The following is a 72,089-nucleotide window of genomic DNA, read 5'->3' as shown; positions in this document are numbered from 1 at the left end:
ATCTAGTCACCCAGATTCATGCCACAGTAACATCATGACTAGACTATTGCAATGCACTCTACATAGGTCTCCGCTCAAAGTCAGCTTGGAGATTCCAGTTGATGCAGAAAGCTGCAGCTCAGTTATTATAAAGAGCTAAGGGGAGTGTGAATATTTTTCTCATTATTCAATTACTTCACCAGCTACCCATGAGTTTCTGAGTGCAAGTCAAGGTTTTTACTATTGCATACAAAGCCCTTCATGGCCTTGGCCCTTCATATCTGCACCACTCTCCCCTTCAGCTCTGCCACAGCAGCTTCACTCATCTGAGTAGGGCCTTCTGCAGATACCACCCTGGTTGGGGGAAATCAACAGCTGCCCACACAGATACTTTCTCAGTCATGGCTAGAGATGGGTACGAACCAAAAAAAACCTAGACCATGTGGTTTGTGGTTCATCAAATTTCATGAACCATGAACCACGAACTTTCATGAACCTGCCCCTGGTTCACGAACCGGTTAATTTGGTTCGTGAAAACATCACACCCAGGTCAGAAAACCATCACTTCCGGGTCATCAGAAGGTCTGCAGGAAGTCCATCCCCTGTTGCCTAGGAAACTGATTGATTGGCACCAGGCTGTCTGCAGTGATGAACCAAAAAACGAACCAAATGAACCAGCCTAAAAGTTCATGGTGGTTCTTCAGAAATGGGATCTGACGAACCGTGGTTCACGAACCTCGAACAGGCCTGGTCTGTGCTTAATTTTGGATTGTATTTCAGTTCGTGCCCATCTCTAGTCATAGCCCCTGCCTTATTGAATGGTCTGCCAAAGCAGATCAGGAAAACTCCCATTCTCCATTATCCAGGAGGGCTTTTTTTGCTCCAGAAATAGGCCAGTGCTGCACAAATTGGCTCAGAAAGATTCCTTGGATAGGGACAGGGTCTGTAGACTGTTCTACAGGGTCCTGTCTGTTGACATAGATATACTCCTGATGGATAGTTTGTGCATCATTAAGATGCAATGTTTAATTACTTACACTTTATTTCAGCAGTGTTTCATCTCTGTGCTTCTGATTTATGCCCATTTCAAATTTCTGCAACTCCTACCATATTGAATTTGTTCATTGAATGTTCTAGCTATGAATTTGTTCATTGAATGTTCTAGCTATGAATTTGTTCATTGAATGTTCTAGCTATGAATTTGTTCATTGAATGTCCTAGCAATTGTTCTTAATGACTTGCACTGTATAATCTGCCTTGGGCATCAGTGAGAAAGGTGGACTATAAATAAATAAATAAACACACCATTGTAAATTTGCAATATGATCTCTAGTGCCTCTTTTCCAAATCTAGCTGGCACATCTAGTATTTTTTGTTCCATATATGGTAAGCATTTTTGTTGTAGAAATTTGAGCATCACTTTGCTTCTGAGGGAAATTAATGAGATGGTCCAGTAGTTACTGCAGTATTTGATGTCTTCTTTTTTCAGATGATTGAAGACTAAATCCCTCTGTTACTGTTGTCTGCCAACAACTATTATTCAGAGGTATCTTGTCTCTCAGTATAAAGGCGTCATTTGGCACATTGATAATCATTGGTGGACCTATCTTCTGTGCATTTATCTAGTCTCTTTTTAAAATCATCTAAGCTAGTGACCATATCTACTTCCTTTGGCAGTGAGTTCCACAAATTAATTATGCACTGGATGGAAATGTACTTGCTTTTGCCTTTCATCAATTTGCTATCCATCAGTTTCACAAACACCCCTTAGTATTTCAGGAGAGAGTGAAATAGTTCTCATATTCTCCCCATATGCATAATCTTACAAACCTCTGTCACATTCCCCTTAGTTGTCTGATTCTAAAATGATGAGCACAAAACTGTTTAACCTTTCTTTAATAGGAAAAAGATTACTGCTTCATCACATCAGGCTGTTGATAAGACAAAGGAGCAGTCAGGAGAAAAGTGGCAATTGATATTGTTATCTATTGTTAGTTACTTGTATCTATTGTCTTTATAATGCACTTTGCCACCCCAGTCGGAATGAAGAGGCAGACACAGGAGTTGGAACTAAAGGGCCACTTTATTAATATAACATCAACCATTAAATACGGCAAGGGCAAACTAGCGGTACAGGTCAAGCCACGGGGTCACCCCTGGACCACCGCCTTGACCTGTCTGGGCGAGCCCCACAGCCCCGGGTAGGAGCCATCCATGCAATGGCTTTTCCCCGGCCAGCCAGGCAAAATGGTTCCCCCCTTCAAGCTCCTAAAGCCTCAGCCGTACAGCATGAGGGAAGGACTTACACATGGGGTTCACTGCAGGCAGTCTCCAGGTGGTGGTAGCCGTCACAAGCATACCATCCGCTCCTGGTAGACCCCATTTCCCCACCAATGGGGAATTGCCAAGGGGTGCTCACCGGCCCGCTCCCTATCCCCAAACTCTCTCCTGCCAGTGACTTACAACGATGCACCACCGCTGCCAATTACCTCAAACCTCTGCCTGCAGTGCAAGGTAGGCGAAAAACCACCTCTCCCACCTTGCCAATATGGGGAGAGGAGAAAAAATTCCTACCTGGCTCTGGGAACAGCAGCCGGCTAATCCTGCACTACTACAGGGTGAGGTGGGTGGGCCGAGCACGCAGAGCAACTGCCAGCAGGGAGGGCGGAGCCGTCTTCTGAAGGCTTTGTCTCCGCCCCCCCAGCTATATCCCCATATGCCTGGGAGATGTCTCTGCCTGCTTCTCCTTCCGAAGTGGCAAAGTACGGTCCCCAGCTCAAGCCACTGTGTGGCAGCCGGGAGTACCGCATTGCCACCCCAGTCGGAATGAAGAGGCAGACACAGGAGTTGGAACTAAAGGGCCACTTTATTAATATAACATCAACCATTAAATACGGCAAGGGCAAACTAGCGGTACAGGTCAAGCCATGGGGTCACCCCTGGACCACCGCCTTGACCTGTCTGGGCGAGCCCCACAGCCCCGGGTAGGAGCCATCCATGCAATGGCTTTTCCCCGGCCAGCCAGGCAAAATGGTTCCCCCCCTTCAAGCTCCTAAAGCCTCAGCCGTACAGCATGAGGGAAGGACTTACACATGGGGTTCACTGCAGGCAGTCTCCAGGTGGTGGTAGCCGTCACAAGCATACCATCCGCTCCTGGTAGACCCCATTTCCCCACCAATGGGGAATTGCCAAGGGGTGCTCACCGGCCCGCTCCCTATCCCCAAACTCTCTCCTGCCACCGCTGGGGCCAAGCCTCTGCTTAGGCCCAAGCGCCCCACAGGTGGCCTAGTGCCCACCGGAGCCCTTGCCGCTGGTTTATGATGATGTCATTGCCAGTGAACCCTGTCACCTCTGTAGAGGTTGGGAAATCCAGCCTTATGTGGAGGCGTGGCAAATAAATGCACAGACCCTTCCCCGCTGTGGGAGCACTGCAGACCAAACATCAATCCGCCAGGCCCCCACTTGCCCACACAAGCCTGTAACAAAAGGGGAGCATACTGCCCAGTCAGATCACCACCATGCAGTAAATGACTAAAATGAGGCGGAGGCCGACCTCCCCTCAAACCATCAGACCACTACTTGCCTGTGCGTTGCAAGTCCATGTGAGCCTGAAAGGAAAGGGCCATGCCCTGTGAGCCAAGGTCATTACCCAGGGTGAATGACCGGTACGTGAGGCGGAGGCCGACCTCCCCTCGAACCATCAGGCCACTCCTTGCCTGGGCGCTGCAAGTCTGTGAGCCTGTAAGGAAAACGGTATGCCCTGTGAGCCACGGTCATCACTCACCAGGTGACTGACCTGGACGTGAGGCAGAGGACCACACCTCTCCTCGAGCCATTAGGCCACTCCTTGCCTGGGCGCTGCAAGTCTGTGAGCCTGTAAGGAAAACAGTATGCCCTGTGAGCCACGGTCATCACTCACCAGGTGACTGACCTGGACGTGAGGCAGAGGACCACACCTCTCCTCGAGCCATTAGGCCACTCCTTGCCTGGGCGCTGCAAGTCTGTGAGCCTGTAAGGAAAACGGTATGCCCTGTGAGCCACGGTCATCACTCACCAGGTGACTGACCTGGACGTGAGGCAGAGGACCACACCTCTCCTCGAGCCATTAGGCCACTCCTTGCCTGGGCGCTGCAAGTCTGTGAGCCTGTAAGGAAAACGGTATGCCCTGTGAGCCACGGTCATCACTCACCAGGTGACTGACCTGGACGTGAGGCAGAGGACCACACCTCTCCTCGAGCCATTAGGCCACTCCTTGCCTGGGCGCTGCAAGTCTGTGAGCCTGTAAGGAAAACGGTATGCCCTGTGAGCCACGGTCATCACTCACCAGGTGACTGACCTGGATGTGAGGCAGAGGACCACACCTCTCCTCGAGCCATTAGGCCACTCCTTGCCTGGGCGCTGCAAGTCTGTGAGCCTGTAAGGAAAACGGTATGCCCTGTGAGCCACGGTCATCACTCACCAGGTGACTGACCTGGACGTGAGGCAGAGGACCACACCTCCCCTCGAGCCATTAGGCCACTCCTTGCCTGGGCGCTGCAAGTCTGTGAGCCTGTAAGGAAAACGGTATGCCCTGTGAGCCATGGTCATCACTCACCAGGTGACTGACCTGGACGTGAGGCAGAGGACCACACCTCTCCTCGAGCCATTAGGCCACTCCTTGCCTGGGCGCTGCAAGTCTGTGAGCCTGTAAGGAAAACGGTATGCCCTGTGAGCCATGGTCATCACTCACCAGGTGACTGACCTGGACGTGAGGCAGAGGACCACACCTCCCCTCGTGCCACTCCTTGCTTGGGTGCTGCAACCCTGTGAGCCTGTAAGGAAAATGGTAAGCCCTGTGAGACACGTCATCACTCACTAAGTGACTGACATTGACGTGAGGTGGAGGACCACACCTCCCCTCGAGCCATCAGGCCACTCCTTGTCTGGGCGCTGCAAATCTGTATACCTGTAAGGAAAACAGCACACCCCGTGAGTGAAAGTTATCATCCACCAAGTGAATGACCAGGAGTAAGGTGGAGGACCACACCTCCCCTCGAGCCAACAGACCACTACTTGTCCGGGCACTGCAAGTCTGTGGGATCCAGTAAAGAAAGAGGGGCCAGGCCATCATCTGCTGTAGCCTACACCTCCTCAGGTGCATGACTAGATATGCAGAGGGGAGCAATTATCTCACCACAGTGGCAGCAGCCTGGCCAACACAGTTCTAGTTGGTCCCGTGACTTGATAACTGCCATTAACAAAACCAAGCTAATTCCCAACTGGCATCTTCTAGGCTCGAATGACTGCCCGAACAACCCCATGCTGGGCCAGCAGATGAGGGACTTCACCCTCCTGTGGCAATACACCACACCCACCAAAAAAGACATGATAAGACATTCTACAACACCAGCCTCAGCCTAACTCTGAACAATCACTGTTGGCTGGCACCAGACAACCTGCTGAATAACAGCCTGAGGTCCATGGCTGTGGCCCTAGAGGCTGCCCCATACAAACTGGGTACTGAGAGAGAGCTGCCAGGCCATGTGGGGTATCACTATCTCTGAAACACCAGCCAGGGGTGGTGAGGGAGTGTCCTACATGTCAGGGAAGTGGCCACACCCTGTTGCAGGGTCTCCCTTTGCTACCCAAGGGGGACATGGCCCCAGCCCCCCTGGGCCCCATGGCCTTCATGACCACCCTTTGGGTTTGACCCAGTTGTCACTGAGACCTGCCAACTTCACGCCATGCGCCAGAAAGGCAACCCCTGACCACTCCATAAGGGATTAGCCATAGGAAAACTGAGCAGACAATGGAAATAGAGATGTATGAAAGCCGGGTGTTACTTGCTCATTGAGGAAAAGATCTGATTCAGATCAAGGCAAAACCAGAGGCAGGGTGCCCAGTTGGAAGAGCCCAGCCTGTATTAGATTGGCCCCTGAATGAAAACCCCACAGCAAAGAGCCCCAGGCGGGGCTAGGAGGAGGCAAAATGCCAACCCAGAGCTGCTGGAGGCCTTACCAACCGCTGTACCCACCCAGACCTCATGGCCAGTCAAGACTGTGTGCGTGTAGGGCAAGACTGCCCTGAGAGGTTCCTATGCCAAACAGGCCTTTTGGGGATCGTGCTTCTGTCCCATGAGAGGACAGCACTTGAGCTTCTGACCACATAGGCTCAGATGCCTCACCAATGGGTAGGAAACCCTGGCATGTATAGCCTAAACATGTTAATAATGTCACGAAATTAACAGTTGATTCATATACTGCCCTCCAGGACACACACTGCCCACTGAGAGAGTTTAAAAAGTGTAACTGGGCATAACGTGCCAGGGGTGAGGGGACCAGGCCTGATCAGCAAGGCTGCATGGCAAGACATACCCCAGCCAGGGCCCATGGGCCCACCCTCGTTGCCCACAGGCTCCCTGCTACAGATACCAGCCCAGTTTACTCCACAAACTCGGTACCTAACAGCACATTCGCACGGCAGTCCCACACCCTATGGTCTGGGATACACTTCCCATGCAAAACATAACAAATGCCCCCATTATCTCATTAACTGGCGGTTGCACTCTACTGTTACCAGCACAAGTTCCAACTATAAATCTCCTTCAGCCATATCAATGTCATCTTCCCCCATCATCTCACAAGAGGCTGTGTGCCAGACTGGTTGCCACCGAGGGCGCTGGACAATCCCCTTCTGCCAGATAGACTTGACTTCATCAATCCACTGCAACAGTCCCAGGACCGGCTTATGGCAGACTAGCGCATCTCAGCTGCTGCCCATCACTTACAGTAATCTTGTCAATCAGATCCACTGTCTCCTCTGCATGACTGGATTACAGCAGCCTAGGCCAGATCCACTACTGGCTGTCAATTGTGCGAATCTGGTAGAAAGATCAGACCACATCTTAGACTACTGTGCTCTGCATGACAGCTCTGCAGATGCAACAACACAGCATACCTTTAGGTGGCATGAGTGACATGAATGACAAAACCTAAAAACAACCCTTTATGCCTACAAAGGCTGCAAAATTGAGCAGGGGAAGGTGGGGCAGCAGGTGGTTTAACTAGCCACGACCCTGGGATTGTAGAACCTTGCTAAGATGGCAGAAATAATATGTGAGGCAATTCACCATTCAGATGACTGCAAGCCTCCTCCCCCGCCCCCACTAGCCTCAGACAAGCCTTCTCTGCTGTTGCTGTAAGTACTGTCTCCAGACAAAGTAGAACAATGGGGTGGGGGAAGTCTAGGCAGGCTGGAGGCCTGCGGGGGCTGGGCCTAAGCCTGCTTCAGCCCTCCTGACTGATAAGACAGTGATAACCCAATATTTTCTTCATCCCTTTGGCCTCATCATCATCCTCAAAAAATGAGTCTGCAGGTAGCTGCACAAGCCCCACCAAAATGACTGCTAATGCCAGTAAGTAGGAGGCAAATCAGGCCACACAAATGGCACACTCAAAATGGCCGCTCTTGGAGCTGTGCATGTTGTAGATGCCTTCACAACATGGCTGCACTGCCAGGAAACTCAGGTCACTGGGTGCCACTCACAAAATGGCTGAACCCAACTGAATAAACTGCAAAATGGCCACTGCTGCCTGAAGGCCTTAGGCCAAGCTATTGCTGCTAGAATTACTCCCTCCCAAGTAAGTGTAAATGGCAAGGGAGGGAAAAGCCTAGATGGGAGGAAGGGGGGGGGGACTACCAGCATCCACCCTGCTAGGCCAGTAGTAATAAAGTATGAATTAATCTATCCCTCAGGGGGCTGCAACTCACCCTTCTGGCCTACAGCAAAGCCTATCTATTGCTGCTGCTGAAGTACTCTCTCCCAACCAAGTAAAATAGTAGTGGGGGGAAAGGAGCCTAGGTAGGCCAGAGGCCTGCAAGGGCTGGGCCTCACCCTGCTTTAGCCCTCCTGACTGATAGACAACAGGCCCCAAATGTAAATAAGAAAAAAGACTCTGCCAAACCAGTGAGCCTGGCGCTGGGCCCTGGCTCTCCTCTTGAAGTCTGAAGGTAGCAAGCATGAGAAATTCACAGCTCTCCAAGGCAGCTACTGCTGCCTAGCCCTGAGGGCCTTTAGTAAAACCAGCCTCAGAGGAGCTCGGCTGAGAGAGCTTGAGATGTGCTCTGCTCAGGCCGAGCACGCAGAGCAACTGCCAGCAGGGAGGGCGGAGCCGTCTTCTGAAGGCTTTGTCTCCGCCCCCCCAGCTATATCCCCATATGCCTGGAAGATGTCTCTGCCTGCTTCTCCTTCCGAAGTGGCAAAGTACGGTCCCCAGCTCAAGCCACTGTGTGGCAGCCGGAAGTACCGCATTCTGCATTATGGCATATCATTCTTCATAGAGCTTTTTGTTTGTATTGCTTTTCCAATTCTGTAATCCAAGTTCTACTACATTGTTTATTTGGAGGTTTGTTTGAATTAATTTTTACATTTTGTAATCTGACTTGAGTCTCAATCTGACTCTAAAGGAAGTAAATAAAAATAATATCATGGGAACAGTCACACCTTGGGTAAGCCATTCCTCTCAGCCCCTGCTCCACAGCTGTATTGTAGGAATAATAATAATGCTAACTTGTTCATCACCTTGGGTGAGGCACTAATCTGTCTAGAAGAGCGGTATATAAGCACTGTTGTTGATGATGTTTCCAATTACGTTTATCTGTAAGGAGTGGAAGTGTCCTCTGAGATAACCTGATCAGCACTGAAACTCCTATAGCTTCCCTCAACATTGGTCAGATTCCCTGATGAGAGAAAAAAAATTAATCTCACTTCTGACTTCACTTTTGGAAAAACATAGTTTGACAAATTTTACTAGCCTTATTGAAATGACTTGAACTTTCCTCAAAAGTACTTAAATGTTATTCCAGAAGAAAAGTTCCCAAATTATCTTGGAACATCACTTCTGGTGAACCTTTGGTGGAAGTGCTTATGGAGAGCAGAGAATTGATATATGAATCAGTTTCTTGATTTATGTATCAAGAGGAAAACGTGTTAATTTACAAGGGCATAGGCCTCACACCTCTTTTCAAGGCAAAAGCTTAGCCTTTGTGCCTGACAAGGCCAGAATAAATCAAAGATCTGGCAGATGATGACTCCACAAACATAGCAAGACCTTCACGTTTAATCTTACCAGGCTTGCACTCAGAGACCCAGAGAACTTTCTCTTTTTATAAGAGTACAACTATGGTTGTACCAAATGACATATTGCCTTGCCAGCCTTGCCGTTAAAAGTACTAATACCACTGGCATCCCTGAGTAGCATATAGGAGCGTGTTCTTTCCAAATGAAGTTTGTGCACTCGTATTTTAAACACATTTGTTTGCTAATACTAAGAGCAACTGTATGTATTATATTGTTTCCATGCCCTGGCTTGTTTTTAATGGCCTGTTTTGATCTCTTTTGGCAATGGCTCTTTAATGGTTACGGTTTAATGGTTTTCTTTTATTGTTTTAATTGTAAGCCTCCTCGAGCAAGTCTCCCCTTCTTGAGCAGGGGAGGGGATGTGGCACAGTGGCAGGTCTCAGGTTCAGTCCGTGGTGTTTCCATTTTAAAAAGGATCAGGTATTAGGTGACGTGAAAGACTTCTGCTTGAGACCCTGAACAGCTGCTGCCAGTCTGAACAGAAACTACTGACCAAGAAACACCAAGGGTCTGATTTAGTATAAGTTGCATTCATTTGTTCATGTGTTTCTGAAGAAGCTGCATATAAACTCCCCCACCCAAATAAATATATAAGCCAATGAACATGTTTATTTCTCTTTTAAATCTATCTGAGCTAGTGGCTTCTCCCATTAGCTGTTTTCTCCTGCTGAAAGCATCCCATGGAGCTCCTGTTGGTTCCATTTGTGAAATGAAGTTGCATCCTATGAGCTATGTGCCCATCGAATGAAACACAGACACATCTCATTTGGTTGAAATGGCCACAAGTTTGATGTATTGTCGAAGGCTTTCACGGCCGGAGAACGATGGTTGTTGTGTGTTTTCCGGGCTGTATTGCCGTGGTCTTGGCATTGTAGTTCCTGATCTCTCACTGTGAAACTGAGAGATCTCTGTCTTTTGGTGCTACACCTCTGAAGATGCCAGCCACAGCTGCTGGTGAAATGTCAGGAACTACAATGCCAAGACCACGCCAATACAGCCCGGAAAACCCACAACAACCAGCCACAAGTTTATTGGTTACAGCCCTTGGAGCATGGGCAAGGCATAAGGCAGTGGATCCCTAGCATCGAAAGGCCCTTCGCTGTTCGATGTGTTGCTCCCCAGGAAGCCTGCTGGCCACCACAGGATGGCAAGTGGTGTTCTTCTGCCAACAGCTGCTGAATGGCCCTTGTCATCCCTTAGACTGCAGGGGTGACCTTCCCATTATGCCCTGCTCACCTCCTTGGATCCAGCTCTATGCCTCAAAACCGCCAAACCACCTAAAGTTGTAACTGGCCACCCCCCAGCTGCCCTGCAACCAAGGGAGGGCAGGCGGGAAAGCATCCTGCTCCTGCCGTTGCTGCTTGGAAATGGCACCAACCATATTTCTTTCCCATAGAAGAGGGTCTCCTGGTTGGCTCCTCCTCTTCAGTAGCTGTCCTTGGTCTTGCCCCCAGCCTAGCCCTCGGAAGCAACACAGCCCGCGGTGAGTCTGCGAGCCTCTTTTGCATGACTACATGTAAGTTTAGCAGCTTCACAAGGATGTTTAAGGATGAGAAACCTGCAGAGAGGAAGGCTAAAACCACTTCTACATACATGGCCTAGCCTCAAGGAGAAAACGGCCCACATGAGTCTGAAAGGCACAAAACTCCCATGAAACATTTGCTTCAAAGTGTCATCATCCAGCAAACACAAGAACTTTGTAAAATGTAAATGAAACCTAAATCCACCAGGGACATTTCTTTGGGCCTTTTAGACCCAAACAGAATAAATTCGGCAGGGGAGGTAATAATGCCTAGGCTGTCTTCTAATTATCAGAAGTCAGAACTTTGTTATCTCAGCCAGTGTGTGTAAAACATTCTTCTCTGACTCTGCCCTTTATTGCTTACAGAGAATTCTTTGTATGCAAGCCAAAATTCACCTTCTATGAATATATCAGTCTTTCATCCACATGTTCATCCATCCTCTTCAATACAGATGTCAGTATATTTCTATGTTGGAAACATTTGGTGCAGCACTATCAGATGCACACCAAAAGTGAACATCTGTACTTAAACTGCTGTTCACAGACACTGTACTACCACACCTATGACTCCAAAGAACATCATACTGAATAAATAACATGAACATGTTTTCTGGAGGCTTGTCTCTTCCTTTGCCCTACATTATTTAGCCAGTGTAGTGAAATGTTGAACTAGAATCTGGAAAACCTGAGTTCAAATTCTCACTCTACCCCAAAGAAAGATGGAGGCCAGTTATTCTCACTCAGCTGATCCTGTTGTTGTTTTAAGAATACCATAGCAAAGAAAGAATCACATCTGCTGCTGTAACCTCATTGGAAGAGAAGCACATTTTTAAAAAGTAGTACTAGGCTTGCTACAAGACAGAAAAAATAGTATAGGAAGACTTAGCTTTATAGCCAAATATTTTGCTTAGAGCTAAGCCAAACTGGGGAGAGATATTATAAATATTCAGGAATAAAAGCATTCATGGTACAGCAGCTTTATCCTCTATCCATGACACATTCTGAGTGAGGGAAACTTTTTCCTGCCCTTGTTTTTAATTGGCTTTGTGATGTTATGGCTTATTGATTTAGGGGGTCATTACATAAACACACTGTAATTCCTGATTGGCTGGAAACATGCACAACACCCAAAAATATAGTTAGAGCAAAGAGAAAGAAAGAAAGAAAGAAAGAAAGAAAGAAAGAAAGAAAGAAAGAAAGAAAGAAAGAAAGAAAGAAAGAAAGAAAGAAAGAAAGAAAGAAAGAAAGAAAGAAAGAAAGGTACCCTAGGGCTGCTATCCTAAGAATACTTCATGGAATAAAAGAAAGCTTCATGGAATAAAATGTGACTTACATCTGCTTAGTTTAGGATTGTTCTGTAGAGCCCTCTGCCCCCAAACCCCCCCCCCCACACACCTGTTTTAAGTCAATGCAGCCTAATTTTGGATTTGGGGTGATCATTTTATAGTATCAGTATGCTTTGAAACAAACTCATTACCTCAAAATTTAGTGGACTGAGATGTTACAAGAAAACTGCTGCTTTTCTATTTGTTATCCAAGAGCATAGGGATGTAGCATTCTTCAGTGACAGTACTGCGTGAGAGTAAGAAAATGCACAGAAATATTATTTAGGTCTTTTCCCGTTTCTTTTATTTAATTATTTGTACTCATTTTCTTTATTGTGGCTATTTCACCTGTTTTAGATTCTTTATTTTAATATTTGTTTTTCCCAACGGGGAAATATATTTTTGCCTCTAACTTTTAAAATTTCCACCTTCCCCCAGTTGGGACAAAACATTCAGGCTGCAGTCCTAAGAACCCTTTCCTGGGAGACACCCCACTGAAGGAAGGGGAACTTGCTTCTGAGTTGAACTGCGTAGGCTAGCTCCCTCAGGGATCCATCCAACCTGCCAAACAGAGAGAATAAAGCATCTTGATCATTTAGGGCAATTACAAATCTTACTTGCTGAGCAGATACAGGAGCATTTAGCATGGCATTAGCATTTGAGTGAGTTTTTCATCTTTTCCTAGGAGTACCTATTTTAAAACGAAACTAGACTGCAAGGGTAAGGGAAACGAAATCCTCTCTGTACTCACCGAGTTCCGTTAAGATTATGATGCAAGAGGGGATATGGATTAGGTTCAGTCATTCACATACTCCATTTTTGTTTGCCCCCTGTTCGGCCCCCTGCTTTGCTTACATGTGGAGATAATTTTTTTTCTCTAATAATGGTTGGCCAATAGTAGCTGCTAGGGAGGATTTGCAGAGGAAATGGCACAACGCTTTTACAGTTTCAAAGATTCTGAGATTTCTCAGAAATGTGGTTCTCTATGATCTCTCATTCAGAATGAGAGAGCCCTCTTAGATGCTTCCTCATCACACGTACCTCACCATCTCATCTAATTGGATCATGTCTTTCATTTTCCTCTGTTGACCTTCCTCTGTTTCTTTGCAACAGCTATCCTGCATGTCCTCTTTCCAGCATGTACAAACCAAATGTTTGGTCCTGCGGATATGCTGTCTATTGCAAAAATTGGGAAATGTCTCTGTCCTTCTTTCCCCATTTGTAGCTGTCTGCTTTCAACAGAGTACAAGTGAGTTTACCTTTACCCCCTTTGGGAGAAGATGATCAAGCCTACCCTTCCCATCCATGCCAGTGTTGATTGGCCCTAAGAAAGAGAAAATAAGACGTGGGAGCATTTCATATTCTTAATTATGATAAATGGAAATGGCACTGAGGCCAGGATTCAGGCTAGATCCCTTTGCCACATATCAGCATTTACACAAATAATATAGCAGTAATATCAGTTCTTACCCCTTTAATGTAGTACTTAGCCTAATGGCTAATCCAGACTTATTTATAGTTATTTCCTATGTTAACTTTTGAAGAGTTCCTTTATACTCTGAATTTCAAATTGCGAATCTGTCTTTCAAAGTTTCAAATGTATCAGAAGATTGACTTCTAGCACTTCTGTGTTTTCACAGAAGCTTTTGAATTTTGCTGTCCTCCTATGGCACTGTCTTCAAACTGTGCCGAATTTGAACTCAAAGATTCACATTCTGATTCTGACCCAACTTTTTGAAGTAAACGTTTTCGGAATTGTTTGATTTCTTTTAATGTGACTATAGCAGCTTTTACCAGATTGTCTTGGTCTTTTGCATCTTGTTAGCTGATTTCACCATATAAATTTATTCCCAAAATATTTTTAAAATTGTAATAAATGCTTGTGTAATCCATTTGCTGGTTGATTTGACACTGAGAGATTCCAGTGTCTATTCATAGACTCCTTGGCTTTTGCTTGATTGCCTGGTATTTAATTGGGGTGTTGCTTCCAAGCTTCAGCGATGAGATCTTGGCTTCAATAGCCTGCTTTTGGACTCGATTTGGCTTCCTGACTGTGCCTTTGAATTTTTGGTTTCCTAAATGTGACTTTGTACCAATCTCCTGACACATGACTTAGATCCAACCAACCACCTTGATCTAAACCCTGCCTCTGAATACTGACAGTATCATGAATTTGCCTGTTCTAGTTCAAGATTACTTTTTCATCTCTGCTCTGTATTCAGTCCTGCTCTTTGATGTTTCCAAGCCACTATTTCCTTTGCCGTCACTTTTATCTCTGTCCTGGCACTCTTCCTTGCAGCATCCTCTTCCCCAGATGGTCTCCATCTCCCCTTCAAAAGTGCCCAAAATATTCCAGTTTCCTCCTCTTGATCTTTGCACAGCAACACACATCTTCATCATGTTGAGTCGGAGTCCCAGTATACATATTTTTTTCCTCTTTACAGTCTTCAGTCTCTATATGGTGCCCTGGGAAATCTTTTGGAAAGAGACAAAAATATTGGTTCTTTTTGATACATGATGTACTTGTTATAAAGATAGAAGAAAATATAAATGGGAGTAAAAACTTTATATTTCTTACCAAGTCTTGTCAGGAAGCCCAATATTTGAAGGTCTAGAAGGGTTTCTTTGCAGGTCTGCATGGAGTTTGGGTCTCAGATTCAGAGTTCCATCAGCTCCAATATAGCTCTGCTCATCATTGCACTAATCAACTGATAATCTGCAGGTTGTGCCAGAATAATGGAAGAGTCCGTGTGTTTGCCAAAGTCTACACAGCAGGAAGATTCCAAACATGACAATCCTAAACTGAGTTATATCCTTTAAAGTCCATTTGACTTCAATGGATTTAGAAGGGTGCAATTCTACATACGATTGTACAGAAAAAAACTGTATGCTTTAATCATATAGACTATATGGTCAGAGAACAAGCAGAACAACTACTGTGGAAAGCATCATTTATTTGAGATGGCTACAGTATTGTTATCTTTTGAGTCATGAATGCATAACTATTATTAGCATTATTAGAAAAACTAGTCAACCTTGGCACTTGACAATCTGACAAACGGAGCTTGACTCTTGAACACTTATACTCTGGAAATAACAACAACAACAACAACAGCAACAACATTCAATTTATATACCGCCCTTCAGGACAACTGAAGCCCACTCAGAGCGGTTTACAAAGTATGCCATTATCATCCCCACAACAAAAATCACCCTGTGAGGTAGGTGAGGCTGAGAGAGCTCCAGAGAACTGTGACTAGCTCAAGGTTACCCAGGTGGCTTCAATTGGAGGAGTGGGGAATCAAACCCAGCTCTCCAGATTAGAATCCCGCACTCTTAACCACTACACCAAACTGGCTCTCTGGTTGATCTTTAAGTTTCTACTGGACTCGGACTTTAGCACTGAATTTGATGTTTGAGGTTGTAAGAACCACCTTAAGAAATGGAGAAGAAGAAATGCAAAGCCTACACATCTTCTAGGCATAGTCCCAGAGAAAGTGAAGGACTTTCAAGTCCCATTGATTCAGTCGAGGAGAGATAAGTGTGTGTGTATCTAACTCCCACTGAAATAATAGAATTTATAAAGTGCTTAACTTTGGAAGGCTCATGCTCTTTATTTGCAGTTGACAACACTTGTTACGGTGTGATCATAAGCCTACTTACTAAGAAGTAAGTCATACAGGATCAGATCAAGGACACACATAGTCCAATGATGGACCCATCTATTCTAGTCTTTAATGATGAATGGCCACATTCTATGGACAATTTGCATGCTGCCCATGATAGGCAAAACATTTTGTTCCAACATTCAGAGGCAAACTACTTCTAATCACAGATTTTCATAGATAACGCTAAGTGGTGTACCTGGGTCCAAAAAAACCTTAAATACCAACTAGATTCCCAAGGTATGAACTTTCAAGAGTCAAAGCTACTTTTGTCAGATGTACAGTGATGTGCAGGTACATCATCAGTGTCATATCTGTTTTTCATGACATTGACTAGCTATGTAAGCTGGTAGGACACAGTGGCCTGTATCCAACCACTCATGAAAGTCTGAAGCTTTCCTTTAATCTACAGAGCCTTCCTTTAACTTACACAGCTGTTCCTAAGCAGGTTTTAGGCCAGTTGAAGATAATGGGATGCTTATGCTTAGGAAGGCAGTGTTAAGTTGGAGGCAGGTTTCAAACTTTGCTGGGCGGAGTGGTAAGATGCAGACCAGGGACATTTACTTCAGAGTGTATGTGCACAGGAATGAACTGCTATTTTAGCTATTTTGTACTAGCGGTTAATAGATTCAGATCAATTTGCTGTATGTTATACCAATACAACAGTGGGGTTTCTTTAAAAATCGAAATTAATACTGAAAACAGAAGTTCCGTAGAAGAAATTATGAGACTGAAATCACTTTGCTTAAAATGAAAACACAGCATTGACACAAGTTTGGGGGTGTTTCTCCCCCCTCCCTTGATGTAAATCTTAAATGTAAGGCATGACTTCAGAACTAACAAAGCAATAACAAAGCTTTAGTTTTCAGCCTCAGTTGCCTTCAAGTCTTTTACGGCAGTCCCCTTGGTGCTGTCACTTCAAAATCACAGCATAATGCAGCATAGTGTTTTGCAGTGTTGGTAAAACAAAAGCTTTATTTGAATAAATATGTGTGAAAATGTTGCAAACAAAAACATCTCCACAGGCAGTACCTGATTGGCTCTCAGTCACCCACTTGAGTGTCATATCGGAGCGCAGCAAGCCGTTTCCTGCAATATCACAGTATTGCTCACAACAAGGTGGGGGCAGGGGGGAGTGCTTTTTTGTTCTTCGGAAATGTTTTTGGGGAAAAAAAGAACTCTCTTTATAAAACCCAATTACTTGGTTAGGAAGGCATCGTGGAGCGTTGGACATTGGTAATCGTATTTCATTTTCGTTTTTTCCTCTCTTTTCTTTTAAAAGACTATTGCTCAAGTTGGCAGTTCTGAATAAGAAACCTTGATTTAATTTTGTCTTTTAGAAAAAGCTCTAGCCAGATCCATTTTTGTTTACTTTGACATAGCCAAACCTGTCCAAAGGGTGCTCTAACAAGAGGCCAATTTGAGGCTCTTTGTGTTGTGTGTATTAACTAACCACAGGGCAAATGTGTGCAGAAGTTGGGGCTCTGGTCCCTTTCATGAGACTGGTAGAATGTTATCAGGAGCAATGTCTCCGACCCTAGCTAGATTGTCAGGGGAAAAAAATTATATCTGCTGAAGTTCTTCATGTCATGGATATAAGGACACGTTTCCTCTCTTCAGTACTATACAGCACTTCTTGTGCTCTTTTTCCTGTTGATATAGTGGTCTAACAAAACAACTGCATATTTCTTCATAACTCAGCTGTGGCACAGTGACATATGCCAACACTTAATCATTTTTTTCCTGCAAAGAGATGTGAAATCTCCCTTACAATACTGCTGCTCAACACACTACACTAATTTTCTCTCAAACTTCTTCCACTGTTCTACCTGAAAAGGAACCACCATATCAGGGCCAGTGTCAGCCCATGAAGAGGTGTGGCAGCTGCCAGGGCTTGTCACTTCTGGTGGGGCTCATTGCTGCTGACTACTCATGCATCTCCTCTGACACCCGCGCTCACACCCTTACACTGCCTTCGTGTGAGTGTTTCCTCACCTCTGCTCTCAGCTGCATATGCAGTCTAGCACTGCTGGAGAAGGGCATATAGGTGATGCACAAAGCATCAGCATTCCTGATGGTCATGGCATTGGCACTCCCAGCTGCATCCTACTACCAAGACCATCATGGAAAAGGCATGAGGCAATGTGGGCAGCTGTGACTGCAAGAGATGAGAGAACTTACCAAGCAGGCAAAGGAAGGATGCAAGGGGAGGAAGGTCAGTGGAAGGGCAGGAAGGGGACCGTAACAGTGGGCATGGGGGTGCCCTGAGCACTCTCTGCCCAGGCCCTCCAAAGCCTGCATCAAATTCATTTCACTTTAGGTGAAATGTCACTGGCAACTCCAGTCTCTTGAAATCACTTCTTTCTGTGGCCAAATCTTCCAGTATATAAGACCTCAGTCATTATGTAATGGCGCCAACTCCTCATTGGGTTTTCAAGGCAAGAGATGTTCAGAGGTGGTTCACCTTTGCCTGCCTCTGCGTAGTGACCCTGGACTTCCTTGGTGGTCTCCCATCCAAGTATTAACCAGGGGTGGCCCAACTTAGCTTCCAAAATCTGAGAAGTTTGGGCTAATGTGGGTCATCCAGGTCAGGGCCATTATACAATTAGTCTTCCTTTATTTCTCAGAAAATCATCATTGTCCAAAGCTGAGGATGATTAATAACATAATAATAACATTCGATTTATATACCGCCCTTCAGGACAACTTAATGCCCACTCAGAGCGGTTTACAAAGTGTTATTATTAAGCAGTCCATCCTTAATTATTTGGGTTTTGTTTAATTAGTACTTGTCATTGTTACTGTTATACAAACTTCAGTTTCATAACACCATGGAAAACTCATGCAAAACACTGGCAAACTAATAAGTATGAATGTATCTTTTGTTGCAAATCAACAAACATGGATCTGAAATTACAAATATTACTTTGAGTACACTTCTACAGAAAAATTATGATTTTTATTGTTAATTCAGTTTCCAATTCATTAAATCCATTTGGAAAATGTACTGAAAAAAATATTAAAAGTCTACTACAGGAGGTATGCAGTAAAAAAACAAAACAAATGGGTTGTCTGAAATCATATGAGGAAAAAGTGGGGAAAGAGTCCTTAATTAAGGCTCTGTCCTGATATATTCTGGACTAATGCCAAGAATATCCAGGAAAATATCAGAGAAAATGATAAGTTTCTCTATGGCCAACAGCAGGTTGAGTGGGATGGAGGTGGAAAGAAACCACCAAAACTCAAAGAAGGGGGAGGCCTGTGTCCTCCTCAGCAGTAATCACTGTGAGACAACTGAGGCAGGGCTGCACGTACATCTTCTGATGTCTTCAAACTGTACCTATGCAGAGCATTGATTTGGCCAATAAAAGCCACGAATGCTCCCATGTCCTCTACAATGTGCTAGGCTTGTGCGGCAGGCACAGAGCGATTTTGTAGCATATGTGCGTTCCCTGAAAGTAGAACATTTGAAAACCCTGGAACATACCATTGTCTATCAGCTATCCATAATATTAAATAAAAAATACCATTGTACACCATCTATCAAGTACTTCAGACTATTTAGCAAATTTCATTCATCATCCAATACAGATGTTCACAGAATATTTATGTATACAGATCTCATCTGGAAAATACCAAAGTGCCCAAAGGAGGAATTTTATGACAATTTTTAGAAGCAAATTCCTTTCAGCTGTTGATTGGATGGTATTCTGTTTATCAGCTGAGTACAGTGCCATGCGGGAGATGTAGTGGTAGAGGTGGTCCCACAAGTATGTTGTTCCCAGTCTGTGAAAGGCTTTAAAGGTCAAAAACAGAACCTTGAACTAGATCCAGAATTCAGCCAGAAGCCAGTGCGGCTGGCATAGTACTGGATGGATGTGAGCATTAAACAGTGTCCCAGTAAGGACGTATGCCAATGAATTCTGAACTAGTTGCAGTTTCTGGATCAGGCCCAGCTTTTACTTGCTCTCATAGTAATGTTAAACACTTATCCCAACCCTCCACCTACCCGTGTGCTCAATGATCCCCAGAATCACAATAAAAAGAAGAGGGCAAGAGAGAGGGATTAGGCAAAAGGAAGGAGAAAAATTAGGCTATTTGATATATTCAGCTGTGGCAATGCTGAAATAGAATAGTAGAGTTACCCTGGTTCAAAAGACTGAGCACATGAATCCAAGAAAGCACAAGAGTTCAACTCTTTCCTCATAGTTGTGTTGTTATTCTCAATGTTAACCATCAGGATTTGAGCACCAGTGGCATTGTGATCTCCCCCCACCCCTCTAAATTATGTGAAAGTCAAACTTATTACCTGCATTGCCACATTCTTTCAAGGTAAGCCCCTTTTATGTTTGCACTATCTGCTTGCAATTTAAAATGGACACTATTTCAAGGATTTTTCATCTTCATAGCTGGCCATACTGAGCATGGCAGTTGGCCAGATAACTGCCAATGGATCCTGTTACTGAAGTGCTTGGTTTACTAATTTTCTAGGTTCGTCATAAACAAATCACCCATATTTTGAAATGTGTGTGCTGCTTTTGCATCTGTGCAGCTTGCAACATTCAGCAGCAGCATGTTTGGTACAAATTCAGCCCCTTGATTGATCTTCTATAGTTCTAATTTGTGACCACTTTGGAACACATGCTTAACACAAACATACTCAACTTTTTCAAGTGGATACTATGTTGGTCTGCAGTGGAACAGCAAGATTCAAGTCCATTGACACCTTAAAGGCCAATAGGATTTTCAGGGTATAAACTTTCAAGAGTGAAAATTTCAGATACTTACAGATATACTCAACTTCAGGAATCAGGTGGACAAAAATGGGCTTGAATACTTGAGATATACGCCATAATGCTGCCTGATCCTCAACCTCAGCAGTATGTAGATAACCAAAGCAAAGTACATCTTTTTTTTTTCCATTGGGTGGGTTGGGTGTAGGTATGCCAGCTCCAGGCTGTGAAATCCCTGTAGATTTTCAGAGTGGAGCCTAGGGAGGTGGGGTTTATGAGGGGAGGGGCCTCAGCAGGTTACAATGCCATAAAGTCTACCCTCCAAAGGAGGTATTTTCTCCTGGGAAAATGATCTCTGTCGGCTGGAGATCAGTTGCAAATTCCAGGACATCTCCAGTCACCACCTGGAGGTTGGCAACCTAGTTAGTTGGCCAACAGTAGCTGACAAATGGGAAGTGGACAGAACCAAGAAGGCAATAGGAGAACATACCTGTACAAAATATTTGCAATAAAATAACTTTGATGTTCAATATAAAAGTTGATTGAGAGTACCATTTGCAAGCTGCAAAACCAAATTGTGATTTGAGCAGAGGAGTGATCGCACTTCATTGGTGAGTACCACTCTTTGATGTATCATGCAGACCTCTGCAGATGGCATCTAAGGATGACAGGGAAGGGCTGGTTTGTCATTCAGCATCTTATCACCAATTCATAGTCATGGGAAACAACCACGGTGGACCAATTGCATTTCTATTTCCCAGGGGACAAAGAGGGAGGATGATGTTACAGTTCTCATTGTGTACATTAATGTCTATGCTGCAGCAGTTGAAGTTGATCCATAGGAGGGGGTGTTAATCCACTGAAGGAGTGATTGGAATGACAACTGAAATTATAGTGCATGCTTGAAGTTATACCAATGCACAGTAAAGGGGTAATTTGTATAGTTCAACATATTATTCAATTCTAAACTCGCATGTACGTCTCATGAAATCCAAAGAAAATAACCTGCATGTAAGCATCTTTTCAGGCTGTAAGAGAAATGTCAGAAAATGTATGAAGGAATTTATCCTTCTGTTTATTAATCAAAGTTTACCTGCTTCATATTAAAGGGAGACAAATTAAGTAGGCTAGGAAGGTACTCACAAAACATCTGCTAACAAAATCAGGAGTAATGATAAACAAACTTGAGTTCCCTTTGTGGTTGATTTTTCATCCAGCTGCATTTAATTATAAAAGAGCTATCAAAGAAGGCTCCCCATTAGCAGTTAATTCAGAATGACTTCAGAGGAAAATCCCAGCGCTTCCAATGATATCTCTCCAACAGCTTTCAGATCTCTGCAAGCAGATGAGAACTGCATCAGGCCAGTTATAGCGATTGGCCCGCAGTGGCATGAGGCTTAGGATATTATTTTATCTGGTAGGCCAGTGATGCCCCCCCCCCCATGTACAGTGGAATCAAGTTTGTCAATCAACTTGGACTGAATTTTGATGGGATTTGAGCCTTGTCCGTATCAACTTTGGCTGTTATAAAGCATGATCCATATTATTTTCTGCACCAGGAGCATGAAGCAAGAGTGCTACCATGAAGACACTCACACTCTAAACTTAATTAAAGCCTACAACTGCCAGGTCGTCCTGTTTCCAGAAGAAGCTGTATGCACAAGAATGCTAACTAGCTTACATTCATAGAATCATAGAGTTAGAAGTGGGCTTACAAACCATCTAGCCCAACCCCCTTCCCAGTGCAGGGACAGCCTAAAGCATCCCCAAGAAGTATTCATCCAACTGCTCACTGAAGACTGCCAGTGAGGGGGAGCCCACATCACATCCCTAGGCAGCTCTTTCTTTTAACGTGAAGTTTTTCCTAATGTCCAGCTGGTACCTTCCCTCCTGTAGTTTAAGCCCATTGCTTTTGAGTCCTGTCCTCCGCTGCCAACAGGAACAGCTCCCTTCCCTCCACTAAATGACAGCCTTTTAAATAATTGAAGAGAGTAATCCTGTCTCCCCGCAACTTCCTCTTCTCCAAACTGAACATTCCTAAGTTCCCAGGATTAGGCCCCTGACCTGGTTGCTCCCCTCTTCACCATTCCAATTTGTCCACATCCTTTTTGAAGTGATGCCATGAGAACTGCACACAATACTCCAAGTGGGGCCTGATCAATGCAGTATATTGTGGGACAATGACATCATGTGATTTGGAAGCTATGCCTCTCTTGCTACACGCCAAGATTGCATTCGCCTTTTTTGGTGCTGCATCCCATTGCATCACATTCCACCATTCTGTTCTTGCTCAGATCAGTGCTTCAAGCTTTTTTTAAAACATAGTGGCTTTTTAAAAGAAAAAGACTGAATAAATCTTTTAACTAGATAAATGCTCTAGTGAAGCAGGCAGAGTGGTGAAAATCTGCCCTGGGAGTTGGTGCCAGGTACTTATCAGTAGAGCTGTTAGGGGAAGAATCCACCTGCAGTAAAAGTCCCCATACCTGCTCTTGCCAGGGGATGAAAATCCATGCTGAAGTCAGAACCATGAGTATGGATCAGTAGAAAAATAAGTGAGAGATAGAGCTTATTCCACAGCAGCAAGCTCTGACCCCTGGTGCTGCTAGTAAAGCTGTGCCTGTGGGCTGCAACAAAGCACAGGAACCATGCTAACAAATGGGTCCTAAAGCTCCTGCCCTCTCTCTGAGTTCAGTGATACCACAACCGACTTGTCTGTGTAGAACTGGTAGACATCTATTTTAATAAATATCTGTTGTACATAACTGACAATGCAATCCTAAGCAGCTGTTAGTTCCTGGCTCAAAGCTCCCCCAGTTAACTATAAAAATGGCTTTGGATTTCAATGTAGTTTATAAAGTGATGGTGTTCAGCATTAATTAATAAGAAGAATATGCACCATGTGAGTCAAAACAGAGTTCAGCTTTAATTAAATGTTTGTAAAAATTATTTGAAATTCTGAGACGGAAGGCACTAGAGAGCAGTAAGGTGAGGTTTTAGATTATTAGAATCTCTTGAGAGCTCTTTTTGACTCATCTTAACAGAGTGCTCCTTCCCACGAACTGCTGGAGCACGTTCTTCTTCCTTCTAAAATAAAGTAGTACTCTCTTAACGTGCTCGACCTATTAAAGAGGCAGTGTTTACATGCACCTGACAGCATTTTCACAAGTCGGCACTGACTTTTAATCAACAGATCAGCCACTGAGTGAGCCAGTTGGATGTTGTGCTTAAAAGAGATAATATAAGTGCACAAAAGTGCTTTGATTGTGTGTCTACAAAGATGTATAATTAAAAAGTATAAATCAAAGGGTCGGTTATTTTGCACTTGACTCTAGTTTTTCCCCCAACATACTTGTGTCTCTGTTGTGTGTATTGCTAAACATGCAGTGCTGTGTGTTTAGAATTAAATTTGCTGTAAGCAATTTTGGATTTTAATGAAAATAATTATAGTTTGAGTAATATGAAGTACAACTCGAGTATAACCCCTGATGCTTCTCTTCCAAAATTAGCAGTGATATAAATTAACATGATTTATTGGAGTTGTACTTTTGTGCTTGTAGTGGATCCTGGCTAATAGTAGAGATATTTAAGTTATAAAAAAGCAAAACAAAACAAAACCAGCATTTCAATGATATTTTCTCTCTTGACCCCCTTATATAATTTTTCCATAACAGTTCTGTGATTTAACTGCAGTGCACAAAATGATTTTGTAAAGATGCATTGTTGTGCTTGCCTTTTGACAGCTTGCTTTAATTTATATCATATAATGGATGAATACATTTCTGTTTCTTAAACTCTAGCATTATTCCTTTCTAATAATGCCATTGATCCCACTTACTGTTCCTTAACTGTGTACAGAAAAAAATTATACTTGAGTTTAAAATTGTATACATTAATTACATTTTACATTATGAGAAACTCTATGGGACTTTCAAATCCTGGAAAGACAGGCCGATAGAGGCAGTAGACAGGGCTGTCCATCAGCACCTTCTCCCTGCATCTCATAGGCTTCCATCACCATGGTTTAGCATAGAGCTAGAGGACCTGAAGAGACTGGAGAGCTGGCTAGAACACTGTTGGTGGAAAACTTGGGGCTGAGTCCAACATAGAGTGGCCATGTACTTTATAATGCCATATGATTCCCTTCATTGGGTTTGAATAAACATTTAACAGGGGTCAGGATGGAATGGAATCATGTGACACTTCATAGGGAATGTTTAAGAGAGATGGAACAGTACCTGTCATCATGCTGTGGAATGTTTGCTCATGAATGGCTAGAATCACCCAGGAGCAGTTTTCCAAATGTTTTTGATCATATTATTAAGATTAACAGTGCAATCCTAAACAGAGTTATACCATTCTAAGAAGAGTGAGTTCAGTGGAAGTGCATAAATCTTCTTAGGACTGCACTGTAATTTACTCAGAGTAGGTAGGTGGTTTGAGGATAACCATAAAAGGAGGCCATAAAAAGGGGGCAATGACAACAAAATATATGGACGTTGTGTACATGAAACACATAAAGTAGCGTCAGATTCACCAAACACAGGAAGGAGTCGAGCAAATCCATTTCATTCCACCATAGCTCCAAGGTGAATTGAAGACTCCATTCATGGATACTTGCTGAAGACTAATGTTGTTAGGTCATTCTTTTCATATTCCCAGCCCCATGACATGCTAAAGATCTCAGAGCAGATGAAAAGTTTCTAGTATGCCACAACAGGACATGCTGTAGGCTTCGGAACATGTACAGAGCCGCCTAACACAACCAGGCTTCTCTTGACATAGCTACAGAAGATTGCTGTGCCAGTGCTGCAACACATTCTAGAATTCTAGTCCAATGGAATGGATTTATTCCGATACCACCCCAAAGTTTCTGAATGGAAACTCTGCCATTGCTAATATTTGTGCTTAAGTATTTGGTGGATAGAAGCCTGACATTTCAGCAGCAGATCACCAGTTCAGGCTTCTTAAAATATTTTAGAATATCTGCCTCAGTCCTGGAAATATTTATAATATTTTCTAAAAGAATTGCCCAATACTTGAACATAGGCCAGGATCTTGGACTCTCTTTACATAGTGTCTGAAACCATATGTAATAAAGACTAGTCACAAGGGAGCAGAGTGAGGTATAAACATTTTCCTACCCTTAACTCAGTTTTTCCTTTCACTTTTACAGCTTTAGTGTTTCACTATTAGTGTTATTTTACCATTTCCCTCTGTTATTTCTTTTCTGTATATTTTATCACTGCTTGTTTTGTCTTTATTTTCTCGCAAAACTAGGTCAACAGGTGATATTAAAAAATCCTTTTATACCAGTAGTGCTATGTCTGGTTTCTGTCCACTGATGCAAAAGTATCCTAATTTATTCTGCTACAAAAATATACCCCAGTTTTATTAGTAGTCCCTAATTATTGAATACAAAAGGCCTTTACATTAAAAATAATGAGCATTGCATGGAAATCCATTGTGATCTGATAAAAGAAATGTACAGTGAAGTCAGGGGGCTTAGAAGTATGTAACTTTCCTTAGGACAGCACTGTAACTGAAGAAAAGGTATGAAGTTTGTTAAAGCTTACAGTGTGACCACCTGCTGAATTGAAAATTAAGTCATAATTAAAAGAAAGCCTGAAAAGCAAATTAAGTCATAATTAAAAGAAATTCTGAAAAGCAAAGGATAGGTGTGGCCAAGCATTTTAAACCAAATCCTCATGCTCTGAATGCTGCTTAAGTGAACTTGTGTGGAGTTTGGCTATAAAGTCATGTGATTGCTTCAGTTTTGTTCCCACTGAAAACTCAGGCCTCTTTGGGTTGCTTGCCAGGAGCTGAGTTGCCACACGTTGAAGTAAGCCCAGGACATTTCAATATGCCAATTGGATATGGATGTAATAAGGAGGCTGTGGAAACCAGGAACAGGCACTGGAGGTAGTCTTGGTTGTTGATTGGAGTGTGTCATCGGGACCATATCATGACAATCTTGTTCCCATCTACACTGGCTCCCAATTTGTTTCTGGGTCCAACTCAAAGTGCTGCGGTTGATTTTAAAGCCATATACACTAGGGGCCAGCATACTTTAAGAACCACCGACTACTATATGAACTTACCCTACCACTCTAGTCATCTTTGGGGGCCCTGCTTTTGGAGCCCATGGCATCTGAGACTAGATGGTTGGTAACTCAGGAAAGGGCCGTCTTGGTCATGGCACGTAAACTTTGGAACTGCCTTCCCAGGGAGATTCTTTTCCCTCTATAAATGACTTCTACCAGTGGGTGAAGACTTTGGCGGGGGCAGGGTCGTGTTTCCTCATTAACTATCATTAGCCCTTTTCCCTGGTTTTGATATATGTTCGTGTGATTTGTTTAATTGATTTAATATATAGATATTTATTTTAAATGCTGTTTTTAAAGTTTGAAATGTTTTAAAGTTCATCACCTTGGGGACACTGAGTCAGGTCAAAAGGCAGCTTTAAAGAAATAAACAAATGTGTTGAGGATTTGAGGTAACTGAGGGCCAAGCCACACATGACGAATGACACTTGAACGGCAAGTGGATTGAGTGGAGGGCAAGTGAACAGGGAGAAATACACTTGCTGTTCAAGTGTCATTCGTCATGTGTAGCTTGGCCCTGACTCCCACCGGAGGTGGGACTGATCTGTTTAAGGGCCAGCTGGTTTACCAGGTATATGGTCATGTTCTGGCTGTGTTTGGAACCCGCTGACCACTCAGATGGGGGCTGACGACACAGACATCACCCAGCTGATTTGATAAAGCTAAAGATTTCTCACCTGCAATAGGGGAGGGCAATTATTGGGTTAAAACAGGGAAGGAAGGGTTGTAATAGGGAATGGTGATGCTAGCCTTTATTAGCCAATTGGTTCTTCACCTCTGGTGGGAAACCTTGCCCTTCTGAGAGAGCCAGGAAGCAATGGAGGAATTCTCCCCCTCTTTAGGCTAGCCTTTAAAAACCAGAGAGGGGACAAAGAGGAGGAAAAAACCTGAGGAAAGGAGGAGGAGATGAACTTTAAACCCTCCCCCCTTTCCAGAACTGAGGCCTTAAAGAAGCTGGCAAGCAGCCCACGTGCCAAGGAGTTAGACTGGTGGTCTGCATGCAGTATTAATATACCATTTTTGTTTCTTTTAGTCTTTGTGTATATTTAGTACGTCTCCCCATACCCCCACCCCATTTTCTCTGCTAGATGTTTGTTTTGTTTTGCTTTGCTTTGTTTGTTTATTTGAAGAACCCATTGCCTAATAGGTTCAGCCCCATCCTTCCCTATTGTAACCTCACTTTTCTGTGTGCTATTTTTACATTAAATACAACTTATATGCAAAAACATATAAGTTTTAACAAAATGAGTTTTAACCCAAAAAATCACAAATTTTGTTAGTTTGGTTGGAAGGAAAGATTACTCAGTTTCTTAACGAGCAGGGAAAACTCATGTCAGACTCTCGAATTTTCAAACAAAAACCATGTTCATGGAATTTGGGGGAATCCCTGTGCCTTATTTACATAATGCACATTCAGAAGTTGGATGTAGGAATAAGTCCAATTTGGGGACTAACTGATATGATCATCTGCTTGAGCATCATGTACTTGCTGAATTCAGGACATTCTTTTTTTATTCCATGGCATTGGCAGCTAGTCACAAAGCTGTATCTATTGCCAACAGCTGGTCCAGTGGTAATTCATCCCAGTGTTCTACGCATCAGACAGCTGTGGTGCAACTAGCTCAGTCCATGACAGTTGAGGTTCCCAGGGGCTCAGGCAATCCCGTGAATGAGCTGTTTGTCAAATATTAAGGGTGTGTGTATGTGAAAAATGTGAATGCATTAAAATCACCTCTGGGCCCAGGAAGAGGCCGACTGAAGTTGTCATTTCAGACAACAGAGTATGCCCAAATGTAAAACACTGTACAGTCAAAGCTCAAAAAATCAATTCTATTCTTTTCAACAGAATCACATTTTTCGTCAATATAGACTCTCTCTGTGGGCCTGAAGGCTTGGCTCCATTCAAAGGACATGTTACATGGTAGCCAATAAAAAGCTTTCAACACACACACATATAAAACTATTATCTTTAAGAAAATAGCTAGAGATTAAGTACTATGGGTTGGATTCAGACTTTCTGCTAAAGGAAGGCCATCAACAGAACAGAACTTTCCTGCTTCTCCCCCTCCAGCTGCAACCCATTGATCTCCCTGAAATAATGCTTCTGGAGGGAACATGGTACCCACAAGAATGGCATAAGTGAAAATCTAGAGTTTGCAGCAGGAAAAGGGAATTGGCAGAAATTACACTCCACCCCCCCCCCATCCATTAGCAGAAAATTTAGACTGGACTCAGCATTATGGGCTGGATTTGCTAACAGTGGCACTTTCCTCCAGCGCAAGAAGCTTTTTCCTAACAAAAGACACTGTTAACAGAACATATCTATGGGCTCCAATCCTATCTTTTCAGATGCAACAAATAAGCTATTTACAGTGCCCAGGATTCCAACACTTGTAAATGAATTTGAAGCTATTAGAAAGCACGTTCACAACTAGATGTTGTGTTGGTAGTTAGTTCATAATAGTTTAATTGATGTTTTAGATATTTATAATCTGGTAGGTAATTTTTAGCTTTATTAAACATATGGATTAATGACTGTGTTACATTTGTTTATCTGAATTTATTATATCTATATTTTACAGGTTATGTAAAAAAAATTAAAAGATATTGTGTTCTGTGCCCTTACATAAAAGAGGCATACTAAGATTTAGAGAAATAGTCACATTTTGTTTTCACTGAAACGGCTGAAGTCATTTAGCTAAATTTTAATCCAGGAGTATCAGGGTGCATTAACAGCAATTGTTCACCTTCTCATTTATCAAACCACATGTTCCACTGTACTCCCATGTGCCAGCTACATTCTTCAGACAGCCTTCTTTCCTTCCTTAGAACTGTCCGTACAATTACAGTTAGGTCACAGGCTTTTTCTATGATGGGCCTAGGGTTGCCAGGCCCCACTGGGGGTGGGGGATCCCCCAGTTTGAGCCCCTCCCCCCACTTCCGATGCATTCAGTGGGGGGGGGGAAATGGCCACCACCAGGGGGACGTTCTAGCATTCTTCCCTCCTAGTCTCTATGGAAGGAAGACAAATTTCAGCTAGAGCATACCCTCCGGGTAAAAGCTGGTGCACACAGCTTCTGTGTGCACTCTATAATAGGAAAAGAGGTAGGTTAGGCTGAGTTCTTCTTAGAGGTGGGCATGATCCAAAACAAATTACCGATCAAGCTGATCGTGGATCGGTGCCGGCGATGATCCCGAACTAGCAATCCACACCGATCATCTCCCGTTTCCGATCCATAGATCGGGGATTGGGGATCGGGGAGGCCAAAGTGGAGGGGTGCCCCGCTGTTCCCAGCTGTGTGGGAAGGTGGGTGGTGGCAGCGACCGCCGGGCCTGGCGGGCACCGGGAGGTGGTGACGAGCTGCCTCCCCTCAGGGGGCGGGGGGTCTGGCCGCTTGATGGTGGCACCCCCCATGTGCCCGCCCACCAGGCCAAAAAGGAGCATGCTGGCAAAAAATGAATGGTGGGTGAAGATGGCGGCCGCCGGGCCCGGCAGGCGCGGGGAGATGGCGACGAGCTGCCTCCCCTCAGGGGGAAGGGGGTCTGGCTGCTCGTCTGTGTTTGGCCGTCAGAGCTGCCTCTGGGGGTTTGCAGGGATGAGATTGGAGTGCCCATGGATACAGAACACCCCCTTCCCTCTCCCTTCCCTGGGTGTCTTCTCCCAACTGGTGAGTGCTTTGCTGCTCCATGGTTGGAAGGAAGACCTGCTGATCAAGGCAAGCTGGGCTTCCATTCGGGTTTCCAGGGTGACAGAAGGAGGGCAAACACAGCTCAGGCATTCCCCTGGCTCCATTGCCCGGGGAATAGATTGCTGGCGCCTGTGTGTCTGGCTTCCCGATCTGAGCCCGATCGCCCTGATCAAGCCCCGATCAACCCCCCCCCCCCCCCGAACTCTGGATCAGTCGCCGTGGACGGCACCGATCTGCTGGGTCCCAATCACGCAATTGACATTATCGTGGGTATTTTTCGATCGTAATGCCGATCATGCCCATCTCTAGCTCTTCTCCTAATGGAAATGGAGGCTTTCCGAAGGGGACATGTCTCTTAAAATTAAAATTGTTTATTTGTGTGGTGGAGTGGGTGTGGTGAGGAGGTGAGCAGATCTAAGCAACCTCACACACAACCTTCTGTGTCTTAAGTTCCACTCTTTTACTCCACCCCCACCCCCCTGCTGACGCAGGGGTCCTTGACTTCCTCCATTTAGTTCTGTCAGCTGCCTTTCTTAAATCTTACTTGTGTGATGGTCCCAGTGGAGAATGTGGTGGAGGAGGCTGCCGGTGAGTAAGTCTCTGCTGCCTAGTTCCAAACTTCACCGATTTGCAAAACAATACAGAAGCTCAGCTTCCTCCACTCTTCCCCCCTTCCCTCCTTCAGACTTTTGTCCTGGGCAGCCCATTGTGTGTGTGTGAGAGAGAGAGTGCATGTGAACTCTGCTCTTGCCTTTGCTTCCCTTTGCAATTCTTTACAGCTTTTCTGCAACACACTCTGTCTGCAGAAGGTTGAGAATAAGCTTGATAGAGCTACTTGCAAGGTAAGGTGGAGAGCAGCTCAAATAGGGCAGGATTGGAGGAAGGGAATGCAGCCTGAGCTTTGGTGTTTGCTTGCTTGCATTTGCTGTCTTCCTGCCTAGAGGGGAGGAGAGGGTAGAGGATCTTTTCTGCTGGCAGCAAAACCAGATGGAAGAGGAAGATATTAGTCCAGTGACTCTGCAATAGGTTGCCAGCTCCAGGTTAGGAAATTCCTGGAGATTTGAGGGATGGAGTCAGAAGAGGGCAGGGTTTGGGAAGGGGAGGGACCTCATTAGGGAATAATACCATAGAGTCCACCCTCCAAAGCAGCCATTTTGGATTGAATTGGTCTCTGTGACCTGGAGATCAGTTGTAATTCCAGGCGATCTCCAGCCACCACCTGGAGGCTGGCAGTCCTACTCTTCAGAAACCAAGATTTTCAAGGTGTAAGTTTTTGAGAGACAGAGCTCCCTTTTTCAGACACAAACTGGCTGGTACTGCTGCCTTCCCTCTGCCTGTCATCCAAAGACATCCCAAGGGATAGACTTGGCACATATTGGGAGAGCCTGAACTTGGTGTTGCATAGATTTGAAAATAACTGACCATTGTAAAGGCTACTGAGCATTCTCTGCAGATTGGTTTCCTTTCCATTCCCCCATAGGAAAAATTGAGGCGATCTCTTTGCTCGCAAGACTGTTGAAAGAAGTTATTTTTCTGCAGCTACTTTTGAGGATCAGATACTGTTCCTAGTATACCCCCAAACAAAAAAACCTATTTAGAGTATTTTATTAACATCTATCAAACTAACAAAACAGCATGGAAATTTTTAATTTCTACAAAACTCCTCATCAGGCCACATATTAGAAAAATTGGATGGGGGAGAAACTATCTCTGACTTATGGTGGCTCCAGCAAAGGAACTTCTAAAGCAGATGAGGGGTACAGGTGATTTGCCATTTCCTTCCTTGGTGGTCTTCCTTGGTGGTCTCCCATCCAAATACTGACCCTGCTTAACTTCTGAGATCTGTGGAGGTCTGGCTATACCATGCCACCTTCCCTCCCAATAGAGCCCTTACTAGATCTCATAACTGCAATTGGCATTTTCCTAATTTGCAAATAGAAAGGGACAGAACTGCATCTGAAACTGAGCTGGAAGATCTCACCTGTATGGCACCTTGGAGATGTTAAACACTGTATGAGTGCAGAAACTCATTCCTGAATATGTAAATTTTTATTGTATAATGAACTTACCAGAGCACAGCTGCTGTACACATTCTTTGTAACACATGCACACATCCATACTTTTGCTAATGATTAGGGCTGGAAGCTTATTTGTTACTTTATAACATGTATAGTGCAGGGATTATTCAGAAAAAAGGACACACACACCTTTAGGTAATATATGCATGTGTTAACAACATCATATCAGAAAAAGTATTCCCACCTGGGAGCAGGAGAGAAAAGGGAATCCCATAGCAGAGGTGGCCCTTGCTATGTGTCATCTGATTGATGATGATAGTAATAATAATAATAACTGTGCTTATATACTGCTGTTCTAGACAGATTAGTGTCTTGCCCAGAGCGGCGATAAATTAAGAAATGTTTAAGGGGGTGACAGTTCTAGTCATATTGTATAACCAGAATAAGCACCTTTGAGCCCATTGCTTGAGTACCTTTCCCTAAACATGCCATCCAGCTCCACAGCTGGCACTAAGAGGCAGGGTTTCAGTGGTGCTGGAAGGCTTCCACACTATCCCAGAACTTCTCATTTTACAAATAAGTACTCCGCTTGGTTCCTTTGGCATGCTTATGTGAATATAATTTAAAGTACTTTTTACTACAGTAGCCTATGCTGTATAGAAAGGTTATAAATAATGTAAGATGGGGAAAAGGTGTGGGTGGGAAGTGATATAAGTGGAGGAATTTTAATTTTAAAAGCAGGAAGTGATAACAGGAAGGGGTGGGTTTTAGGGCGGATGCCCCAGAAGCGACATCACAGGAAGGGGTGGGGTTAGGAATGACCTGCAAGTGACATCACAGAACATGATGTCACAAAGTAATGTCACATCCTTGCTAAGCACTGCCCCCCAAATCTCCAGGTATTGACTGAGTTGGACCTGGCAACCCTGGACGGTCCGTGTCCTTTGGAAAGGCCTGCCAGAGTGAGTATGAAGGGAATCTTATTGACTACATTTAGAAAGGTATGTAAGACAGTTTTATTCCAAATAGCACTTGGTAGAGGGTATAAATGGTTTCAGCCCATTTGCCTTTGCTTTAATTCTCTCTGTGTTTAATTGTAATTTGTGTACTTTAATTGATTCTTTAATCTTGTTAATTGGACTGGTATATTTTGTGTCCTCCCAACCTGGTTGTGGCATTGTTAGCCACAGTGAGTCTGAGATTAGCAGAGAGAGAAACGTTGTAAATCAATAAATAAATTTATCAGTGGTATAACTAGAGTTGTTTGTGGAGACCAAAATGGGTATACTTTGACTGAAATTGATATGTCCTCCCCCGCCCCCAGGAAGTTGAAAGTAGTAAGTCAAAGACCTGAATAACCTGTGGCACTCACATTCATATCTCTGTCTCCTCTATTCAGAGGTTTTGCACATTTTGTGGCACTTGAGAAAGCTGCAAGAGCTGTTTCATTAGTGGCAACAGTAAGAAATGAGAGAAGCAATACCTCTCACGGCCACTGGAGCCACTGGAGGATGAGTCAATATGGCTGAAGGGGTCAAGCTACAACCAATGAGAATTTGTTTCAATTGGCCTACTGACCCTAACCTCAGTTAATATCCAACCTAAAATGCACACCTGTTCAGGAGAGCAATCAGGCTTACTTTACGATTTTTACAATATACAATTATGCCCAATCCACCACTCTCTTCTTTTTAAACAATTGATTCCAATTTTTTTTGCAAGCTGCAAACATTTATTATTGCGCTATTTTATCCCACCTTGTGTCATTAAAATATAGGACGCAAGTAATAAAAACAAAGTAAATATGCACATATCTTTACACCATGTAGTGTAGCTATAAATCTTATTCTTTGATAACAGCTGTACTGTAGCAATCATTTGGGTAGTGCAGCTGCCACAACAATATCAAATTTTATAGTTAAAAAGCAGTCAAAACTTTAATGGTACAGTGGAGGTAGACATATATTGTGCTATAAATAAACATTATCTAATGAAGAAATGAAGCATGTTTATATTTCCTTGACATAACATTCAATATCATATATCTTTCCTTCTGCGAGCTGCTATAACAGCAATCATTACACTTGAGCAACCATAACAAAAAAATTCCCTACTTACACTAATTACACTAGGGTTAAGTCAGAGATATGAAAACCGGAGGAAAAAAAGGATTGGCAGCACATCATATTTTAGAAAAATTTCAATTCATTGCAAATCAAGTGTTCTGGAAGGGTTTTGTTTTTAGCCATCTGGGAAATACAAGAAAGAGGGATATGCTGCATTTTATTTTTCTGATAGTTTTTCCTGTTCGACTAATTGGGCTATAAAATCAAAACTGTCACATGTGGGAAAACAGAATTTTCAGACTGAAACAAAGCATTCCATGGCTAATAATAGATGTTTTAAAAAAGTAATAGTTGAAAATTATGAAACTGGGCAAAAATCATCTTCTTTTTCTATTGCTTCGGATTCCCACTCCTTTCCTGTAAAACTTACAGCTGGAATCAATAAGACTTTTTCCGTACAACATTAATCCTCGGATGTAAGAAAAGCTGGTTGACGCTTGTATTGTTTGGGAAGAGATAGTAAGTTTGGATAACTGGGGTCTCCTTTTGATGAGCAATCGTGGGAATTTGTTTGGTGGCACAAGAGATGTATCTTACAAATGCATTTTGGCATGTGTATATTTTATACAGGTGTATTCTGCTTGTTACTTCAGCTAAAATGATAAACTTTGAAGGAGTTACATAATCTTAAAGGTTTGGTGGCACAATCCAACCAAAGTTAAGGACATTGGTATCAATGCAAGATATTTTTAATGGACAGTACGATTTTAAAGTACTGGGAATATTCTGTAATTTCATCAGAATTTAGAGATGTTTCCATTATCTGATCTTGTTTTGGATTTTATGGTCTTAAATTTACCTTCCCTAACTTTTCTTAGTTCTGTCACTATTGAAACTTTGGGAGGAGGAAAAGCCAGCATTTCCACGTATTTTCTACAATTGCACCCCTAGTCTCTCTTGCTGTTTTCAAAATATGTCCTGTTCCTCCCATCCATTCAACAGCCAGGTCATAGGGTTTCAGCTATGAGTAACAGGGAAGATTTCCTTTGTTTTGTCACCACGGAGATTTGTCATCATCTTGAAAAGGCTTTCATCTTTGCTTGGATATTGCTTTGTGCCATTTTAACATACTAATATATCAACAGAAAACACAAGATGACCAAGAAGTAGATTTGGATAGGAAGTCCCACTTGGAGAGCAGCTCACAGAGTTTGCAGTCTTTGCTGAAGATTTGCTGCAGTTAATACTTGTGTGCACCCACTATTCCAGCTGTTTTTAATCCCAGCTGCGAAAATACGACCCTCCCAGCCAGCAGCTTCCACTGATAAGGCTGGAGGCCGCTCTTTGGCTCCCTGGAAGGAGAAGGAGACAGAGCATTTCCATGGTATCTGGGTCTCAGGCCGGAGGTGCAGAGAAAGGAGTCTTATGAGGCAACTCCGCCCAGCCACCTGGCAGTTGCTCTGCATGCTCGGCCCACCCACCTCACCCTGTAGTAGTGCAGGACTAGCCGGCTGCTGTTGCCAGAGCCAGGTAGGAATTTTTTCCTCCTTTTCCCTACTTGGCATGGGGAAGAGGTGGTTTTTTGCCTACTTTGAACTGCTTGTGGAGGTTTGAGGTAATTGGCAAGGTGGAGCCACCTTAGGATGGTCACTGGCAGGATACAGTTTGGGAAAAGGGAGCGGGCCGGTGAGTACCCTAGGCGCTTCTCCACTGATGGGGAAGAGGGGTCTGCCAGGAGCGGATGGTACTGCTTGTGACGGCTGCCATGCTGCATGGGCATACTGCCTTGGGGAACCCCATGTGCAAGTCCTTCCCTCACTGCTGTATGGCTGAGGCTTAGGAGCTTGAGCTGGGGGGGTCCATTTTGCCGAGCGGTCGGGTCTTAGCCATCCATAGGATGGCTCGCACCTGGGACTTCAGGGCTCGCCCAGACAGGTCAAGGCGGAGGTCCAGGGGTGACCCCGTGGCTTGACTGTACCGCTAGTTGGCCCTTGCCATATTAATGGTCAATGTGATGTTTAATAAAGTGGGCCTTTAGTTTCAAGCCTTGTGTCTGTCTCATTATTCTGACTAGGGTGGCAAAGATGGGTGCTCATATTGTGCCTGTCTTTTTTCCATATTAGTGTTTAAAGCAACCTGAAAATGGACATTTCTGAATGTGAAAATGGTGCAGGGAACAATTCCATTCCACTCCTTCTCCAGTGCCATATCCCTCCATTGTTGATATTATGCCAAATTATGCACATGAATTCCCAGTCATTCTAGCAACAGCATTCCAGCTTACCAAACATGTGATGCTTACTTTGTTTTCATCAGAATTTGAGTCCTGTGGCACCTTAGAGACCAACAAGAATTTCAGGGTATGAGCATTCGAGAGTCAGAGCTCCAGATACCAGAGAAAGGAACACACAATTTAGCATATACCTGAAGAAGGGAGCTTTAACTTTTGAAAGCTCATATCCTAAAAATCTTGCTGGTCATTAAGGTGCCACTAGACTCAAATCTTATTCTTCTACTGCAGGCTACATGGCTACCCACCTAAAACTTACTTTTTTCATGTGACAGTGTACTTGGATACACTGCTGTATCTATACCACTTGAGCATGTAGAGGAGAAGCAGGATCTTGACTTCATGCATGTGGTGTCAGCACAGAGCCAGTGCATGGTTCTTGATGAAACAGTGAGAATAGTTGTGTGCAGTCTTTATGCCATTAGGCTGGGAGGAGGGCCCATATACAGGATCCCCTCTGCACACATTTATGGACATGTGTGAACTAGGCATTGATGAAACCATTCCTATAATCATGCAGCTGCTTGAAAAAGAGCGATACAGTCATAGAAATGGTTAATGGGTGTTCCCATATAATCAACTTAGGATAGAATCCATAGGATTCTTTCCTAGGAGTAAGCCCCACTGAGTAAAATAGGACTTCGAAGAAGTTCTGCTTAGAATTCCTCTCCCTTATTCATATTTCTCCACCTTTGTATACTTGAGCATGCAACCATATTGAGAAAATGAGTGTTGCTTCTTTGTGTGAACTGGCCTTAACAAATAACCAATTGTGAACCAACTAAACTACTCATGCAGGGCTGGTCCTGTCATCTTGTGTCACCTCTTTTCCTGGGCAGTCTTAATCTTCTCTCTCTTTCCCTTTTTCCCATAGTGTTGCAGTTTTTGCTCTAAAAGGTTTTTACGCTAAAAAGTGGGGAGGTGAAGCCATAGTTCAATTCAATTTATTTTTATATTGCTTCTCATACAAAGTCTCTCAAAACACTTTACAGTGAGAGATAAAATAATCATATAACACTTGCCAGACTTCAGCCGAGAGACTGATACAGACAGTGAGAGAAGACTATACATGGTGAAGCCAGGAAAAATAAAGGGACACAAAATTTAGCAGCAGCGCTAATAAAAACATGCATTTATTGCAGGCTGGTAAGGGGAAGGAGAGCTATTTTGATTTTGTATCTTATAGCCATCCTTTAATATGCAAGATGATAATTACTTGCATAATGTATTTGCATAATATAATTATAAATGTTAGTTATCCTGATGGAATTACAGGTATCATTTTATTGAGCTGTGGCCCAGTTCTGCAATAGATATAGACCTACATTTGCCCATGAGATTTCATGTGCTGGGTAGAGAGAATGGGGATGGTTGAAGGGTATAGAGGTGAAAGGATTGTTTCTTCACCTTTCTTCATGTTGATAGGCAGACAAATGGGCACAGTATTTGGGGGGTTTGGAATGGTTTTCTTGAAGCCTGATAGAATAGCTTGTTTTTAATAGCTTGTTTTTATATTGTGACATTGTTTTAATTATATAGTTTATATTGTGACATTGTTTTAATTGTAAGCTGCTGGGAGCAGAATTCTGAAGAAGTAGTAACCCTAATAACTACATACGAAGAAATGCGCTTCTTGGTCAATAGATTTGAGTTATGCATTTGTCTGTATCTTTCTCTCTCTGTGAATTATAAGTGCAAAAATGCAGAGGACAGAAAATAAGGAATTAAGAGGCAGAAACATGATTCTTTATTAGAGGTGGGGCAGTGTTTGCTCATGAAGAGTTTTAAAAGAATGAAGATAATTGAACTGAGTGAAGAATGGGATAAAGCGTCTCTGAAGGTGACCCAGTTATGTTTTATGATGGTTAAAAGAAAAGAGAGACTCAAGATATTTACAGTTTTGATGACTTATGCTGGATAAGAGAAACAATAAAGAACAGGAATAAAGGTTGCATGGAGGGAGTGAGAATGAGACAGAGAGCAAGAGCAAACATATTAGATCACTTATTCCCTGCTGCACTATCCAAAATAGCAACTGAATGAGAAGGAAGGAAACTAGGCATACAAATGTCTCACTATGCTGTGATCTTATGGTCAGAAAAAGATTCCTGCTCTCCACACATAGTTGCTACATCTCCTTGACTGAAATCATTGATCCTTACTTTGGAGTAAATATGCAGAAGATTGGACTGTTCGTCTTATTCATCCCTCTAAGAGTGTTCAACTCTTAAGTTGCCTGAACTACAGGCAGTCAGTAATTCTTCAGAACAATACGTAATGCATCATACAACAACAAAGAGTCTGAGGAGCAATAAGGCTTACATAGCTTTCCCAGTTGCAGTAGTCCAAGGTAGGTATTCGGTACCTAGAAGCCACTGAAGCAGCATAGTACCATTTCTCTAACTATATAAATACATTTCTCTCATTGAGACAATGCAATTACAGGTTCTCTTTCTGTAGCTTGTTTGCTATTGCTTACTACTAAACTGGACTGCGCTACGTAAGTGACAGTGTGATTTATTTTGTATTCATCTGAGGATGTCCTTGTTTAGATCATGTTCAAAGTCCCCCCCCCCCAATTATCTTCTCTTCAGTGCCAATTCTGGTTTACTATAGTTTTTCATTTTCTGCTGACATGCATGTGTGTTACTAGTAATATTTGCGGTACGCACAAGTACCAACGTTTGGGTTGAGACTGGAAATATTGAGATTAGACCCCAACGCTTGCCAAATCATAGTTGAGGAGGCAACCAGTACCATCTCCCAGAGAACCTAGTGTCCGTTCACCAGCCACAGGTTCTCATGCATCTTCTAAATAAGAGAAACATGCAAAAAAAGGTGATCAGTTCAGTGAAGGTGTACGTGAGGGATGGATGGAAAATGAGTTTGTTGGTCTGATCCACCAATTCCCCAAAGATATAATCCTCACCTTTATAACTAGCCTGGCTTTTGATTCAGTGATTATGGGAAAAGTGTTCCCCTTCTTTCTCCTTTCACCACTGCTTTAGGGGGGAAAGCAGTCCTTTCACAATTGCTTGAGGCAGCAGCACCTTTGAAAGGAATGCCATCTGAGGGCCAAGCTACAAGTGACGAATGACACTTGAACGGCAAGTGTATTTCTCCCTGTTCACTTGCACTCCACTCAATCCACTTGCAGTTCAAATGTCATTCGTCACTTGTAGCTTGGCCCTTAGACAAATCACCTAGAAAGACTGCCCAGAGCTGAAAATGCCATGGCACTGCTACGCATCCAAATCTTATAATTGCCCATCCAGTTACTAAGTACCACTGAATGTGTTTGGCTTAGGGTTGCCACTTGCCAACCAACTAGGGGAAAGCAGCCTATCTTCCTTTTGTCACTTTAACACATGTTGGAAAATATAACATATTATTTTTAACAACACAGAGATCATTCGGCCCTTCCGGCCAGTTGACGAAGACTGCTGAGGCTGGGGGCCACTTTTGCCACCCAGAAGGAGAAAGTGGAATTGCTGTCCTTCCTGGGCATCTGGGTCTCAGCCTGGGGGGTGGAGCTGAATGCCTTATAAGGCAGCTCTGCCCCTCATGCCTCTGAGGGCCAAGCTACACATGACGAATGACACTTGAACGGCAAGTGGATTGAGTGGAGGGCAAGTGAACAGGGAGAAATACACTTGCTGTTCAAGTGTCATTCGTCATGTGTAGCTTGGCCCTCAGTTGTCTCCTTGTGCTCAGCCCGCCTACCCAACCTATAACAGTGCAAGATTAGCTGGTTGCTCATTATCAGGGCCAGGTAGGAAGTTTTCTCCTTTCCTCAATTGGCTGACGCGGATAAGTGTTTTTTGCCTACCTTGCACTGTGAGCATGTGTTGTGGTAATTGGGTTTTGTAGGGCTGTAATAGGTTGGCCACTGGAAAGATAGAGTTAGGAAAAGAAAGCAGGCCAATGAGCACCCTTGGCACATCCTCATTGGTGGGGAATTGGGGTCTCTCAGGATTGGCTGGTGGGTTTCATGGCAACCACGTGAGAGAGCAGCCTAACGCTGGGACCCCTTGTACAAGTCCTTCTCTCAGGCTTCATGGCAGAGTGGTTGGAGATTTAAGGGGGGAACCATTTGCCTAGTCAGCTGTGTCCCAGCCATGTGCATGGATGGCTTGCACTCAGGGCAGTGGGGCTCATCCAGAAAGGTCAAGGTGGAGGTTTGTGGTGACCCCATGGCTTGGCCTGTACCACTAGTTATACCCTTGCCGTATTGACAGTTACGTTATATTTTAAATAAAAAGGGCCCTTTAGTACCGAAGCCTTGTGTTTGTCTCTTTATTCCAACGGGGGGGGGGGAATATTCCTTGCTAATGTTTATACATTAAATTGCTGCTAAGGTAGGGTCACCAACTCTGGCTTGGAAAATTCCTGGAGACTTGGGGACAGTATTTGGGGAGAGTGGGATAATTTGGGGAGAGAATTTAGTGGGGATGTAATGCCATACAGTCTATCCTCTGCAGCTGAATTCAGAGGAACTGTAATCTGGAGATCAGTAGTAATTCTGGGAGAATCCAGGCCGTACCTGGAGACTGGTAATCCTGTGCAAAGGACATAGCTACAATAGCTGGTTAAACACTGGCAAATCTCATCTGATCTGAAGCTAGCCCATAGTAAGCAACCATTATTTGGTATGAAAACATTCTTAAGTTTCACAGAAATATACAGTTACTTTTCATGATAGTGCCAAAGCTTAGAAATGTGAGGAAGGGCTCATAGAGGACTTCCAGAGATAACTTCAAAAAGACCTTCCTCAAGAGGAAAGGGACAGTGGAGAAGATTTCAGGGACTCAAGGCAGAATTGAGCAGAGTCACTCAGATCTTGTCATGCTCCAGTGAAGTCCTTGGGAATATAAGAACTAAATTTCAGAGCTGAACTCTGAATAAAACAAGTCATTTTCTGATTTTTAGAAAATAGGTAATCCACCAAAGCCATTCTGAGTTGAGCCAAGGTGAGTTTGCCTATTGATACTTATGGTCAATTAATTGCTTCACATTTGAGGCAGATATTACAAAAATGAACAAACACCAAGTGGAGAAGAATTCTCATGAATCGGGAATCAGAAGAGCAAGTGACCTTGTTGTGAGAAGATGGATGGCATGCCCATCAGGCATGTATATGCGCTGAGTCAGTCGCTGCCCTTCTCCCCTTGCTGCTCCCTGTAAAGGAGGAAATGGAAATGGGTTCTGGCACCATGTTGCCACTAGAAAATCTTCCAGTTCTGGCCTGGTTGGCTCTGATCCAGAAGCTGGAGGTGATTTTATTCAAATTAATTACCTTTCTGAGGGTAACAAATATTTGAGTTTGGGTTTTGATTAGTTATTTTCTAGACACATTCCGAGGTAGCTGCACTCTTTGCTGCACTACAAGAGATATCTGGGCTGACAGAGTTTGTTAGGGTTTCCCCTCACCCCCCACCCCATACCTATCTTCATAGTCATGTTTCTCAAGTCAAGCCACATCTTTATAATGCACAATAACAATGCAGAATTCTATAGTAACTCATTTTTTGACCTTTTAATATTTCTGTCATGGGTTGTCAGAGTTGAGAACTGCTCTCTATCCTAAGGTGATGGATTATTTAATTAACTGTTGACCTTTTCTGTATCATGTGTTGACAATGAATGCACTCCTATTAAAGTTGCGTGCTTTGAGAAAACTTGTTCAAATCCACGTTGTATGTTGATTTGTGTTCTTCATAGAGGGAGAGGAGGGAAATGTTTTGCACTTTCTGTTATGAATAGTATCCCTGTTTAAATATTATTGACATTTTTACTCTCTTGCCATTCTTTCCTTTTATCACTACATTCACCTGAAATAATAGTATTGAATATAACAAGTGGATAATGCCAATGTCTTATGTATTTTTGATGTATTTTAGCATACTATTTCTCCTTTACATCAGTGATGAGACTTAGTTCATATTTAGCACAAGCTAGCTATATCATACAATTGTTTTAATTTGATTATTGCCATATTCTACATGAACATATATCTGTCCTTTAACATGAGAGCCAATATGCATAGTGGTTAGAGTGCTTACTAGGATCTGAGAGATGGATCTACAAGGTAAAGGTTCAGATACCCACTCTGTGATGGAGAGTCACTGGGTCAGTCACTCTCTCTCAGCCCAGTCTGTCTCAAAGATTTGTTGTTCTTGTGAGGAGAAAATGGAAAATGATGTCATCATGAGCCTCTGTGGGTGTCTGTTGGGGAGAAAAATAAAAGTATAAATATTTAAATAAATATTTTGTGGGCAGTACAATCCCTTTTTGACTCAAAATAGGATCACCTTCCCTTTTTATCTGTTAACTTTAAAGCTTAACAACCCTCTCCGAGTTAATGCATATGGTATGCCTGTTTGTATACCTGGGGCTCCCTGTCACTGTCTACTGGTCTCTCATGCTTGAAGATTTGAACCCAGATCCCAGTCCAATCACTACACCACACTGACTCCTATACACATGCTCCTTGCTGTTCGACTGTCCATGCTCTATTCTGCCATTTATGGGATCACACAGGAAAGCAAAAGGTCTGGTGCTACCTCCTAGTAGGGAATTGTCCTATCAATCAAAGTGAAACAGATAATGTTTCTTCTAACAGGCAGCCAGAGCCACTGAGGAACAAGCCCAGTAGACTGAAAAATTGGCCTGTTCCTGCTGAGCAGCCCTCACTCTCTGTTTTACTTTTTGCTGCCTTTGGCATTTCATGATTCATGTCCTAGGGAGTGTGAGAAAGGAACAGAACTGAGGGTCTGTATAAAGATGTTCGGGCCTCTCTGAGGGCCAAGCTACAAGTGACGAATGACACTTGAATGGCAAGTGGATTGAGTGGAGGGCAAGTGAACAGGGAGAAATATACTTGCCATTCAAGTGTCATTCGTCATGTGTAGCTTGGCCCACAGTGACTGCATTCTTCACTCAATCATACACTGACAGAGATTTTTATACTCTATATTTTACACATTTATAATTGTTAAAGTACTTTCTTATATGCTAAAAACTTGAAATTTGCTGCATGTCATCAGACTAATTTATTTATTTTATTTTACTTCATGTATACCCTGCCTTTCTATCCAATGGGGACCCAGAGCAGCATTCTCCTTTCCTCCATTTTATCCTCACAACAAATCTGTGAGGTAGGTTAGGTTGAGAGAATGTGATTGACCCAAGGACATCCAGTAAGCTTTCATGGCAGATCAGGGATTTGACCTCTAACCACAGTGGTGACACTGGCTCTCTTGATCTCTAGACAAACCTGCAAAAAGAAATATTACCCCTCTTGTTCAAAATAATAACCCTATTCACAAGTTACTGTGAATGCATGTACATCCTGCACATATACGTACATCTGTTTGTAAAAGAAAGCCAACAAATATTACATTTACAGGTGAAACCTTGGACCAGTACATGGATAAATGTGTGATTTCAGTCACAAATTCAGCTGTCCATGCATTGAACATAACATGAGAATTACCCAGTGCACTTAATCAGTCAAGTGTATGCTATATATAGATTGTTTGTGCACTCACTGTAACTTGTGAACAGAGCTTCCATGTACTGTCTCAGGTGTGTAGCCATGTTGGTCTGTAGAAGACTAGCAAGATTTGAATCCAGCAGCACCTTTAAGACCAGCAAGTGTTTTAGGCTATAAGATATGGAGAGCCCAAGCTCTCTGACATAGGGAGCTTTGACTCTTGAAAGCTTATATCCTGAAAGTGTTGTTCATCTTTAAGGTACTACTGGACTCAAATCTAGCTGTTGGTCTACAGCGTACACTTGATTTTTCTTTATACCTGTGTTGAGTAATCCTAATTGTACAGTCAATGCATTTATTATTTTATTTATTTATTAGATTAGATTTTTAGTCTGCCTTCCCTGCCGAGCGGGCTCAGGGCAGAGCACAACATTTTAATTTACATAAAAACACATAAAACATTACAATAAAATTTAAAACACTACAAACAAAAAAACTTCTCAGATGGCGATGGAAGAGTTACTTCATTTCAGACATGGCCCATATATCCATATCTATAGATATATATATAGGATGGTGGACAGAACTTTTCAAGTCAAGTCAAGTATGGCTGGTGGGGGCCCAGCCTAGCCTCCGCCATATGCCTGGCGGAACATCTCTGTCTTACAGGCCCAGCAGAAAGATAATAAATCCTTCCAGGCCCTGGTTTCATCAGACAGAGAGTTCCACCAGGCTGGTGCCAGGACCGAAAAGGCCCTGGCTCTGGTCGAGGCCAGGTGAGCCTCCCTAGGACCAGGGACTACCAAATGCTTTTTGTGTGTAGAACAAAGTGTCCTCTGGGGTATATATAGGGAGAGGCGGTCCCGCAGATATGCTGGACCCAGTCCGCATAGGGCTTTATAGGTCAGCGCCAAAACCTTGAACCAGACCCGGTACTCAACTGGTAGCCAATGCAGCTGGCGTAATATAAGTGTTATATGTTCCCCTATTGGGACTCTTGCAATCACCTGTGCAGCTGCATTTTGAACCAGCTGAAATTTCCAGATCAAACGCAAGGGAAGCCCTGCGTAGAGCAAGTTGCAGTAGTCTAATCTAGAGGTAACCATTGCTTGGATCACTGCTATTAGGTCGTGAGTCGACAGGTAGGGGACAAGCTGCCAGGCTTGTCTCAGATGGAAAAATGAAGACCGGACAACTGCTGCGATCTGTGCCTCCATAGTCAAGGAGGCATCCAAGATCACCCCCAGGCTCCTCACTCTTGCAAGCGGCACAAGCAGCGCTCCATCAAGAGTCCTGTACTCATGGACCCAAGACCCACATGCAGGACTTCCGTCTTTGTGGGATTTAGTTTTGACCAACTCTGTTTCAACCACCCAGTCACAGCTTCAAAGGCACGCTCCAAGACATCCAGGGAAGAATCAGGCTGGCCATCCATCATCAGATATAATAAAGTGTTATCAGCATATTTTTTAAATTTCTTTTAATTAGTTTTCTCATATAGGAATGGGGGGGGGGCAAGGGAAAAGGTAGGGAGGGAATATCAAATATATATCATAGAGTCTGCTCAAGTTATAGTTCTACTTATCTATGTCCTTTCCACATAACATTTTATCAAACATTTAACTGTGATTATTAATAATACATTACAGTAGTGTCTTCATATAGTTACTACATTCAAGTCAGTATACTTATTTTTTTATCCATTCATAGAATGGTGTCCATGGGGCTGCAAAATCTTCTTCTATTTTTCCTTTCATTAATGAAGTTAGTTTGTCCATTTCTGCATTTTCCATTATCTTCGCTATCAATTCTTCTTCTTGAGGTATTATTGCTCTTTTCCAGAAGGATGCCAATAGAGTTCTTGCTGCTGTTACTCCATGAATTATAAAATGTTTCTGATCTCTTCCAATTTCTTCTGGTACACAATTTAACAAAAATATCTCAGGTTTAAAAGGGATTGTACATTGTAAAATTTGTTGTAACAGGTTATGCACCATTATCCAGAATTTGTGGACTTCTTTACATGTCCACCACATATGATAAAATGTTCCTGTGTGTTTCACACATTTCCAACACTTGTTTGACATATTTTTATACATTTTAGCTAGTTTATCTGGTGTCAAGTACCATCTATAAAACATCTTATACAGATTTTCTTTGAAAGCAACTGATTTAGTTATTTTAATATTAACTTTCCATATCTTATTCCATTGCATCAAATCCAAATTATATCCTAAGTTTTGTGACCATTTCGTTTTATATTCTTCCACTCCCTCATTTCTTTTTTCCAATTGCATTAAAACACATCTTTTTTATCAGTTTCTCATCAGAATTACACAGCAAAAAAGCCTCCCAAGTTTTTTATCTTTGTTGTATCTGGACTCAATCTGAGCCCTTGCCCACCAATCTAAGTTAAAGTCTTGTCTTTGGAGTTCTTCTTTTGATTTTAATACTCCTTTATCATCTAAAAGATCTCTGTATCTAATACTCTTATCTAGGGAAAACAAGGTGTTAGCAGCATATTGATGACACCCAAGTCCAAAACACCACACCAACTGGGTGAGGGGGTGCATATAAAAATTAAACAATAGTGGGGAGAGTATCGCCCCCTGAGGTACACTGCACACCAATGGGTGGCGGGATGACAATTTCTCCCCAAGCACCACCCTCTGTACCCGAGCGTGGAGAAAAGAGACAAGCCACTGTAAGGCTGTCCCTCATATCCCCACATCGGTGAGGTGGTGGGTCAATAGATCATGATCGACCGTGTTAAACGCTGCTGACAAATCCAATAATATCAGCAGCGCCAATCCACCATGATTGAGTTGCCTGCGGAGATCGTTAGTGAGGGCAACCAGCAACGTCTCCATCCTGTGACCCGGGCAGAAGCTGGACTGGAAGGGATCTGGGGATGAGGAATCATTCAGGAAACCCTGTAGCTGCTCCACCACTGTCCACTCAGTCGCCTTACCCAGAAATGGAAGATTTGAAACTGGGCAGTAGTTGACCGGGTCAGTGGGGTCCAAAGATGGTTTCTTCAGTACAGACCTAACCACAGGTTCCTTCAAATTTAAAATTTGAGAGTCTCCCCTTGACAGGGAGACCAAATACTGAACCACATTAAATAATTTTGCTGGGCGTTAGCTAGCTGATGCAATGGAAGCTGCTTAGAAATCCTTCTTCGTAGCTTTCACCTCCATCTCATAGGCTTTCATAAACCTCCTAAAAGATGTTCTTGCTTCTTCATCACGAGATCATAGCCCCACTCGCTCAAGCCGTCTTAGTTCCTGCTTCATCCGTCATAGCTCCTCAGTGTACAAGGGAGCCAGTATAGTGTGGGGGCAAAGAGGACAATGGGGGGCGATTTCATCAATGGCTTCGGAGAGGCAGACTTGCCAGTCTTCCACCAGCTCATCTAATGAACTGCCAGGGAGTATTGGATTCCACAGAGCATTCTGGAAACCAATAGGATCCATGAGTCTCCATGGGTGAGCATAAATAAGCTCGCCGCCCTTGCAGGAGGGGTGGGATATCCAGCTGGGCCTTCAAAACTGAGTGGTCTGACCATGGCACCTGCTCAACAACTTCCAGACCCACATTTATCCCCATCCCAAAGATCAAATCTAGCATGTGTCCTGCTTGGTGTGTGGGAGTCGAAACAAACTGGGAGAGTCCCAGTGTGGCCATGGAAGACACTAGGTCCGCAGCCTGAATAGAGGCAGCAGCAGCAGCGTGGACATTGAAGTCTCCCAACACCACCAGTCTTGGGTACTCCAAAGCCCACCCCTCTACTGTCTCCAGCAGGTGTGACAGGGTATCTGCTGGTGAGCTAGGCTATCAGTACACCACACAGATAGCTAAACTCTCCTTGGCACCCCACACTAGGCCCACACAATCAATGCCAGAGAACTTCGGGGCAGGGAGCAGCTTGAAGGAAAATGACTCTTGGACAAGAATTGCCACCCCTCCCTCCCCGGCCTCCCATTTGGGACTGATGGAGGACTGAGAACCCGGAGGGGATCAGTTCTTTCAAGGCGACTGTGTCACCCTCCCTTACCCAGGTCTCAGACATGCACACCAGATCCATATCACTCACTGCAAAAGAATCATGAAGCATTCTGGTTTTATTATTTATGGACCTGGTGTTGTGCAACATCAGTGTTAAAGGGGGGTTAAATTTCCTAACTTCACATCCAGCATTTCTCAGGATGGGATGAAGGTTGGAAGGACACCGAGCCCTACCATATCTCCATGTCCTTCTCATCCTAGCTTGCATCCCACCGCCATACCTCCCTCGTCCCCAGAGGACTGGGATCCCCGACCTCACACTGGCCATACCAGTATGAATTTACAACTGAATGTATTTACAACTGAATGTATATTTTAAACCCGACATTTACTGTAACATTTTCTGTAGCATGTGAATAGGGATTCAAAATATCCCTGAATGATTAAGATATTCCCATTCTAGTTAGGAAGATTAAATTTAGTAGATATTTAGTCCATATTGCTAGAAAAAAATGATATTTGTACATCTTATTCGCTGTAAAAAAAGGAGTGCATTGAAAATAATGAACAGTGCAACCCTATGCAGTATCACTCCAGTCAAATCAACGAACAAAGACTTGTTTTTATGGAACTTTATTTAATATTAACATATGGGTGTGAAGATGATCTGTCACTCCATTGATCACCTGGGTGGTTTCGGCTGATGTGACTAGCTAGGCAGTTGTCCCCTCCCTCCCTTACCTCTCCATGTGCATCCCTCCCAAAACACCTTAGAGGAAGAGGACATCCATCCCAGACAGGAGTGTGCCATTCTGTAGTCAAAGAGACCAAAATATGGTCATGGTAAAACTTCCTGTGGTCTCTTGCTCTTCAGAGTTTCTTTCTTGCTTGCTTTCTTGCTTTCTTAATCTATTCATTCATTCATCATTCTGCACCCTTCCTTGTAGTTTAAGACAGCTTACAAATCTAGCCCATTAATATCAATGGTCTAAGCCTAGAGAGCCCTGACCTGAATAGCTCAGGTGAGCCTGATCTTGTTAGATCTCAGAAGCTAAGTACGGTCAGTCTTTGGTTAGTAATTGGATGGGAGACCGCCAATGAAGACCAGAGTTGCAGAGGCAGGAAATGGCAAACCACCTCTTTTAGCCTCTTCCCATGAAAACCCCACCAGGGGTTGCCATAAGTCAACTATGACTTGAAGGCATTCTCTACCACCAAGACTAGAGTACATCTCTATAGGCTTGACATGTATAGGCTTAAACATGACAACACCTTTCAAATCATACTTTGATCCCAGACTGCAAACAGAATACTTACTCAGACACTTAAAAAGTACTCTTTTATGGAACATTTAAAATTTGAATTGCTTACATTTTATACATGTGTGTTCCCATTCCATACCCTTCCTGCTGTCCACCCAACTCACTTAACAGGATGAAAAATAACTTACAAAAAAGGTGCCTTGTCTCAGTCACTGGAGAAGCTATATTTCTTGTCTTTCTAGTATCTTAGCTTGCTCATTTTGTATGCCCCAACCTGAGCACGCAAACCTAATTAATGCCGCCAACTTCAGAGCTGCAAAACTAACACATGTGCTCAAAAGGTAACTGATTTTAAATAATACAAAACCTACCTGTGCCTGAGGCATGGATGACCCCTCAAAATATTTGTAAATTTTGGGTATCTGGCCAACTCAACAGATGAATGCAGCCAGCTTTGCAGATGTAAAACCTCTCAGAGCACTTCTTGTTGTAAACTTTAAGCAAATCGTCATATGGGGCATTTGATACAGTAGAAAATCTGTAAGGACAATTTTGAATAGCTGATTTACAAAAATTCCATCCTGGCTCTATTTCCCCCCCTAAAATTTTCTTTATTTAAACTATAAACTACACACCACAAGACAATAAACAACAAACATAGAGAACAAGAAAAAACACACATTTCTAAACATAGTACACTAACAATACATATATCTATAAAACTATGAGGAAAAGAAAAAAGAAAAGAAAAAAGCACCTAGATTACACTGCAAGTTGAGTTCCGATTTTCTCCGCCACAAGTATATATCATTTCTAGAGTCGCACTTATTCTAAGTTTGTCACAAAACCCCTCTTTTTTCTATTGTTCATGTTTCTTAATCCATAAATCCAGATGTCATTAAATCCTTGTTATCCATTTCAAGCAAAAAGTCTATTAGCGGTTTCCATTCAGACAAGAATGTCCTTTCTCTAATTAATGCAGTAAGTTTTGCCATTAACGCAAACTCCAAAACTTTTGTCAACCGTTCCTCCACTGTAGGCAATGTTGTAGTTTTCCACTTTTGTGCATAAAGTACTCTTGCTGCTGGTTTCAGCTGAAGTTTAATCTTCAGAATCTTCTGAATCAATGATTGTATCTACAACCAAAAACTCTTTGCTTTCTTACATGTCCACCACATATGAAAAAAATGTACCTTCTTGTTTAGCACATTTCCAACATACATTTGACACCCTCTTATACATTCTAGCCAATTTTTCAGGAGTTATATACCAACGATACATCATTTTGAAAAATTTTTCTTTAATACTGGAGTTTAGTGTAAATTTCAGCCCCCTTATCCACATATTTTCCCATTGCTCCATTAATATATCATGTCCATATATCATGTCCACAATTTTTCACCCACTTAATCATGCATTCTCTTACTTGCTCTTCCTCCATCTCAAACCTCAACAGAAGTTTATACATTTTAGAAATAACATGTTCATCATTTGTACAAAGGGCTATTTCAAATTCAGTTTTAGATTTCTCAAAGTCATAATGACACTTGTCCAGTTTAAATCTCTCCAAAATTTGCATATATGGGGACCATTGACAGGTGTGCTCTTCTGCTGCTAAGTCCTCTCTTGATTTAATTTTAACCTGGTCCTGCGAGAATTCCAATAAATCCTGATAAGTTAACCATTTAAGTGGACTAACCATTTCCCTTCTAAAATGAACTTCCTGCGATGACAGCCAAAGAGGTATTTTTGAACAAAACCTAAGTTTGTATTTATTCCATACTCTCAGGATTGCATCCTGGCTCTTTTTAATACAATCCTTGACATCTTGAAATGAGTTCTATTGAAACAACCACTGCACTTTTTACAAACCTACTGATTTAGCTGTGAATTTGCTTAATGCAAAAATTGTAGAAATCATTAGATAAACCATATTTGAATTGTTTGTTTTTTCATTCTTCCAGGGATACTGCTTAACTGAGGCTTGCCGTACTATATTTAGGGCTTGACCTAAATATTTTATTTATTTATTTAATCAAATTTATACCCTATCCTCACCATAAACAGGCTCAGGGCGGCTAACAGCAGAAGAAAACATTATACACTAGAACCATAAACAAGTATCTAAAAACAATATTTAAAAGCTCAGTACAATACGAAGTACAAACCTGGCTCCATTGACAATACAATAAATATCTAAAAGGCATGGATACAGTGGTGGCACAAGCCCGGGGCAGCCACTGATGGAGCACAGGACATGGAGGACAGACAGGGGACAATTCTCAGGCTTTCAACCAAAGGCCCAGCAGAACATCTCCATTTTACAAGCCCTGAGGAATTTTTGCAATACTAATTGGAGCTTAGTGGAATTGCGAGCTTTTCAGAGAGGGGTTTTCCTGTTTTTTCTTCCCACTGCAGTCCTTTTTAGCCAATTGAAATTTTGTTCCTGGACATCAACAGACACTCTGGAACAGAATCAGAAGCAAAGTAGTGGTCAGGAATGGGAGTGGGAAACAGTAGAAATTGCTGCCCCCTCTACCGAAAACAGTCTTTGCAACTGTGTGACTGGATATATGCCAGTCATATACAGAGGCAACAAAACAGTGAAGTTATCACTTTCCTTGAATCTTAAAAATTATAGCAAGCTATTAAACCTCACCTTTAAAGGTGAAAAGAACTGTGGTCATTTCTCGACTTTGCCTTAATGATCTACCATGTAGAAAGTGCTTGCAGTATTGGAAACCTGTCAATTCTCTTGCAAAATGTATGTAAATATATAGCATCATCTTCCATCTCTCTATAAATAATGTGCATATACATTATAGTGTATACAGACATGCAATCATTTTATAAGATTAGACCATTCCTAGTTAAAATGGGATGTTTCTGCATCAGCAGAAACCTCTGAAACATATCGATGATGGTAATGAATATGGGGGAATGACATGACACAGGATATACTCTGTTTAGAATTGTCTCATCTCATCAGGTAAAATTAACAGTGAAGCATAAAAAGGACTTGCCCGATTTCTTGACAACTGGTGCTAATTTTTTATCAGTTTCTTCAGAAGGACTTGCTAATAAACATTGTTCCTGTCACCAATATGTCTGGCATCTTCTGCTTCCAATCATTCTTTTATTCCTGTTTATATTTTTCCAATTCCATCCATATGTAGATACTCTCTCCATATCAAAACAACATCCAAGGATGGGCATTTTTCATCCAGTGATTCATGCTTGGGAAATTGGCCTCAGGAAGTGCAGGAAGCTACAGGGGTAAAATTGGGAGATCCCCTGCATCTAGCAGTATTGTCCAGGCATTGGGAAGCCCAATCTTTATAAACATACTTTAACAGACTAAGGCTATTGGTTCATCTAGTTCAGTATTGTCCAAGAAAGGTTCTCCAAGGTCTCAGTCAGGGAAAGCTCTTTTCCATCATTTGGAGGCTGTAATCCAACAATTGCCCCCCTAGCAGGAATAAGAGACAGACACGTGTTTTGGATTAAATAATGGGCCGCTTTATTAAAACAACAACTATGAAACATAACTACGGCAAGGGCCTAACTAGCGGTACAGGTCAGGCCCTGGGGTCGCTTCCTACCCCGCCCTGACCTGTCTGGGCAAGACACCCGCTGCCCCGGGTCCGAGCCATCACCAAATGGCTAGGACCCGGCCTGGCCAGGCGAAGTGGTTGACCCCTGTAAAGCTCCCCCACCCGGCCGTACGGCAGCGGGGGGAAGACCGGCTTATCCAGGGGTTTCCCACGAGGGCGTCTAACCACGCAGCTGGGCCGTACGGCAGCCAGCCACATCTGGCAGACCCCAATTCCCCACCAATGGGGAGGTGCCAAGGGTGCTCACCGACCCGCAACAGATTCTTACTTAACTAACATCCTGCCACACGTGGCATTAACTCAGGCCCACCAAGCTAAATTAACCCCCCTTCAAACAGTACGAGGTAGGCGAAAAAACTCCAGCCCCCCAAGCCAATCAGGGACTGTGAGAGAAAAATTCCTACCTGGCTCCAAAAGGCAACCGGCTAGTCCCGTACTGAAATAGGGTGAGGTGGGTGGGCCGAGCACGAGGCAAGACTGGAGCCTCGGGGGCGGAGGAACAGCAAACGCTGCGAAGCTCCGCCCCCCAAAGGCTAAAGCCCCGTATGAGAGGCTTAGGTTGTCTGCCTCTATCCTGCAGCGGGGCAAAATGGCTGCCACCTGCTTAAGGGGCGAGCCCCCCGCAGGGTTGGCAGAATTGCCCCCCTAGCAGGAATAAGAGACAGACACGTGTTTTGGATTAAATAATGGGCCGCTTTATTAAAACAACAACTATGAAACATAACTACGGCAAGGGCCTAACTAGCGGTACAGGTCAGGCCCTGGGGTCGCTTCCTACCCCGCCCTGACCTGTCTGGGCGAGACACCCGCTGCCCCGGGTGTGAGCCATCACTAAATGGCTGGGACCCGGCCTGGCCAGGCGAAGTGGTTGACCCCTGTAAAGCTCCCCCACCCGGCCGTACGGCAGCGGGGGGAAGACTGGCTTATCCAGGGGTTTCCCACGAGGGCGTCTAACCACGCAGCTGGGCCGTACGGCAGCCAGCCACATCTGGCAGACCCCAATTCCCCACCAATGGGGAGGTGCCAAGGGTGCTCACCGACCCGCAACAGATTCTTACTTAACTAACATCCTGCCACCGCAGAGGCCAAGCCTCTGCTTAGGCCTCCGCGCCCCACAAATGGCTTAAGGCCAGGCGCAGCCCTTGCCGCAGGTCGTTCAGAAATATATCGTTACCCCTGCTAGAGAGGTGCACCCCATCCCCTCTGTAGAGGTCTGCAGATTCGGCCCGGATCTGCGGATGTGGCAAATAGATACCGAGACCACCCGCCATTGCTTTGAAAAGGGCTCTGTTAGCCATCCGCCGTGCCCTCTCGATAGTGCTGTGATCCAATGCTTCCCGCCACACCTGACGCGGAAGCATCGCCGACCAAAATATCAGGACGCCAGGCCATCGTCTCCGAATCTCAAGAAGGTCATCCTGAGCCTGCCAAGACAAGGCGATGCCCTTCATCAAACTTAAATCATTGCCGCCCAAATGAATCACCAGGATGTGTGGAGGAGGGGAACTCCGGCCCTCAAACAATAACGGCATAAGACCGGCCCAACGTAGGCCCCTTCTGCCTCGCCACTCCACCGTGGCCCAGCGGCTGAGTCCAAGCTGGGACCCCATCCGCGTCCTCTTCGCTTGGTGCGCTGCCCAAAAGATCATGCTATGGCCACATACAAGGATGCGTATCCTCTCGCGCCACGGCACCACACCTGAAAGAAAAATAATGTCAGCATGACTGCCCATCGGTCAGGGGCCTCACGTAAGACTTATAAGCTGAGGAACGCCACCGCCCGACCTTCTGAATCTCAGCTGCTGAGTACCCCATCGCTGCCGCCGTAGAAGCGGCGCCTATGCGAAACGAATGGGTCCCAAATTTGACCCCCTCAAGCCCCAACCTCGAAAGATCCCTGCCCGTGACAGTCCAGAACTGGTACTTAGTCAGCGGGGAGCCGACCTCATGGCAAAATAATGCCCCTGGTGCTGTGCCCCGGGCGCCCATGTATTTCCCCAAAGCCTTGACCGGGCACAACTCATTAATAGCGCATCTCCCTATTGTCAAATCCACCCCTCTTTGCATCTGATCAGTCTTAGAACGCCTAATGCGAATGACCACGGGATCTCCCTGAAGTTTAACATCAGAAGCAGATATGGCCCTACCCGAATCATCCTTGAGGGACTGAGGGACGAGCTCGCTGACCCGGAGGGCTCCAAAAAACGCAATCAAGGCAGCGGCATGAAATAACAATTCCTCGAAAGGGGACCTGCAGACCCGGAGCCACATGGCCCTCAAACCCTGTAGGATGTTGGGGGAAATGGGCTGCCGGACATCCCTATTGACAACTGTCTCTCTAGACCAACCCTCCAGCATCTTCCGTATGCGGAAGTCCCCGGTGGGGTCTATCATACCTCGTGCCTTAGAGGCAAAACCCAAGGCTGCCAGCTGACTCTGAATATATTTAACCCTATGCCCCTTACCTTTCTGTGCAACACAAAAATGGGCCGCATGCTCCACTGGAATTGGCCACAGCTGTGGAAGGCCAGACGCTTGCCTGAACTCCGCAAAGAATCTTACCGCCCTGTCATACGCCCTCCTTGTACTAGGGGCCAGAGCTAACTGGATAGCTCTAGATGCCTCGAATTCCCAATCCTCCAAAGCTCCGGAGGAACCTGGGTGGGCAGCAAATCCGCCTCTGGGGCAAGCTGTCGAAACCGGACCATCTGCAGACGAGATAAGGCGTCTGCCACTTCATTATTCAGACCGGGTACATGCTTGGTCAAGAACAAAATATTAAGGCCAAGACACCTTAAGATGAAAGCGCGGACCAGCTTCATCACCCGGGGTGATTTAGAAGACAGGGAATTAACAACCTGGACCACTGCCATATTATCGCACCAAAAGTGCACCGAGTGGTTGGCCATTTCCCCGCCCCACAAATACACCGCCACTAGGATCGGGAAGAATTCGAGAAAGGTGAGGTCTCTACCCAGGCCTGCCTCCAACCAATCGTCGGGCCATGGTGCCGCACACCAATGTCCCCTGAAATAAATCCCTAAACCAATGGAGCCGGAAGCATCCAAGGAAACCTGAAGGTCACCCTCCAATAACAGCTCCTGCCTCCAAAAGGAAACACCATTAAAACTGCCCAAAAATTGGCACCAAACTGCCAAGTCCTGCCTCATACCATGAGTAATCCTCATCCTGTGATGTGGAAGTCGCAGTAAGGCCATCGCATCACAAAGACGTCTCAGGAAGGCTCTTCCCGGCGCCACCACTTTACATGCGAAGTTAAGGTGGCCTACCACCTGTTGGAGTTCCAACAATGACACTTTCCGCTGACCCAGGAGGGTCTGCAAATGACTCCGTAAATCCTGGAGCTTTGTAAGGGGGAGACGAGACGTCTGGCGCACAGTATCTAGTTCTATCCCTAGAAAGGTCAGAACTGTCGTGGGCCCTTCCGTCTTCTCGTGTGCTAGGGGAACGCCCAACTCGTCAGCTAAGCGCACAAAATCGTCTAACAGGCATGCGCACTGACCCGTATGTGGGGGCCCAACCAGAATAAAATCATCTAAATAGTGGGCGGAGTCACAGCAGCGCTGCCTGCGACGTAGAGCCCATTCCAAGGACGTACTAAAACGCTCAAACACTGCACAGGAAACAGAGCAACCCATAGGAAGTGCTCTGTCCATGTAAAAGTTGCCCTCAAAGGCAAACCCCAGGAGATCAAAGTCGGCCGGGTGAACAGGGAGAAGGCGAAATGCAGACTTAATGTCACATTTCGCCATCTCAGCACCCCGGCCGCAACGCCTCACCACTTTGACTGCCTGGTCAAAGGATGTGTAACGCACCGAGCATAAATGCTCGGGAATCGCGTCATTGACGGAACCACCCTTGGGGTAAGACAGGTGGTGAATAAGCCGAAATTCACCCACTGTCTTCTTAGGGACTACACCCAGGGGAGAAACACGCAGAGAAGGAACTGGAGGGGAGGGGAAAGGGCCTAAAACCCTGCCCTCAGCACATTCCTTTTGAATCTTTGCCCGCACCACGTCCTCCATGCCAATAACAGAATGCAAATTAGGTGACATGAAGGCGGTTCTGGGGCCTTGGAAAGGAATACGGAACCCAAACAAAAAACCGTGTAACAAAAACTGGGCATCATCCTTGTTAGGGTAGTTGGCCAACATGGCCTCAAGTACCCTCACTTTTATTGGGCTGGGGCCCTTTACCAGGCCCCGGTTGCCCAGGGGTGCCACCCCCTTTCTTTCCGAACGGCCGCTGTCTTTTGCAAGCATTGAGGGCGTGTGGACCCCTGCAGGTTGGGCACTCGTGGCTAAAGCGGCAGTTTTTACGGCTGCAAACCCCCTTTGAGGTGAACTCAAAACAAAGCAGTCGGGGCTGAACCGACTGCCCCGCGGAGCCGCGGGAGCCGTAAGAACCCTGGGCAAACCCACCAGGAGCCTGCACTGACCGCTGTACAATATGGCCACTGTCGGATCTGTCCCCCCCCCGGCTGACTTAGCCGGAGTCATCAGTTGTAACCATAGATACTGATGAATTTGATCCCAGGGCAAAGATGGGTTCAGAGCAGCTCGCATCCGAAACTCCTCATCATATTGCAGCCATGCTGCACCCATAAACTCCGTGTGTGCCCTATAAATAATGTCCATGTACTGGAACAATGGGGCAGCCCGCCAGGGCTGCGCCCTGGCTATAACACCCGCGTATATGAGAAAGCCAGGAAGCCAATTATGCCAAGTTCTATCAATCTTGCGCCTCTTGAGGCGCTCTTTGTCGCGGTCTTCTAGGTCCTCTTTATCCTTCTTCTCCAGATCTCTGAAGAGAAGGGTAAAGACATCCACATAATCTCCGCGTAATATCTTTTCTCTGGTGGCCGGTGTGAGGTGATCACCCAGCGGCATAGCTGTATCCCCAACTGGGAGAGCCCTATAGGGGACCGTTCCGTAATTGGACCAAGGGACTCCAAAATATGACCCCCATGGCGACACCTGGCCCATCCCCTGAACCTGGGCCGGGGGGGCAGCCCAACCAGCCACCCCCGGCCCCTGCCCAGGGACAGACGACTGACCCCAATGCCCCCAGTCTGAAGCCAACCCAGTCCCCATAGCACCCAAGGGAGCTGCAGGGGGCGTGTATGGGGTGTGCTGTGTGAGTTGAGAAGGCTGACCCCAAGGCCAGGGGCCTGGCTGTTGGGGCCAAGTGCACTTACCATCGGATTCCGGGGGTTGCACCACCAGTGCCACTTGCCCCGCCTCCTGGTTCCAGCTGCCATCCACGTCCGCTGCTGTAGGCTCAGCCGACTCTTCCTCCATGACGCGACTGGCTGCGGAAGTAGACGGAGCTGGGGTACCTTCAGAAGACATCACCTCTAAAGAAGCCAAGCGAGAAAGAATATCGTTAAGAGATGCGGTCTTAGATGCAACCCTTGAGGGTCTCTTCCGCGCAGGTTCAACTACCGAAGCGGCCTGTGACTTTGTTTGCTCCAATGCCGAAATCCTGGCTAAAATATCACGTCGCAAGGAAACATCCTCCTCCTCGTCTGATGACAATGCTACAGCCGTGCGCTTAGGAGGGCGCTTAGCAGGCTGCTTCCCCTTAGAGGAGCCACCTTTTTTAGGCCCCATCCTGGCCAGGAAAGGAAGAAAGGGACAATACTACAGTGAGCAACCAGGGAAAAACACAGAAACTCGGCAGCCGTCTACCCGAGGCCGGCTGAGGAGTAATGATAGCTAGTGGGTTACCTCCAGGTAATGCTGAGGACTCACGACCCAGCCCAACGCACCCAGACCAATACTCCCACACACAACCTCTCAAAGAAGGAAGGGGGGGCAGTCCAGGGGAAACCTCCTATGTTGGAAGTGCCTTGAAGCTGTGACTGACCTAAGATCACCCAGCTGGCTTCAAGGGGAAGAGTGGGTAATCAAACCTGGCTCTCCAGATTATGGTCCTGTGCTCTTAACCACTACTCCAAACTGGATCTTTGGATAAAATGGCCGCCTCCCAGTCAGCCAAAATGGCCGTGAAGCACGGGAAAGGAGCACTAAAGGGGCCCAAGCTTCTGTGGGCACCTCCCCAGTAACAGCCCCGTCCTCAGGCCTGGCAAGTAGCCGTACGGCCCGAGGGCGCGCCCACAAACCGGCCACACACAGCAAGGCTGGACGGTGTGGGGGAAAGGCGCGGCCGCCGGGGCCGTCGGAGGCCTCCTGCGAGGGAGGCAGGCGCAACTGGCCTGAGGGCGCGTTGCCTGCCCGTCCGCCGCCCACACACCACCAAACTCGTCCGGGGGGGGGAAACAGGCACGCCGGCAGGCAAGCGGATCCACCTAACCACAAGACGGGCGCGCAAACGGGCCGCCGCAAAGCAAAACGGCTGCGGCGGCGCGGGAAACAGCCACGGCAGCCGGGGTCAACGCTAGCCGCGCCCAAAGGCAACCGCCGCGAGCGAGCGGGCGAGCACAGGACGCAATGCCCGTCCACGCCGACCTCACGCCCGCCTCACTCGCCCTTAAGAAGGGGCACGGGACGGGAGGGGAAAACACCGCCCAAGCCGAAAACCCGAGCCCTCCCCAGTAACCAGAAGCAGCGGGGAAACTTCGCTGCACTATCCGCGTCTCGGAACAACACCCCGCCGCTGATTCGCCGCCTCTACGGCCTTGAAAGAGGGGGCCTCGTGCCGGGGAGCAGCACACAGGTGTTGCCTCCACCGAGCACGAGGCAAGACTGGAGCCTCGGGGGCGGAGGAACAGCAAACGCTGCGAAGCTCCGCCCCCCAAAGGCTAAAGCCCCGTATTAGAGGCTTAGGTTGTCTGCCTCTATCCTGCAGCGGGGCAAAATGGCTGCCACCTGCTTAAGGGGCGAGCCCCCCGCAGGGTTGGCAGAACTACAGTTACTGGAGACTGAACTGGGGACCTTCTGCATGCAAAGCGTATGTTGAAAAACTGAGTCTTTGCTTCTTTCAGAGATCAAAGAACTCATCTACGAGCTGCATACCCATGTAGTGCTCTTGGAGCTTCTCTTTCTTAGAAGAGGAACAAGAGAGTAATTACCACTTTCCTCCAAGCACAGTTGCCAGGCCCCTGGTGTGGGAAGGGATCCCGATCCTTGGTTCCCACTGCCACTTGGAGCAACAGCGTGGCATCACGTCCAGAGAAAACCTGCAAGTTATGTCAGTCCTTTCTAGCAATCACCAGAAACTCTTTAGTTTTACCAGACAGGTTCTGACAATTCCAAGTTGTCCCAAAAGTGGCAATACACCATTACTGATGGCCATCTTCCCATGTCCCCACCCCATCTCCCAATGGTTGCCAAGTCCTGCCTGGCAACCTTCCTCCAAGTTAGGAGGAGACAGTGGGGGCACTACTGCCATCAAGAGGTCCAATAAAGTGCTTGGGAGCTCTTAATATTATGGTTTTGTTGATGTTACATGAGGGTGGGACTAATCAGTGCTTGGAAGGGATACCACTAGGAGTTCTTTACAACCCCTCTGAGTTTTCTAAAGGAAATATAAATATAATAACTAACAGGTAATAGCCAAAATAGGCCCTGTGTCATCAACACATGAAGCTATGATATACTGAGTCAGACCATTATTTATTTATTTATTTGGGTGATTTATATGTTGCCCCTACAGACAACTATGATCATTTACTTTAACTGGGAACTGCTCTCCAGACTCTCCGTTGGAAGTATTTCATGTCATCTAATGAGTGATTATTTTAAAAGGAGATGTCAGGTATTGAACCCAGAACCTTCTAGCATACAAGGTGGATACTTATAGATCCAAGAACGGTCGATAATGAACAACAGTGTTTAACGTATAAGGAGATAACTCAAATAGAATCCTCTAAAATAAGAATAAGAACGCAACAAGAGATGTCTCCAAACTACGACTGGTTTCAATATAGACAAGTTAGAGATCTTTATTACTCAGACTGTGCGAAGGGAGGGATAAGGATGGAAGACTCAGAATTAGAGAAAGTAATTTTACAAGAAGACCAAAAGGAAATTTCTAAGGTTTACAAAGTGTTGTTAAAACGGTATACTGAAGATGAGATAGTCAAAGTGCAAATGGTGAAGTGGGCTATAAACTTTAACAAAGAAATAACAATGGAGGCGTGGGAATACTTGTGGAAACATACATTGAAAATCACGACATGTACCAATATTAAAGAGAATATTTACAAAATGATTTACCGTTGGTATCTGACGCCAAAGAAGATTGCGCTAGGGAACTCGAATATGTCTAATAAATGCTGGAAATGTAAAAAACATGAGGGATCAATGTATCATATGTGGTGGACTTGCGAGGTAGCTAGGCAGTACTGGGGGGAAATAATAAGAGTAATGAGTGAGATTTTACAATTTCAAGTTAATAAGAACCCAGAACTCCTGCTACTGAACTTGGGAATGGAAGACATCCCAGCACAACATAGGACATTGATATTCTATATGACGGCAGCAGCCAGACTTTTGTATGCGCAGAAGTGGAAAGTACAAGAAGTGCCAACTACTGAGGACTGGATTTACAAATTGCTGTACATGGCGGAGATGGACAAAATGACAAGAAAACTGAGAGACCTTGATCCAGGGCAGTTTAACACGGACTGGGGAAAGCTGAAACAATATCTGGTGAAAAAATGGGAGGTGGGAGGAGAACTGTGGCAGTTTGAAAACTATTGAGGTACATGGGAGGAGAGAAGTGACTATACCAAGGGGGTGGAGAGTTAATGGAAAAATTCTAAGCAACTTTATATGATTTTTAAGTATTATATTAAGTAGCAATAGTGTTGATACTATGAGAATTATTGGGATAGAAATTAATTAATCTATATTTTTTGGAAAGATAACCGTACAACATAGAGTGAATATATGCATACATACGTAAATTTAAAGATAGGTCTAATTGTTAGACTTATGGTATATGTATAGATAAGGAATAATATATAGAATAGAAGTCTAAGTAAATGACAATAAGTGTGTATAATAAGTATGTGTATAGTAGTATTGGAATTGATAAAGGGGGGCAAATTGTTTGTCCCATATCGAAGAGAATAGAAGGAGTAAGATAAAACATAGGTTATCAAAATGAATATTATTAGTAGTTTCAATGAAGAAGATAGATTAAGAGGATTTTCTTTATATGACAATTTATATGACAATCTATATGTGAAAGGAAGTGGAAATAGTGCTTAGAAGAATCTGAAAGTATATTATAAATAAATAAATAAAATAAGTATGAAGGGAGTAGAGGGAAAGTGGATAGGGGGTTGGAAAACTGTTGGAAGTCAACAAAAAGGGGGGGGGAAGGGAGGGGGTTAGAATTAGAAAAAATTAAAGAATGTGATTATAATTGTTATTATATGTTTCTAATCCAATAAAAATTCTTAAAAAAAAAAAGGTGGATACTCTACTACTGAGCCACAACTCTTCATGTATTGCAATATTAAGTTATGTTTACTAAATATACCCATAGAAAAATGTATCTAAGTGACAATCATCAGTCTGCAAATGCTCCTGTAATGATGCTACACTTACCAGTGAGCCAGAGCTCAGGAAAGTTCCTTGAAAAGAGTTCTCTGGGTAACAAAAACCATTTTTCTTGCATGAAATGTTTGAAGCAGCCTTCAATCTGATTTTGAAGTTTATATGAGACATGAACACATTGATGCTAAGCACTGAACACTCTAGCATCTTTGACAGCAGAGAACCGATTTTTTTTACAGTGTCAATCCACAGTGGAATCACAGAGAAATGAGTAAATATGATGAGAAGACACCAATTATGAATGAATGGATACTATCTACCCCCACTGCTTGATGTGATTTATTTGTTGGTCCTCCTGCATTTATGGCATCACAGATTGTGGCTGTTTATGAAGTGACAAATAGTGCTCAGTGACATTGAGTGACTCATACAATCAATTTAGCTTGTCTCAAATGTAAACATGAATTGCTGTATTTCCTGAATGACAGTGCAAGGAGTCTCTATTAAACTTTGCAGGCGCACAGAGAGAGAAATCTCAGAGGACACCGGCTAACTCAAAAATTATAGCACAGTCCTAGGGTGAAAACTGAAAAGAAGAATGTTTTCCATACATTTATCCAGAGCTTTTACTATCACTGGGTCAGTTTAAAAGTGACTCTGCGATCTTTTTCAACATTAAGTTCCAGCAGCCTGTTCCATTTGGGCTCCAGTGAAACCCATCCCTTCTGTACAAGTGATGATTGTCCTGAAATGTTGCTCAGTTTTGGACAAATATGGACCCTTCCTCTTGACACCACCATTTCATTTACACATTGAATTCCTTAACTCGACCTGTTCAGCTCATCCTGTGTGTGGAACAGATACATTTCTGAGAATGCTGCCCTGGAGGCCCTCGATTTAACATCCTATCTAGATGCCTAAATTTAGCCTCCAAGTTCTCCTGCCTGTGTTTCCTAGTGCTGCTAGTGACAAAATGCACCACAGTTACTGGCTCCTTCTCTGCATGATACGGGATGTGACATTCATTATCTTCATACCAGGGTGGCAAGCCACTGCATGGTCAAACTGATCTCTGTTTCTGGTCATCAAATCACCCACTCCTAGGTTGTTCTCCTTACTCTGGAGTCATCTCCTTGATGCAAGATCTGTTCATCACCCAAGGAATAGATCCCTTCTGAGGGATCATCTCTCAGTCCCTCCTCCATTGACATCCTTATTCTCCATAACAGCAGAAGAGTTGTGATCATAGGAGGGAGATCTTTCTACCAAATCCCTGCAAATCTCATCAACAAACTTCTCTGCCTGTTTCACCTTTTCCAGGTCAGCCCCCTTGGCTACAAGAGAATGATCCCATTCCCTGAGAGAAAGAAGCTCATTACATCAAGGGCACCCCCATAACTTCAGAACAGCAGGCAGATAATCATATATGTTACATTTAATGCAAAACACTGGAAAGTACCCCCCCTGCTAGTTTCCCCCCTTTCATTGTTTTAGCTTCAATTGCAAGCCTTTGTGGTAAATGAGAAACCAGAAAGGATTCTCTTTCATGCCTTTTCCTAACTTCATGGGAACATGAGAACGCATGTGGGTATTGCAATATAGACCAATTCAAACCTTGATGTTCACATGCATGTATATTTATGAATATAATTCAATTTATTAGAGCTAGGAAGTCCTTTACAGACTTAATAAAGAACCTTAGCACGATAAGCCAAGGCCCATTTTCCCCTTTCCCTGTATTATTCAAATTTAATAAACAATATTTCACATTTGTTTGACATAATGTCAAACTCGGGACTCCTAAAGAACTGCTGCAGCTTTGGAACTGTTATGCTTTCTTGGACTTTAATCATTTTTGGCAAGGTTCCATTTCCTGTCAGAAAGTGAAACAGCTTAGGAATGTCATTTTCACGAAAGAAAACAGAGAGAATCTAAGAGGAAGTTCTCCTCCACTCCAGAGCCCCCTAAGATACTCAAACACACTCACAGGAGGGCTGGAAAGCATCAAACATTAGCTGAGGGAAAAGGACACATTTTTCCCACATTAAAATACATGGATAAAGTTGAACATTTGCTAAAAATAGTTCTTATGACTAAATCTATTAATTTTTTGGGAAGCTGGGCAGTATCCCCCTTGAACTCAAATTTCTTTTAACTTTGGAGTGACATTAGAAAAATACTCTGAAGTGCCTTTGGAGGAGATTTGCTTTTAAAACTGCGATATGAAAGATGAAGACAGTGAGGATGAGTTATTCCTGAGGAACACTAACCTATTTAAAGTGTGAGGAGCATCACGTGGAAGGGGGGTGCTCTTTCAGTCATTTCATATAGATTCATTTCTACTCTTGGTGGGGCAAAAAAGTTAAAATCAGAACTGAGTTTGTTGCATTAATTCAGGGGCTGAGAGGCCTATTACCCTGTTTTGCTAATTAATTACCAGCAAACAGAATGTGAGCACCCAGACTGCACCCATGCATTGTTGGAAATTGTACTACTGGTTTTTCTTGTCCAAACAGGCAGGGAGACAGGAAGGCTATTTGGTGAGGGGCTCAAGCTCAAAGTAGGTCTCACATTTAGATTCTTTTGATTTTTTTTTTTAGTATTTGAAAAGTTTCACAACGTGTTTTATTGCACATACATCCAATTTTACCCCCTGTTCTAGGATACTGTAAGTGGTCCTGTTCCTCCTTAGTATGATTTCTGTGGGAAAGAGAGTTTCTCCTTACCCCACTGACTTTTTAAAGCTTTTAATTGGTCAATATCCTTAAAAGCTGATAGCATCCTGGACTGGGTAGGGAAAGTTGGGAATTTATACCTTATATCATGTGCTTCCTGACACTAATCTTCTTTCAGGATACTCTAAGTTACTAGGGCTTTCAATCAGGCCATTTTTTCTATGCCCCACCTTGTTTTCCTTTAACATATGTTCAACCCCCCTTAATATTCTGTGGTTTCTGGAAGTCAATGAGCATGTTCAGTGTTCATTGGGTTATTTTAGGACTTTTTAAAATTTACAAGATGATATTTTTCTGCCTGCTTGGACAGTCCCTAATATGCAGAACCCCCAACCATGTTGTGGGTGTCCTATTGCCCACCCAGATGGAATGAAGAGGCAGACACAAGTGTTGGGAACTAATGGGCCATTTTATTTTGGTAACAACATAACATTAAACATTAAACATAAAACTAGCAGTACAGGTCAGGCCCTGGGTCACTTCTGGACCACTACTCTGACCTGTCTGAGCAAGCCCTTCTGCTCTGGGAACGAGCCATCCAAGGCATGGCTGGTACCTGGCTGGCCAGTTGTATGGAACCTCCACCAAGCCTAATAACCCCCTTGCTGTCATACATGAGGGGCCATACTTGTAGTTTGCTACCCACGTGGTAGTTTGCTTTCTCAGCTGGCAGCCATCAAACAATACCAGTGATCCTAACAGACCCCAATTCCCTCTCAAATGTGGATGTGCCAAGGATGCTCATTTCTCCCAAACCCTATCCTGCCGAGGAAAACCTGTTTATGGCACCACCACAAAGCCAATTACCACAACCCATGCAAGAAGTGCAAGGTAGGTGAAAAACTCCAATCCCTGTCGGCCAATTAGAGAACGGAGAAAAAATCCCTACCTGGCCCCAATAACCAGTGAACAGCTAAACCTACACTACTTTAGAGTGGGTGGGTGGGCCGAGCATGAAGCAAACTGCTGAGGAGGGCTTGGGCAGAACTGCCTCTCACACACTTGGCTCTGCCTCCTCCCCAGATCCCTGAATGTCAGGAAGAACATGCTGCATCTCTTCCTTCTCTGGGGCGGGGGGAGGCAAAAGGCAGTCCCCAGCCCAAACCAGCTATGCTGCTGGCTGGGAAGTCTGAATTTTTCTGTTACACTGTGAAGTCCAAGACCATCAAGTGTGCTGTTAAAGAGAATGAGTCTTCCCTATTGATAGACTGCATTCTAGGGTATCATGGAAGGGAGGGGAAGACAAATAAATGAGGACAGGAAGAATTTGCTGGAGAAATGGTTAGTAGATATAAGGGAACAGGTCTGAATGCCAAGGAGAAAAGGGGGAAAGGGGATGGGTGGAAAGAGGCAGTTGAAAGCTAGTGATAAAAGGAAGCTGGAGTCTGAAGAGAAAGAGTTAGTGAGCGAACGAGTGAGCGAGTGAGTGGAGCTTCAGAGGAAGCACAAATGTTTGGAGAAGATGAGGTGCTCATAAAAACGGGCATTGAGGACTGAAGTAATAAAAGCAGACCCAGAGTTCTCTGATGTGAGTCTCCTGTCCACCAACATAAGCTCACCTGCTAAAATAGCACAGAAATTTCTGCAGCAATCAAAGCTTAACTTTGAACTAACAACTGATGAGGCAATATTCCAATAGTGGGTAAGGAGAGCTGAATGTTTCATTGTTGTGGAGCCATAAGAAATCATGAGGGGAGGAACTGGTAACCCCACCACTCAAAATCTTCCCCTATATACCCTAAGTGACTTTAGCAGGCCAATTTCTCCTCTCCACCTGCTCTACTGCTGTCAACTTTCTGCCCCTTCTGGGCCATCTTTTGTTCTCATCAAGCCCTTTTCTTAAGAGAGTTCATATTTTTTGCAAACCTGGGGAGTTAGAGATCCCTGCATCATATGTAGGTGACCTGATTTTACTGCTTTCATCACCCATAAATGGCTCAACTGGTTTACTATAAAATACAGTGTTGCCACTTTATGTTGTCTCCTAGTGACTAGCAGTCAGAACAAAACCCTTTTTGGAAGAAGTTCTCAACATGTGAGCGTGTTGAGGGAGCAATGAGGAATGAGAAAGTTTAGATTTAGGGGGAGGGGAATCAAATCAAACAAAACTTTCAACTGTTTGTGAGCAATGTTCCTTTTATGAATATGCTGTTCTTTCAAATTGGCTCAAACTTGTTTTTGGTGAAGAAATCAGCCACAGAGTAATAAAGATTACAGGAGCATAGTATATGATCCCCATGGAAAATTCATTCCACTAGCAAAGCCAAAATTGCCCAGTATCTCACAATCCATGCAGATCATAAATGTTTCTTGGTATTTAAGGGGGAGGCCTATAAAGGGAAAAATCAGAACAAGAATAATTTTAGTGTTTCTGACACTGGCATAGGCTATTAGATCAGTCATTAGCTGTGGCCAGAATCAGCTGTAATAAAATCTGTTTCTATCTGTGAGAATGATAAGTCCAGCATGCCTTGGAACAGGAGAAGAAAGAGTAAAAGTGGCAATATGCTTCTGTGATTAATTAAAAATATATGCACCATTTTACCAAATAAATCTTGAAGAGCTTCCACAGATTATGTTGAGGTGGAAGATTCTTTTTCAGATTGTTAAACTTATACATTTATTGTTCAAAGTAAAAACAATTTGTCCTCTTATGGGTACACCTGGGGCAGATATCATACTAGACTCAACAGGGATGAGCATATGTCTTCTAGACTGGAACCTTGAGGAAGAGAGGGATTACAGGATGAATCTATGATAAAGCACACTAGGGCAATGTTAAAAGTAATGGCAGACTCACTGCAACATCCATGCCGCAGAAAAGCAATTGAGGATAGAGTCCTGTCTCCATCCCCTCTCACATGCACTACTATGCCCATGGAGATGGATCGTGGCATTGAATTTCTTATGGGATTGTGAAATAATTTTATTACAATATGTGATAAACATCCATCAGCTACTAACCACTGAACAGCTGACATAAAAAGGAGAGGAAGTAAGGAGTAGAGATGGGCACGAACAGAAAAAAAAATAATATGATGTTTATTGTTTGTTGCCATCCACGAACAGGGACTCATAAACAACCACGAACATGGCCCTGTTCACAAAGATGTTCATGGTTGGCTGTTTGTGGGGGCAAGCAGGCTCTCCTCCAGCCATCATCCAAGTCAAGATCCCTACTGCACCACTCCCAGAAACCTGACCTGAGCAGGCAGCAGGAAAGGTACCAATAATAAATAATAGCTTGGCCCAGAGCCTGGCAGAAGCCCTGGAACTTGAAGGAGTAGATCCCTATCCCACCACACACAAAGAAAATTCAAGCTCCAATGCACTCTTTCTATCAAAATACCAACAGCAACTGCCTCTCCACCGTCTGCAAAGTCAGAGCTGGGAGCCCCCCTCCCCACTGCTCTTTGCTCCCTTGATGTAACATACTTGAAAGGAAGACCTGCGTATCAAGCTAAATTGGGCTTAGATTGGGGTTTCCACGGCAACAGCAGGAGTTCAGACAGAGTTCAGGCAATCCCTGCCTAAGTTGCCAAGGGGATTGATTGCAGGTGCCAGACTATCTGGCTTGACGAACAGCAATGGACAGCAAAGAACAAGGCCTGCAATGACCACCTGTTTGTTTAGAATGGGGCCTCACAAACAGCTTGTTCATGAACAGCAGATTGGAGTGTTCGTGGCCTTTTTTCGTTCGTATTGCTGTTCGTGCATATCTCTAGTAAGAAGTGGACCTACTGTTGGCTTCTTAGTCCTTTCAAAGACCAGGCCAAAAGACAGCAAGAAGCCCCTTCCCCTGGCCTGCAACTATGGTGTCCCATGTCTTGTCAAGAATGGTTTGCAGGCTTTCCCAACCAGGATTCTGCAAAAAAATGGCTAAAAATTCATTAGTGCAAAACTGAACAAGCCTAAATAATGCACTGAAAGTAAATCTTGTATTGACTTTGGATGTGAACTTTATGTTGATGTTTAAGTAAACATTATTTTGATTTTATATTTTGATATTTTAGAAAAAAAGATTAGATAATAGAAAGGCAGGAAAAATGCTTCACTTTTTTATGACCTAAACTGAAAGCGAGAGAGAGACAATACATTTTCTTGACAATATTTAGCAGTAATTGAATTGCACTGTCCACCATCAACTTCATCTAGACTAAACGTTTTCATGGGTAGGTGATTCTTAGGATTTGAAAAATTCGTTTAGAAGTTCTTCCATAGGAAAAGGTTGGGAAACACTGATCTACACTATCTTCCATTCACTATTAGGGCACGAGTTCTGCTTTTTATCTGTAAAGTTCTAAAAGTTTTGAATTCTAAGAGGATGATTCTAAGGTAAGGATTTATAAATATCTTTAGTAGAGGTTCAATTCAGAACACTTCCTTGATTAAGCTACCTGTAAATCACATCCACCAAGCAATAATGAATAATGTGGCATTCTGAAAGGCTGCCTCATAAATTGTGGAGTTTCCTTTCTTTCAAGTCTCTTTGTATGAATAACTTAAGACCAAGTCTGAAGACATTCCAGAAGCAGGGCTGTATTGACCCATGGCCAGTCCCCTAGGCTTTCAGGTATTTCGGCCTCCTCCAGCACTTAAGTCTTTCACCCCACTACAGCTAATAGCCTGACCCTGGTACGGTAGGTACTAGACTGCAGTACATAGCCCTATATCCATTTTGATGGTCTCCTGAAGAATTCTATTCACATGTTTTTTAATGTTTTTATTGAGCGAGCAGATATTTTATTAAAAATATGTAATGTATAGATAATTGTTTTAATATTAGAGACAATTTGTTTCACTTCAGTAAGGAAGCAGTTAATTATCTTATTAACAGAGGCTATATAAGAGAATCAATTAATTGTAATTTATGTGTAAATATTGACAGGCCCCTAGTCCTTGCAGGGCCCCTGGGCTTCAGCCTAATCAGCCTTATAGACAATATGGCCCTGTCCAGAAGGTCTGTAAGAAACTTTTCCTATCTTATAAAGGAGCGCGCGTGTGTGTGTGCATCTTGAGAGCCAGTTTGGTGTAGTGGTTAAGAGTGTGGGACTCTAATCTGGAGAGCCGGGTTTCATTCCCCATTTCTCCACTTGATGCCAGGTCTCTGGGGCTCTCTTAGCCCTACCCACCTCACAGGGGATAATAATGGGGATAATAATGACTGCTCTGAGTGGGCATTAAGTTGTCCTGAAGGGCGGTATATAAATCAAATGTTGTTGTTATATTATTACTCACTCTGAGTAACAATTATAAATTGTTATAAATATAAATAAATAAAATACATGGTCTGGCCAACATTAAGTTCTAATCTCTCAATGATTTAAACATGAAATATTTAAGCATGTGCTTAGATCTTCTGTTGAACCTGTTGGGGCTTTTGCACAGATATAATTGTGTCCAAGGGTACAAAGAGATTAACTAATGTTTCTAGGTATTTTACATAACACACTGTTCCCTCCACAATACACTCAACAAGAAACAAACACACAATGATTGAAGGAGATAAAAAGGCTGGTGGGATATTTCATTACTTCAGCAAGACAAAGTGTCATGTATATTCAGAAGGTAAAAGAGTACACAGCCGTATTTATACAATTACCCTATCACTTCAAGTTGTCTACATTAGTGAAGGTATATATGTCACTCGGCAACATAATAGAAAACATTTTGGATGGAAACAGGAACCCATCTGTTGGTTTCCTATTGTTCTTCACATTTGCAATATACTCACAATATTTCTTAATTTACTTTCTGTTATTTTGATTGATGGGAGGCTGACAGCTGTTTCATACAGCTGTCATGAGCACTATGGGTTTTGTCACAGTAGTGTACAGATAGCAGAACCAGGTGAGATGACCAGTTCATGTGGAACAGTAGGATGTGAGTCCAGTGGCACCTTAGAGACCAACAAGAGTTTAAGTGTTTAAGTTTTCTAGAGTAAGAGCTCCCTTCATATCTAAAGAAAGGAGTTCTGAATCTTGAAAGCTTACACACTGAAAAATTTGTTGATCTGTAAGGTGCCACTGGACTCACATCCTACTCTTCTACAGCAGACCAACATGGCTACCCACCTAAGCAGTTCCTGTGAAAGTTCTTATGTGGGCACCATCATCTCCAGAAAGAGAATGTACCTCTGAATACCGGTTGCTGAGAGGAAGAACAACAAAGACATTTGGGTTGGCAATGGTGGCAAACAGGAAGCCAGACTGAATGAGCCTTTGGCCTGATCCAGCAGAGTTCTTATTGTGTTCTAAAGTATGGCAGTGATTTGAAACTTTCTAATGTGACCTGTTATTCACATCTTTGCATCTCAGGGTATCCATCCATGAGAATGCAGGTAATATGTATATTGGACTTTAGGAAGTGAGACCACTAAGCCTGATTACAAAGTATCACACAATTTCTGATTCTCATTCTTACTTAGATTGCAGCATATCTGACATATATAACACAAGGGCCAAATAGAGGCCTGAGCTCAGGTTGTTTAAGAATGCCTTTAGGGGCTGATTCCGTAAAGTTTGCTGCTTAGATGAACAGCTTGCTGCAGCTCTAATGGTAAGGCTTATAAAATGTATCATACATTAAATTTAATGTTGCCTCATTAGTCTTAATTAGATTCCTACATTACACCAAGATTATGGTTTCTTCGTGTTTATGTTTGCTCCTAAAATAAATTCTACACTAGTCAACAGTTCAGTGTACTTTTCTAACCTTTCAATAAATACACCCAAGCATTCATATTCTTAACCTTGAAGAACTGCTCCCCCACCCCAATAGATAGATGATACCGCACTGACATTTCAGCAAGTGAAGCTATCATGACAGGAAAATTCACACCGACTATAAAGTTAAAGAAACAAAATACCTATGCTACAGAAGTGTAACTAACTGGTCAATCATTTGCTGTGTTTCCTCACAACTGTCTTTCGGATAATATATGTGTGAAGAAGAATTTTCTCTTTAGACACCTCAGCA

Source organism: Eublepharis macularius, chromosome 2 (genome assembly GCF_028583425.1).
Source record: "Eublepharis macularius isolate TG4126 chromosome 2, MPM_Emac_v1.0, whole genome shotgun sequence".
Classification (NCBI taxonomy): domain Eukaryota; kingdom Metazoa; phylum Chordata; class Lepidosauria; order Squamata; family Eublepharidae; genus Eublepharis; species Eublepharis macularius.
This window is presented reverse-complemented; position numbering follows the sequence as displayed.